The sequence below is a fragment of the Oncorhynchus masou genome, chromosome 26 (assembly GCF_036934945.1).
Source record: "Oncorhynchus masou masou isolate Uvic2021 chromosome 26, UVic_Omas_1.1, whole genome shotgun sequence".
In the NCBI taxonomy this organism is placed as follows: domain Eukaryota; kingdom Metazoa; phylum Chordata; class Actinopteri; order Salmoniformes; family Salmonidae; genus Oncorhynchus; species Oncorhynchus masou.
This window is the reverse complement of record NC_088237.1, coordinates 5,685,339-5,757,233: the sequence shown is the minus strand read 5'-3', so window position 1 is coordinate 5,757,233 and position 71,895 is coordinate 5,685,339. Positions and strand designations below refer to the sequence as shown.

Here is a 71,895-nt window from a genome sequence, read left to right as displayed (position 1 = left end):
CCCCCCAAAAGTAATTTTAATTCCAGGTTGTAAGGCAATGTAACGGCGTTCTTCGTTTGTCAAAAGAGAGTCGGACCGAAATGCAGCGTGTTGGTTACTCATGTTTTTAATGAAGAAAAACGGAACTATACATGAAATAACTAATAAATACAAAACAACAAAACGGAACGTGAAACCTAATTACAGCCTATCTGGTGAAACTACACAGAGACAGGAACAATCACCCACGAAATACAAAGTGAAACCCAGGCTACCTAAATACGGTTCCCAATCAGAGACAACGAGAATCACCAGACTGATTGAGAACCGCCTCAGGCAGCCAAACCTATGCAACACCCCTACTCAGCCGCAATCCCAATAACTAAAAAACCCCACTACGAAATACAACAACATAAACCCATGTCACACCCTGACCTGACCAACTAATTAACGAAAACACAAAATACTAAGACCAAGGCGTGACAGGCAACAAAATAGGAAAAATTCCAGGGGGGTGAATACTTTCGCCAGCCACTATACACTACACAAGGTGGACTTCCTCTCTGGGTTTAACTCAACGAAAACAGTCCACTGCCCCAAACAAACAACTCCACCCACGAACATACACGTGCATAGATCTACACTCATTACCGGTGTAGACCCCTTAAGGTGAGTGCAATGAGGATACTTGCAACAGCTACAAGTCAAATGTTCATCCAAGCACAGCTCCCCCTCCAGGACCTGACTGCACTCTCCGCTCCATCTTATTTCAGTTTCTCAAAGCCCCGGGCAGAGTCTTGCAAGCAGGCACAGTTGCGATCAATTACTTCATAATTTAGTGACATCCTCCCTTAGCTGTCCCACAGCTTCAACACAGTATTTAGAAAATAAGATATATTTTATCACAAGGACTGAAAATAATACATGTCAATGCTACACAGTGGAAACAAATCACCCTTTTCCCTTTGTACCCTGGTCAAAAGTAATGCACTAGACAGGAAATAGGGTGCCATTTGGGACACAACCAATAACAAGGGAAATAGTTAAACTGTAAAACAGTCTCATATCCCCTCTTCTTATCTCAAGAATGCATGATATACAGTGCCTTGCGAAAGTATTCGGCCCCCTTGAACTTTTCGACCTTTTGCCACATTTCAGGCTTCAAACATAAAGATATAAAACTGTATTTTTTTGTGAAGAATCAACAACAAGTGGGACACAATCATGAAGTGGAACGACATTTATTGGATATTTCAAACTTTTTTAACAAATCAAAAACTGAAAAATTGGGCGTGCAAAATTATTCAGTTTTATATCTTTATGTTTGAAGCCTGAAATGTGGCAAAAGGTCGTAAAGTTCAAGGGGGCCGAATACTTTCGCAAGGCACTGTATGACATATGATATAACTATAAAAGCTATCTCGATGTCAATACATCTTTGTCTCAGGAGGGAAGGAGAGAGGGAGATGTTATTGACTCCAGAGCTGGTCGTATATATGTGTTTACAATTATTCAACTATTTTTTTCTACTGTTTTGTAAACGTACTGTATGACCTTGTGGATGTGGAGATAGCACAGGGCCACCACACACTCACATGCGCTCGCACACACACACACACACACAGTGAGTTATCTACAATAGCTCTGTAGGGGTCAGGGGGTTCAATGAGGTCAAAGCCACTTCTCAACGTGGCGCTGTTATAGACCAGTCACAGACAAGTGCAGCAGTTGCTTTCTTTTTCTACAATGGCAAACTCAATGGCATGTGTACAGTACTAGTAAAAAGTTTGGACACACCTACTCATTCCAGGGTTTTTCTTTATTTGTACCATTTTCTACTTTGTAGAATAATAGTGAAGACATCAAAACTATGAAATAACAGATATGGAAGAATCCTGTAGTAACCAAAAAAGTGTTAAACAAATCAAAATATAAATTATGTTTGAGATTCCTCAACGTAGCCACTCTTTGCCTTGATGACAGCTTTGCACACTCTTGGCATTCTCTCAACCATGAGGTAGTCACCTGGAATACATTTCAATTAACAGGTGTGCCTTGTTAAAAGTTAATTTGTGGATCGTCTGTTACATCTGCTCCTGACACGCCCTCTACTTCTGCTCCTGACACTTTCTCCCTCTTCCTCTCTGTGTGTGATTGTGTGGGCGGAGACAGGTGTGCTGGAGGCAGCCCCCTACTTCTCATCCTGTGTCTCCCTAACCTGCCGCCACTCCCCCAGTGCTTTCTCCCTCTTCCTCTCTGTGTGTGTGATTGTGTGGGCGGAGACAGGTGTGCTGGAGGCAGAGCTGATCCCCACCAGCTGCAACCTGTTCCATAATCAAGACCTCTACAAATACTCAGCCCTGCCACTTCCATGCTGCCAGATCGTAACCTCTACTCTGTGGTTTTTAGCCGGTTGTGCCTGCTAAGATCCTGGCTTCCCTTGCCTGACGCTGTTTTCCTGTCCGTTGTGACAATGTAGTTCTGCCCGACCTGTCCATATTATGGCAAGAACAGCTCAAATAAGCAAAGAGAAATGGCCATCAATACATTAAGATATGAAGGTCAGTCCAGTCCCAAAAACCATCATCTCATCAGTCCTGCTTACCCAGAGTTACCTCTCTCTGTCCTGGAAATTGCAGCTGAAGTAACAGACACATCTCAACATCAACTGTTCAGAGGGGACTGTGTGAATCATGCCTTCATGGTTGAATTGAGTAGTTGTGTCCAAACTTTTGACTGTTAGTGTTCTACCTGGTCTAGACAGCTGGTTGTCAGATGGGGAGAGCTTTCAGACAGATCCATAAAACCTACATGAAGAACTTCAACATGAACAAGGCTAAAGCACAAATCATACTGACCGGCAAGATCTGCACACCGGTGAGTGGGAGAATTTCATTACTTTGCTTTAATGTAAAAAAAAAATCCAGTTGTTTTTACAGTAACTTACTTTCAGTGAAGATCATAAAACAGGAAAAGCATGTTACCGTAGAATGTCAAATTATTCATTTTACGGTAACATATACTTACTGAACTGCCTTTTGACAAAACATGAATATTTATAATGTCCGCCACAGGAAAGGAAGACCCAGAGTTATCCCCACACTCATACTTTTCACCTAGTGCACATGTCCAACTCATTCCACAGAGGGCCACGTGTCTGCAGGTTTTCACTTCACCATTGTACTTGAGTGATGACTTAAGGTCACTAATTGGTAAGGAATTCTCCTCACCTGGTTGCCTAGGACTTTAATGAAAGAAAATAACAAAAATCTGCAGACACTCAGACCTCCATCAAATGAGTTTGACACCCTTGAATTAAACCATTTAAACTGGAACAACCATTTCAGTAACGGGTGCAAAAAAGCTAACTCATTGGATTAGTTAAGAAACATGTATATTATTAAGATATTATTTATCTTTGTGTAGCATAAGAATAATCAATCAATGTGCATACATAAACACAGATATTAAAAACTAAAAATTCAACCTGCAGCAGAGCATGCTGGGAAATGTGATAACGATTACAGTTATTTTACATGTAACTGGCTGCCAGTGAGTTAACGTAAACAAGACTGTTTTATGGTATCAATGCCTCTACTGTAATCCATTGACGGTACCATTACAGGTACTGTAATCTAGTGTAAGGGAAGGGGAGAGTGAGAGTTGTTTGAAATCAGGCTAAGTGCAATTTGTCTAATTTCCACAAGGGCCTGAGTTTTACATATAGCTTCTATTTTGTGTGTGCTTGGTTTACAAAGTTATTTATTTGTATGATGTGCCTTTCTAATTGTATATTTTTTCTTTATTATAAAACCGCATGGCCACAAAAAAGCAATGTATATAAAATAACAAAACAGATACCAATTAACTAAGACTAAAATTTGAAATGTATATAATAATAATTAGAAAAATGTTTTTCTCTCTTGCTCCAGAGGATGAGCTTTGATTTTGTTGCCTGTGTGCTTTTTGTGTGGCATTCTTTTTGATTGGTAAGTGAACTGCTACTGTGTTTTACAAAATATTTCCTGTCAGTGAATTATTTCCACAATGGAATTTACAATAATCTACTGTATTCAGTTTATACAATATGTTACTGTTGATTATATAGTAATTTACTGGGACAATAAAAACATTTTTACAGTGTACTCCTAGTCAGTGACTGCTCACTGGCGCCCCTTTCTGGCAGCCTATATCATGCACGACATTTAGGACACGTTTACCAGACCCAGCCATGTTGGGCTAAAACACACTTTCAATGAAGATTTTGTATTGAGAATGATTTTAAATCATGGACTAGGTTTAATCTGGACCCAGGAAACTGGTCTAGAATGTGTAATATACTATACATTACGTAACTATGCTTATAAAACTGTATTATTTACAAACTGAGTTGGTCTTTCTCCCTTCTTTCCGGCAGCCTTTTGTCATCCACGACATGGAGACAGTCCTGCTGGCTGAGCAGATGGTGATGGCCAAGCTGGTAGGTGGAGGAGGAGGAGGTGGTGTCGGCCCAGATGGAGCAGGATCTGGGCCCGAGTAGCTCCAGGAGAGGGAGGCAGAGGCCAGGCTGTTCCACTGCTCCCAATGCTTCTCTGTGGAGACTGTGACAGAGCTCACAGAATTCGGCAAGTCCGTACCAGGCTTCATGTGCCTGGACCTGAATGACCAAATGGATGACCAGTTTAAGGATTTTGTAGTACTTTATGTATTTGCAATGTGTGGTTCATATTGTGTATATTGTATCATATTCCTTGTGAAATGTCAAATCAAATCAAATCAAATTTTATTTGTCACATACACATGGTTAGCAGATGTTAATGCAAGTGTAGCGAAATGCTTGTGCTTCTAGTTCCGACAATGCAGTAATAACCAACAAGTAATCTAACTAACAATTCCAAAACTACTGTCTTATACACACAAGTGTAAGGGGATAAAGAATATGTACATAAAGATATATGAATGAGTGATGGTACAGAGCAGCATAGGCAAGATACAGTAGATGGTATCGAGTACTGTCAGGACCCGGTTACGAACCTGGGTCTCCGGAGTGAGAAACAGTCACTTAACCAACTGAGCCACGAATAGTCAGCAGAACCCAGAAGATGAGGCAGACACAGCAGTACTTAAGACGGTGTATTTAATAAAGTAAAAAGGAGAAGTCCTTAAATACAAAAATGGCAAATCCAAAAGGTGGTAGGAATAGCACAAAAAAGCCTCAAGAGACACTCAAAAACAAAAACAGAATTCCACAAGAGCATCCACCGGAATCGACAGGAAACCACAGAACACTAGGGCTGGGTGCTAACATACAAACACAGAGCACAGAACTGAGGGAAACTAAGGGTTTAAATACAATCAGGGGAAACGAGGTACAGGTGCAAATAATAATGGGGAACAAGGGAAAAAACATAAGGTCAAAAAGCACAATGGGGGCATCTAGTGACCAAAACCCGGAACAACCCTGGCCAAATCCTGACAGAGCACAGTATATACATGAGATGATTATGTAAAGAAAGTGGCATAGTTAAAGTGGCTAGTGATACATGTATTACATAAAGATGCAGTAGATGATATAGAGTACAGTATATACGTATACATATGAGATGAATAATGTAGGGTATGTAAACATTGTATTAGGTAGCATTGTTGAAAGTGGCTATTGATATATTTTACATCATTTCCCATCAATTCCCATTATTAAAGTGGCTGGAGTTGAGTCAGTGTGTTGGCAGCAGCCACTCAATGTTAGTGGTGGCTGTTTAACAGCCTGATGGCCTTGAGATAGAAGCTGTTTTTCAGTCTCTCGGTCCCAGCTTTGATGCACCTGTACTGACCTCGCCTTCTGGATGATTGTGGGGTGAACAGGCAGTGGCTCGGGTGGTTGTTGTCCTTGATGATCTTTATGGCCTTCCTGTAACATCGGCTGGTGTAGGTGTCCTGGAGGGCAGGTAGTTTGCCCCCGGTGATGCGTTGTGCAGACCTCACTACCCTCTGGAGAGCCTTACGGTTGTGGGCGGAGCAGTTGCCGTACCAGGCGGTGATACAGCCCGCCAGGATGCTCTCGATTGTGCATCTGTAGAAGTTTGTGAGTGCTTTATTCAGCCTCCTGAGGTTGAAGAGGCGCTGCTGCGCCTTCTTCACGATGCTGTCTGTGCTGTCTGTGTGGGTGGACCAATTCAGTTTGTCTGTGATGTGTATGCCGAGGAACTTAAAACTTACTACCCTCTCCACTACTGTTCCATCGATGTGGATAGGGGGGTGTTCCCTCTGCTGTTTCCTGAAGTCCACAATCATCTCCTTAGTTTTGTTGACGTTGAGTGTGAGGTTATTTTCCTGACACCACACTCCGAGGGCCCTCACCTCCTCCCTGTAGGCCGTCTCGTTGTTTTTGGTAATCAAGCCTACCACTGTTGTGTCGTCCGCAAACTTGATGATTGAGTTGGAGGCGTGAGTGGCCACGCAGTTGTGGGTGAACAAGGAGTACAGGAAAGGGCTCAGAACACACCCTTGTGGGGCCCCAGTGTTGAGGATGTTTGTTGTGTCTGTTGTTGTTTTATGGATGAGTCTTGAGAATCCACTTGAGAATAGTTTTCTACCTCTTATACTAATATAATATACATTTTCTTCCTGAATTAATTGAAGTTAACTGGCTTGACTGACCCCCATACTTTGCAGGTGACTGTTGAAGTACGGGCTGTATGAGGCCCTCTTCACCCTCCTGGCCTCCTGTATGAACAAAGATGGCCTCCTGGTGGTGAGCGGAGGAGGGTTCATTACCCGGGAGGTCCTCAAGAGTCTACAGTGGCCCTTCAGTGACATGATGGAGCCCAAGTTCCAGTTCGCCATGAGGTTTAACTCCATAGAGTTGGATGACAGTGACCTGGTGCTGTTCTAGGCCACTATCCTCTGCTGTGGAGGTTAAATACAAAACACAGACCCTTTTGACTATGGTGCAGCTTTGACGGATGAATAGCCAGCCCAGAGCAGGACACTGTAAAAAATTGTCTTTGCATCAAACAAAAAAATGCTTCAACTGGTTACAATTAAATGAGTTTGGTTATTGAAAATATATTTCACAGTGGATTAGATGGTACAATGATTCTCTGCACTATACATTGCTTGTTTAGAATTTCAGCAACCAGGAAATGACGGAGCCATTTCTGCATATTTCACCTTTAAACCTAATAAATAACAAATACAAACTAATATTTATTGTAAATAAAACCCTTAAAAAAATAAAATCTTATTCCAATTCTATGTTTCCCTCTTCCCCCACAATATTGTAGCCAAATGGTACATTTTAAACAATGGAAGTCTTAAACAGGCTTCTACATACCACATACAATTATGCAAGTATTATAAATTCAATGCAGGCAGTGTAAATCTGATATTGTGAAAACAACAGCACAGATAAACCTTGAATGACATCCATTCTTAAGGGTGGCTATAAATATTTGTTTTTAAAGTCACGCCTCAAATAAGCCATGCCTTCCTCTTCTCATAGGTTGACACCACTACTCCTCCCCATTGCTATGCAATGTGGATCTGCTTGTGTTGAAAGCGATTTACGAACTTTCATTAAATTCAAAACACCACATTGATCTATCAAATTCACTGTTTGACTTCCAAAATACTGAATAGGTTTATCAAACCAAAGATTATACCAATCACTCCAGATGAATACCAGCATTCCAATTTTAGGGTGTATCACGTGTACTTATACAAGTACAGATGCTAGAGATCACACTTAAGGGAGAAATACAGCACACCATATTCCCTAGAATGACATTCACAATTACAATTTAAGGGCTTTATTGGCATGGGAAACATCACACAATAGAAATGGGAGTTTATCAATATATGATTTGTTTTCAAATTCTTTATGGGTCTGTGTAATCTGAGGGAAATATGTGTCTCTAATATGGTCATACATTTAGCAGGAGGTTAGGAAGTGCAGTGCAGTTTCAACCTCATTTTGTGGGCAGTGTGCACATAACCTGTCTTGAGAGCCAGGTCTTGCCTTCGGCGGCCTTTCTCAATAGCAAGGCTATGCTCACTGAGTCTATACATAGTCAAAAATGTACTTACTTTTGGTTCAGTCACAGTGGTCTGGTATTCTGCCACTGTGTACTCTCTGTTCAGGGTCACATAGCATTCTAGTTTGCTTCGTTTTTTGGTCAACTCTTTCCAATGTGTCAAATAATTATCTTGTTGTTTTTTCATGATTTGGTTGGGTCTAATTGTGTTGCTGTCCTGGGGCTCTATTTGTGTTTGTGAACAGAGCCCCAGGACCAGCTTGCTTAGGGGGCTCTTCTCCAGGTTTATTTCTCTGTAGGTGATGGCTTTGTTATGGAAGGTTTTGGAATGTATTCCTTTTAAGTGGTTGTATAATTTAATTAACATCTCTTTTCTGGATTTTGATAATTAGTGGGTATCAGCCTAATTCTGCTCTTATTTGGTGTTTTACGTTGTACACAGAGGATATTTTTGCAGAATTCTGTATGCAAAGTCTCAATTTGGTGTTTGTTCCATTTTGTGAATTCTTGTTTGGTAAGCCGACCCCAGACCTCACAAACATAAAGGGCAATGGGTTCTATAACTGATTCAAGTATTTTTTGCCAGATCATAATTGGTATGTCAAATATGTTCATGATATCAGAGTATTTGTGGAAGGTACCATGTTTAGGCCATATGCATGGAATTTGTATTTGTGGTCCTGGGAACTGGACCTTTTATGGAACATCATTATTTTTGTCTTACTGAGATTTACTGTCAGGGCCCAGATCTGACAGAATCGGTGCAGAAAATCTAGGTGCTGCTGTAGGCTCTCCTTGGTTGGGGACAGAAGCATCAGATCATCAGCAAACAGTAGACATTTAACTTCAGATTCTAGTAGGGTGAGGCCAGGTGCTGCAGACTGTTCTAGTGCCGTCACCAATTCGTTGATTTTTATAGATATATATATATATATATATATATATATATATATGTATATTCCACCAACCTATATATGTTGAAACTTTATATATATATATATATATATATATGTTGAAGAGGGTGAGCCTTAATTGGATGACGGATCAAGGTGCCAACCCCCGGCCCTGTGGAAAGAAATGTGTGTTTTTTGCCCATTTTAACCGCACACTTGTTGTTTGTGTATATGGATTTTATAACGCTGTATTTTTTACCCCCAAAACCACTTTCCATCAATTTGTATAGCAGGCCCTCATACCAAATTGAGTCAAAAGCTTTTTTGACATCAACAAAGCATGAGAAGACTTTGATTTTGGTTTGTTTGTTTGTCGATTAGAGTGTGCAGGGTTAATATTTGGTCTGACGTTTGGTAATTTAGTAAAAAGACAAAAAAAAAATTGAATTTTATTTTTAACCAGGCAGGTTAAGAACAAAGTCTTATTTCTAATGACGGCCTACCCCAGCCAAACGCTGGGCCAATTGTGCGCCGCTCTATGGGGCATCCTCGATCGCTGCGCCACTCGGGATTATATATAGAAAGTAACCTACCCAACCCTGAGTTTAATGATAATGCAGAGGATTTTCCCAAGGTTGCTGTTGGCGCATATCCCACGGTAGTTTTTGGGGTCAATTTTGTCTCCACTTTTGTGGATTGGGGTGATCACCTCCACGTACCAGGAGAAACCGTGCCCGACATCCGAGGGGGAAGAACACTGTCTCCCAATGTCCAAGCCTTCTACTAGCACAGCCAAGGTTGGGTAGGTTAATTTCTAAATGTAATCTGTTACAGTTACTAGTTACCGGTCCAAAATTGTAATTAATAATGTAACTAATAATATATTACATTCTGTTACTTTTTTTAGATTACTTTCCTCTTAAGAGGCATTGGAAGAAGACAAAAATGTATGCTACCAATTGAACGACATCTATTGCAGGATAAATCAATGTTAAAGTTTATATAGCTGGCTATATATGGATGTTAAATTTTACTTTATGGGTTGTTATCTAGGCTTCTTCTAACTCATCGCTTTCTACTACATATAATAATATGATTAAATTATATCTTTATATTAAAAACCAAAGTCTATCAAAATTCCAGTCATTCTAATAAATGTTATACACCTTTATTTTCAAGAATAGGACTTGGAAATATGGAAGTATAGATTAGCCAAATTGTTTTACCTGAGCATGACCACATAACTAAGGAGTTATTAGCCAGCCCTACTTTGATGTTTATGATTTTGTTGTCATGGAGGACTGATTGGGCTCATTGATTCGAGTTGAAAACTAAATGCTGCGCTCATGGAATGTCATGCTTTGAGCACTACTAAAAAGTGCTATTTACATGTGAAAAATGAATGCCATATGCTGCATTGTTTACATTTTGTTGGTGACACTTTGATATCTTGATAATATGCAGCTGTTTAAAGGGCAAATCCACAGATGAAATATTAACAAAATGGACTCCCCGCCTCTGTTTTGGTAAAAAGCTGAGGGATGGGCCTGGAATAATGTAGCCACTCACAGATTAATAGACAGAGCTATGGTTTCAAAGACTGACCGTCCATGATATCATAATTATTGTTTTAACCATGTTATGAGGCTATAGAGTGCTTGTTTACATTTACAATGTTTACAAACATTGGAGTAAAACAAGCTTATATTTTGGGTTCTCATGGTGTGTAACAGTTGAACTAAGCTCATGAGGCATTTATTTATAAGTTATATTCTTCAAGAATCAATGGATTCCCGGAGAAGCTGGTTGAGAGAATGCCAAGGGTAACTACTTTGAAGATTCTCAAATATACAATATCTTTTGATTTGTTTAACACTTTTTTGGTTATCATATGATTCCATATGTGTTATTCCATTGTTTTGATGTCTTCACTATTTTTCTACAATGTAGAAAATAGTAAAAATAAAGAAACCCTGGAATGAGTAGGTGTGTCCAAACCTTTGACTGGTACTGAATATATATTTAATTCCAAAATTGGATGTAGCAACTACAGATTGCCCCTTTTAAGTCTATCAAAAATGTGCAAGTTTGAGCATGTGTCAATTAGGTGTATGGATTTTTTAAAATATCAGAATGAATTAGATTGAGCAATAAAATCCATGGGCTTGGATTAAGCAGCTGTTGCAAGAGCACATTTTTCATTGGCTGCCCATTGGATTCAAAAACAATAATTGATAGGCAGCTTAAACTTCTTGAATTTAACCATTATTGGGTTCAAATACACATTTAGATTTGTGAACAGCCATTCACAACAACCTCAATCCGTAAGGCACAAATAGCTAAATGAGAGAGCAGCAGTGTGATTCATATCAGTGCGCTATGTAGATATCAATAATAAGTGATATCCGTATCACAGTAGACTACACCACTGCTGTCATTCTTACCTCCAAGCATTTATTTAAATTGGATAATCTTTGGATGTCGACAGCAGTCGCACCATTGAAAGACTTGGACTGTAGCCTACAAAAAACCTATTCCTGCTCTTTTCCCACGATCCATCAAACACATTCGGTGTGTCAACATAGTGGTCAACTTGAGCCTTTTTTAAATGATGATTTGAATGTCATTGAGAAAACAGAGAATTGTCAAAGATTTTTTACGCAAACATCCTTTCTGAATTTAAAAGTAATCCTCTAAGTAATCATCTAGTTTTTTGTAATCTGATTACAATACCTCTGCTGGTAATGTAATGGATTACAGGTACATTTTTTTTGTAATCCCTTACATGTAGCTACTCCCCAACCCTGAGCACAGCAGATGGGAGGCTAGGGCGACACCGTGTACTAGCTAGCTTGATAGTTAGTGACAATGTGTGCTAGCTAGATTGCTAGTTAGATAGCACACAGCGTTGCATCCCGCTTGCTGTGTACCTCAAAGACTTGCTAGCTAAGCTAGCAAACAGTGTCCTTTGCTCCCGCCTGCCAAACACCTGCTCTCACCATTAATAACAGAACTACGGAAAACAGTTCCTGAGAGGCGGGGGTGAAGGACACCGTCTACCGGTGTATATTAGCTAGCCGTTGTCGCCCCCCACCCCTTCTTCTGTGGGGTTTATCGGTGGCTGGCATCCAACATTATTAATACCACCTACTGTACTGGAGCGCTCCCCGCCTCCCTCCTGCCCCAACTTAAAAATTAACCAATAGAAGTATAAAGAGAGGTTCCTGCAGATGCAGGAATGCCCACATACATGAATGGCAGGCAGAGGTCAGTAATCCAGGGCAGTGTCACAAGGTATAGAACGGCAGGCTCAGGGTCAGGGCAGGCAGGAGTGTCAAAACAAGAAAACAGGGACTAAAGAGAAAACAGGAGCATAGGAAAAACGCTGGTAAGCTTGACGAGACAAGACGAACTGGCAATAGAAAATCTGACCACGACTCCATTTTGTTGCGCCCAGCCTATAGACAGAAACTAAAACAGGAAACGCCCATGCTCAGGTCTGTTCAACGTTGGTCCGACCAATCGGATTCCACGCTTCAAGATTGCTTCGATCACGTGGACTGGGATGTGTTCCACATAGCGTTGGACAATAACATTGATGAATATGCTGATTCGGTGTGCGAGTTTATTACCTTCCCCAACCAGAAACTGTGGATTGATGGCAGCATTCGTGCAAAACCGATAGCGCGTACCACTGCTTTTAATCAGGGCAAGGCGACCAGAAACATGACCGAATACAAACAGTGTAGCTAATTCCTCCACAAGTCAATCAAACAAGCTAAGCGTCAGTATAGAGTCGCAATTCAATGGCTCAGACACGAGGGGTATATGGCAGGGTCTACAGTCAATCACAGACTACAAAAAGAAAACCAGCCCTGTTGCGAACCACGATGTCTTGCTCCCAGACAAACTAAACAACTTCCTTGCTCGCTTTGAGGACAATACAGTGCCACCGACACAGCCTGCTACCAAAACCTGCGGGCTCTCCTTCACTGCAGCCAATGTGAGTAAAACATGTAAACATGTTAACCCTCGCAAGGCTGCCGGCCCAGACGGCATACCTAGCCGCGTCCCCAGAACATGCGCAGACCAGCTGGCTGGTGTGTTTACGGACATATTCTGCTGATGTCACACCTCTGCGTCTTTGGTGAAATGTGGCAGAGCGAGAGCAATATTTGTCAAAACATGACACATGGGTCGATGTTGCCAGGCCACAGTGAATCACGTGAGTGTTGGTGGTATACTGTTTCGTGGAAACCTGGCTCACTCGGCATATGTTGTCAGTCGGTACAGCCACCCGGTTTCTTCACGCATTGCGCCGACAAACAAACATCTCTCTGGTAAGAAGAAGGGCGGGGGTGTATGCCTTATGATTAATGACTCATGGTATAATCATAACAACATACAGGAACTCAAGTCCTTTTGATCACCTGACCTATAATTCCTTACAATCAAATTCCGACCGCATTATCTACCAAGAGAATTCTCTTCGATTATAGTCACATATCACATATCCCCCCCCAAGCAGATACCTCGACGGCCCTGAAAGGACTTCACTGGACTCTATGTAAACTGGAAACCATAGATCCTGAGGTTGCATTTATTGTAGCTGAGGATTTTAACAAAGCTAATCTGAGAACAAGGCTTTCTAAATTCTGTCAGCATATGGAATGCGCGACACGAGTTGGTAACATTCTGGATCATTGCTACTCTAACTTCCGCGATGCATACAAAGCCCTTCCCCGGCCCTCCCTTCGGCAAACCAAACAATGACTCCATTTTGTTGCTCCCAGCCTATAGACAGAAACTAAAACAGGAAATGCCCATGCTCAGGTCTGTTCAACGTTGGTCCGACCAATCGGATTCCACGCTTCAAGATTGCTTCGATCACGTGGACTGGGATGTGTTCCGCATAGCGTTGGACAATAACATTGATGAATATGCTGATTCGGTGTGCGAGTTTATTAGCAAGTGCATCGGTGATGTTGTACCCACAGCGACTATTAAAACCTTCCCCAACCAGAAACTGTGGATTGATGGCAGCATTCGTGCAAAACCGATAGCGCGTACCACTGCTTTTAATCAGGGCAAGGCGACCAGAAACATGACTGAATACAAACAGTGTAGCTAATTCCTCCACAAGTCAATCAAACAAGCTAAGCGTCAGTATAGAGACAAAGTAGTCGCAATTCAATGGCTCAAACATGAGACGTATGTGGCAGGGTCTACAGTCAATCACAGACTACAAAAAGAAAACCAGCCCTGTTGCGAACCACGATGTCTTGCTCCCAGACAAACTAAACAACTTCCTTGCTCGCTTTGAGGACAATACAGTGCCACCGACACAGCCTGCTACCAAAACCTGCGGGCTCTCCTTCACTGCAGCCAATGTGAGTAAAACATGTAAACATGTTAACCCTCGCAAGGCTGCCGGCCCAGACGGCATACCTAGCCGCGTCCCCAGAACATGCGCAGACCAGCTGGCTGGTGTGTTTACGGACATATTCAATCATTCCTTATCCCAGTCTTCTATTCCCACATGCTTCAAGAGGGCCATCATTGTTCCTGTTCCCAAGAAAGCTAAGGTAACTGAGCTAAATGACTATCGCTCTGTAGCACTCACTACCGTCATCATGAAGTGCTTTGAGAGACTAGTCAAGGACCATATCACCTCCACCCTATCTGACACCCTAGACCCACTCGAATTTGTTTACTTCCCCAATAGGTCAACAGATGATGCAATCGCAATCACACTGCACAAACCCATCTGGACAAGAGGAATACCTCTGAAATAATGCTGTTCATCGACTACAGCTCAGCATTTAACACCATAGTACCCTCCAAACTCGTCATTAAGCTCGAGACCCTGGGTCTCGACCCCGCCCTGTGCAACTGGGTCCTGGACTTCCTTCCTTGGTAGCCCCCAGGTGGTGACGGTAGGAACCAACACCTCTACCCCGCTGATCCTCAACACTGGGGCCTCACAAGGGTGCATTCTCAGCCCTCTCCTGTACTCCCTGTTCACCCATGACTGCGTGGCCATGCACGCCTCCAACTCAATCATCAAGTTTGCAGACGACACTACAAAGGTAAGCTTGATTACCAACAACGAGGAGCCGTCCTACAGGGAGGAGGTGAGGGCCCTCGGAGTGTGGTGTCAGGAAAATAACCTCACTCTCAATGTCAACAAAACAAAGGAGATGATCGTGAACTTCAGGAAACAGCAGAGGGAGGAGCCCCCTATCCACATCGACGGGACAGTAGTGGAGAAGGTGGAAAGTTTTAAATTCCTCGGCGTACACATCACGGACAAACAGATATGGTCTACCCACACAGACAGTGTGGTGAAGAAGACGCAGCAGCGCCTCTTCAACCTCAGGAGGCTGAAGAAATTCATCTTGTCACCAAAAACACTCACAAACGTTTACAGATGCACAATCGAGAGCATCCTGTCGTGCTACATCACTGCCTGGTATGGCAACTGCTCCTCCCACAATCGTAAGGCTCTCCAGAGGGTAGTGGAGGTCTGCACAACGCATCCCCGGGGGCAAACTACCTGCCCTCCAGGACACCTACACCACCTGATGTCACAGGAAGGCCAAAAAGATCATCAAGGACAACAACCACCCAAGCCACTGCCTGTTCACCCCGCTATCATCCAGAAGGCGAGGTCAGTACAGGTGCATCAAAGCTGGGACCGAGAGACTGAAAAACACTAACTCAAATCTCTAGCCACTTTAATAATGAAAAATTGTAATAAATCACTAGCCACTAAATAATGTCACTTTATATAATGTTTACATACCCTACATTACTCATCTCATATGTATATACTGTACTCTATACCATCTACTGCATCTTGCCTATGCCGTTTGGCCATTGCCATCCATATATTTTCATGTACATATTATTATTCATTCCTTTACACTTGTGTGTATAAGGTAGTTGTTGTGAAATTGTTAGATTACTTGTTAGATATTACCTCATGGTCGGAACTAGAAGCACAAGCATTTCGCTACACTTGCATTAACATCTGCTAACCATGTGTATGGACAAATAAAATTTGATTTGAAAAAACAGAGAACACATATAAATACACAGGGGATAATGGGGAAAATGGGCGACAACTGGAGGGGGTGGAGACAAGCACAAAGACAGGTGAAACAGATCAGGGTGTGACAGTACCCTACCTCTACGGAAGTCACATGGAGTCCTACCTTGGCGCATACCTGGTTGATCGGGGTGCCGGTGATGGAACTCAGCAATGAGGGCTGGGTCCAGGATGTTCCTAGCGAGGACCCAGCACCTCTCCTTTTGGGCCATAACCCTCCCAGTCAACCAGGTCCTGGAATCCCCTGCCCCTCGGCTGAACCTTCAGAAGAAGCCTCACCGTGTATACAGGTTGGCCGTTGATGAGACGGAGTAGAGGGGTTGACCTGGAAAAAAGAGACAAAAGGCTGTGAGACAAGTTTAATTCTAGAAACATGAGTGGGATGTAAAAGGAGGGTATGGGGCAACAGAAGATGAACAGCAGAGCGGCTAGTAATCTTGGAAATGGGGAAAGGGCCAATAAAATTGCGGGAAAGTTTGCGGGATCCCGAGTGGACAGCCATATCCTCTGCCCAAAATGATAGCGGGGAGCCGGGGTCCTGGGTCTGGAGCTCTCTTTCAGGTACGCCAACAGTGGCAGATGAACATCTGGGCAGAGGGTATGTTGACTTCTTCCTCTTGCTCTGGGAAGAGCGGGGGCTGATAACCCACAGAGCACTCGAAGGGCGAGAGCCCAGTGGCCGAGCAGGGAAGGTTGTTCCGGGTTTACTCCACCCACACGAGTTGCTGGCTCCAGGTGGTGGAGTTGGCCGAGACAAGGCACCGACGAAGGCATTCGTTCAGATATATCCCTGGACGAGAACTGAGGGCCACGGTTCAAAACCATGTCCACTGGAAGTCAAAGGATCCGGAAGATGTGCTGCACCATGAGCTGGGCTGTCTCCTTGGTAGAAGGTAGCATGGGGAGGGGAATGAAATGGGTGGCTTTGGAAAACCTGTACACCACCGTGAGGATAGTGGTGTTGCCATCATCTGGTGGTAGACCAGTGACGAAGTCCAGGGATATATCTGACCAGGGACGGTGAGGGACAGGAAGAAGTTGAAGGAGGCCAGCCGGAGCTTGCCGAGGAGTCTTGTTCTGAGCACAGACGTTGCAGGCTGCGACAAACGTGGAGATATCCGTAGCCATGGTGGGCCACCATGGAGCAAGCAGCGTATGGGACAAACATCCGGTTAGCCGGGCCCCCCGAATTGAAAGGCGATGCGGAGATATTCCCGGGTCTTGTGGTTTATCCACTAGAGGTCGACCGAGTATGATTTATTGGAGGACCAAAATAAGTCGATACCGATTGATCGGACGATTGTATTTATTTATATAATTGTAATAATTACAATTACAACAATACTGAATGAACACTTTTATTTTAACTTAATATAATACATTAATAAAATCAATTTAGCCTCAAATAAATAATGAAACATGTTCAATTTGGTTTAAATAATGCAAAACAAAGTGTTGGAGAAGAAAGTAAAAGTGCAATGTGTATTAACATGAGACTTCAATATTCCCAGGTAAGAAGTTTTAGGTAGTAGTTATTATAGGAATTATAGGACTATTTCTCTCTATACCATTTGTATTTCATATACCTTTGACTATTGGATGTTCTTATAGGCACTTTAGTATTGCCAGTGTAACAGTATAGCTTCCGTCCCTCTCCTCGCCCCTGCCTGGGCTTTAACCAGTAACAGATCGACAACAGGCACCTTCGAAGCATCGTTACCCATCGCTCCACAAAAGCCGCGGCCCTTGCAGAGCAAGGGGAACAACTACTCCAAGTCTCAGAGAGAGTGACGTCACCAATTGAAACGCTATTAGTGCGCACCCCGCTAACTAGCTTGCAATTTCACATCGGTTACACTAGCCTAATCTCGGGAGTTGATATCCTTGAAGTCATAAACATATTTTATCTAACAGGTGGCATCCCTAAGTCTAAATATTGCTGTTACATTGTACAACCTTCAATGTTATGTCATAATTATGTACAATCCTGGCAAATTAATTACGGTCTTTGTTAGGAATAAATGGACTTCACACAGTTCGCAACAAGCTAGGCGGTCCAAACTGCTGCATATACTCTGATTACTTGCATGGAACACAAGGGAAGTGACACAATTTCCCTAGTTATAAGAAATTCATGTTAGCAGGCAATATTAACTAAATATGCAGGTTTAAAAATATATACTTGTGTATTGATTTTAAAGAAAGGCATTGATGTTTAGGTACACATTGGTGCAACGACAGTGCTTTTTTCACAAATGTGCTTATTATCACCCGTTTGGCGAAGTAGGCAGTGATTCGATGAGAAATGAACAGGAACCGCATCGATTATATGCAACACAGGACACGCTAGATAAACTAGTAATATCATCAACCAGGTGTAGTTAACTAGTGATTATGTTAAGATTGATTGTTTTTTACAAGATATGTTTAATGCTAGCTCGCAACTTACCTTGGCTTCTTGATGCCCTCGTGTAACAGGTAGTCAGCCTGCCATGCAGCCTCTTCATGGAGTGCAATGTGAGGCAGGTGGTTAGAGTGTTGGACTAGTAACCAGACGGTTGCAAAAACTAATCCCGAGCTGACAAGGTAAAAATCTGTCGTTCTGCCCCTGAACAAGGCAGTTAACCCAACGGTCCTAGACCGTCATTGAAAATAAGAATGTGTTCTTAACTGACTTGCCTAGTTAAATAAAGGTGTAAAAAATATATATATATATAAATAAATAAAATCGACCACAATCGGTGTCCAAAAATACCGATTACCGAGTGTTATGAAAACTTGAAATCAGCTCTAATTAATCGGCCATTCCGATTAATCGGTCGACCTCTACTGTCCACACTATGAATGGAAGTTTCGCCCCCTCTAACCAGTGTCTCCACTCTTCCAAGGCCATCTTCACCGCAGTTTTTGCACATTCCCAGCAGCGATGATGTATCCAAGGAAGGAGATGATGGAGTGATGGAACTCACATTTTTTGGCTTTGACAAACAGCTGGTTCTCCAGGAGACGCTGGAGGATTTGTCGGACGTGGAGAACGTGTTCTTGAGTCGAGCGGGAAAGATGAGGGTTTTGTCGAGGCAGAAGAACACGAACCGGTTTAACATATCCCGGAGAACGTCGTTAACCAGGGCCTGGAACACAGCAGGAGCATTGGTCAAACCGAATGGCATCACCAGGTAATCATAGTGTCCGCTAGCAGTGTTGAAGGCTTTCTTCCACTCGTCACCTTCCTGTATCCGTACCAGGTGGTAGGTGTTCCACGGGTCTAACTTAGAGAAGAGAGGTTCTTCTTCTTTTTAACCACAAAGAAATCCATGCCTCTGCTAAGATCCTCGATACTTTATTTTGTAAATATTCCAACAATTTGAGAGTAAGGTGAAAGGGACATCTATATAATTTTTAAAAAATCCTTATCTCATGCATTTGCGTGACCCTACATTTTTTCCAATGTGTCTTTTTGCATACCACTATCAAAATAAATATGTTGCTCATATCATATTCACATAATCCATCATAAACTATATGGCAGTTTAGGGTTCTGTTTTTCAGTCATGTAAATTAATGAAATTTGATATTGATGTATTTTAAATAAATTATGTTGAATGTTTCCATTTTAAAAAGTAAATTGCATTGTCTTAGTTTGGTTGTAAAGTATTACTTTGAATGTCATGAATATAATTGTCTACTGCAGGAATCAGCTAACTGAAAAATATGTACTCCTTTTGGACATAGACAGTTGACCATAGTGAAAGTTGAACGCAAAGTACAAGAGGCCTACATTATTTGACCTCTTGGATGCAGCAGTATCACTCCAGTCCACTGCGTGGTGGTAGAACCGTGCTGTTGCACACGTCCCACAAATGAAGAAAAGACCAGGAAGTAGAACCACGCTCACATTCATAACAATGGAGTCAAGCACAGATGCGGTTCCTCAGAATATGTTTACTTGCCATTTGTGCAGTTTATCTACACCATTCACATACTACGGACAGAAGCCACCCAATACCAGGGCTATTGTGTAAGTGAAGTTTTGATAACACTAGCGAAGTGTGAACTCAAGATTTGCTCATGCTTACTGGCTAACATGGAATGCAATGCAGTTGGTCCCTGGCTAGTAGCTTCTAGAGTATATAGTATAGTGGAGTCTCTAGTGGCCCAAGCTAGCGAACGTTTAGTGTGTGTCTATGACTGTCAACTCATGAGGTGTAAAGAAGGTTGTAGCTCTTAAATTTACTCGTCATGTTTTTGTTTCTTTCCCATCAGCTTGTTGGAAGAGTGTTTTGTGACCAAGGATCCTTTCAGTCCAGACGGCGAGAGGTTCCTTATCCTGGGATCCAACTGCAGTTTGTGCCACATCACAGTTTGTGTTGGAACGGTACGTTGTTTGCTCTTATTGCCAAAAATAATGAGCATGAAATGGCTGAAATCTGTTGTCTCATTGTACAATATATGATGTCAATGTCATAAGCTAGAAAGGAATATCCAGTCATTTTATTTTGGCTTAGTCACCCTCACCCTAAAATGCACATAATGCCTTAAAATGTATTCCAGAGTTGCATGTACATACACTATATGCAAATGTATGTGGACACCCCTTCAAATTAGTGGATTTGTCTATTTCAGCCACACCCGTTGCTGACAGGTATATAAAATCAAGCACACAGCCATGCAATTGCCATAGACAAACACTGGCAATAGAATTGGTCTTACTGAAGAGCTCAGTGACTTTCAACGTGGCAACGTCATGGGATGTCAAATTTCTGCCATGCTGGAGCTGCCCCGGTCAACTGTAAGTGCTGTTATTGTGAAGTGGAAACTTCAAGGTGCAACAAGGGCTCAGCCGCAAAGTAGTAAGCCACACAGAACGTGAGCGCCGAGTGCTGAAGCGCTTAGCACATAACATTTGTCTGTCCTCGATTGCAACACTCACTACTAAGTTACAAACTGCTTCTGGAAGCAACGTCAGCACAAGAACTGTTCGTCGGGAGCTTCATGAAATGGGTTCCCATGGCCGAGCAGCCGCACACAAGCCTAAGATCACCATGCCCAATGCCAAGTGTCGGCTGCAGTGGTGTAAAGCCTGCTGCCATTGGACTCTGGAGCAGTGGAAACACCTTCTCTGGAGTGATGAATCACTCTTTGGAAGTCCAACGGACGAATCTGGGTTTGGTGGATGCCAGGAGAAAGCTACCTATCCCAGTGCATAGTGCCAACTGTAAAGTTTGGTGGAGGAGGAATAATAGCCTGGGGCTGTTTTTCATGGTTTGGGCTAGGCTCCTTAGTTCCAGTGAAGGTAAAATCATACAATTACATTCTATACAATTCTGTGCTTTCAACTTTGTGGCAACAGTTTGGGGAAGGCCCTTGACTGTTTCAGCAAGACAATGCCCCCGTGCACAAAGCAAGGTCCATACAGAAATGGTTTGTCCAGATCCATGTGCAAGAACTTGACTGGCCTGCACAGAGCCCTGACATACACACCACCAAACACATTTGGGATGAATTGGTACGCTGACTGCGAGCCAGGGCCCAATCACCCAACATCAGTGCCCAACCTCACTAATGCTCTTGTGGCTGAATGGAAGCAAGCCTTCGCGCAATGTTCCAACATCTAGTGGAAAGCCTTCCCAGAAGAGTGGAGGCTGTTATAGCAGCAAAGGGGAGACCAACTCCAGATTAATGCCCATGATTTTGGAATTGAGTTGTTCGACGAGCAGATGTCCACATACTTTGTCTTGTAGTGTACATTTGCATCTTTGCTCAAATTCCTATAATGCCCCGACAATATTCCAGAAATGTATGGCTATGACATCTCGTCTGCACCCAAGCCAAAACTTTGGCAGTGATATAATTTAAATTGTGATGTTGAGTAAAAAAATGTACTTTTGATTTCACCTAATTTTAACATTATCATAAACTATTTTTCCTGTCGAGAGGGAAAAATAGTTTAAGTGTTCCACTTAAGCTTAACCAAATAAAGGAAAAAATGTGGACCTTACCATGAAATACTTACTTACAAGCCCTTAACCAACAATACAGTTCAAGAAATAGAGTTAAGAAGATATTTACTAAATAAACTAAAGTAAAAAATAACACAATAAAATTACATTATAATATCGAGGCTATATACAGGGGGTATTGGTACCGAGTCAATATGCGAGGGTACAGGTTAGTCAAGGTAGTTTGTACATGTAGGTTGGCGTAAAACGACTGCATGGGTAATAAACAGTGAGTAGCAGCAGTGTAACACAAAGGGAGTGGGGGGGGTGTCAATGTAAATAGTCCGAGTGGCTTTTGATTAATTGTTCAGCAGTCTTATAGCTTGGGGGTAGAAGCTGTTAAGGAGCCTTTTGGTCCTAAAAAACTCTGGTACCGCTTGCTGTGCGGTAGCAGAGAGAACAGTCTGACTTGGGTGACTGGATACTTTGACCATTTTTTGGGCCTTCCTCTGACACTGCCTAATTACCTAGTATATAGGTCCTGGGTGGAAGGAAGTTTGGCCCCGGTGATGTATTGGGCCCGTACGCACTATGCTGTTTTATTATTTTCATTTGAGGTTATCAATTTTAAAGAAACTATACATTGTACGCTCCACAATATGTCAATGTCTAGGTCTTGTGCTTCCAATAAGATGTACAGTATTATACTGGTGTATGGTTTTTCACCACAAAACACGAGAAAATGGCTAAAAAGAGTAGAACCAGCTCACCTGCTTTTACACTATGATTTGACATGTTCTATGTTTCTTTCAAAATAAATATTTTTAAAAGGGAAAAGTTTCACCATATTAAAATGAGAGTTCAGTTCACGTAACAGGTTTTACCTTAAAATGAAGGACAGATGTAAATGAATCACAAACACATAAGTACAATACTAAGTACTTTGTAGAAGCAACTTTGGCAGTGATTACAGCCTCGAGTCTTCTTGGGTATGACGCTACAAGCTTGGCACACCTGTATTTGGGGAGTTTCTCCCATTCTTCTCTGCAAATCCTCTCAAGCTCTGTCAGGATGGACGGGGAACGTTGCTGCACAGCTATTTTCAGTTCTGTCCAGAGATGTTAGATCGGGTTCAAGTCCGGGCTCTGGCTGGGCCACTCCAGGACTTTCAGAAACTTGTCACGAAGCCACTCCTGCGTTGTCTTGGCTGTGTGCTTAGTGTTGTTGTCCTGTTGGAAAATGAACCTTCGCCCCAGTCTTGAGGTCCTGAGTGTTCTAGAGCATGTTTTCATCAAGGATCTCTGTACTTTACTCAGTTCATCTTCCCTCAATCCTGACCAGTCCCTGCCTCTGAAAAATATCCCAACAGCATGATGCTGCTGCCAACATGCTTCACCGTAGGGATGGTGCCAGGTTTCCTCCAGAGATGACGCTTGGCATTCAGGTACAAGAGTTCAATCTTGTTTTCATCAGACCAGAGAATCTTGTTTCTCATGGTCAGAGTCCTTTAGGTGCCTTTTGGCAAACTCCAAGCGGGCTGTCATGTGCCTTTTTACTGAAGAGTGGCTTCCGTCGGGCCACTCTACCTTAAAGACCTGATTGGTGGAGTTCTGCAGAAATGGTTGTCCTTCTGGAAGGTTCTCCCATCTCCACAGAGGAACTCTGGCGCTATGTCAGTGACCATTGGGTTCTTGGTTACTTCCCTGACCAAGGCCCTTCTCCCACGATTGCTCAGTTTTGCCTGGTGTCCCTCTCTAGGAAGTCTTGATAGTTCAAAACTTCTTCCGTTTAAGAATGATGGAGACCACTCTGTTTTTGGGGGCCTTCAATGCTGCAGAAATGTTTTAGTACCCTTCCCCAGATTTGTGCCTCTACACACTGCTGTCTCGGAGCTCTACGGACAATTCTTTCGACTTCATGGCTTGGTTTTTACTCTGACATGCACTGTCAAATATGGGACCTTCATATAGACCGGTGTGGGCCTTTCCAAATCATGTCCAATCAATTGAATTTACCACAGGTGGATTCCAATCAAGTTGTAGAAACATCAAGGATGAACAATGGATCCAGGATGTACCTGAGCTCAATTTCGAGTCTCATAGCAAATGGTGTGAATACTTTAAGTACAAAGGTATTTCAGTTCTTTTTTATTTGTATAAATTTGCAAACATTTCTAAACCTGTTTTCACTTAGTCATTATGGGGTATTGTGTGTAGATGAAAAATGTATCCGTTTTCTTTTTAATCAATTTTAGAAATAAGGCTAACGTAAAAAAAAAAAATTGAAAAGGGAATGGGTCTGACTACTTTCTGAATGCATTGTATAAGCTGGAAGTAGAAGCTTAAGTGTTGTCCATTAGTTTACTCCAATTAGGGGAGGGGTGGTATGGTTAGGGAAAAATGTACAAAATACACTGCTCAAAAAAATAAAGGGAACACTTAAACAACACAATGTAACTCCAAGTCAATCACACTTCTGTGAAATCAAACTGTCCACTTAGGAAGCAACACTGACAATAAATGTCACATGCTGTTGTGCAAATGGAATAGACAACAGGTGGAAATTATAGGCAATTAGCAAGACACCCCCAATAAAGGAGTGGTTCTGCAGGTGGGGACCACAGACCACTTCTCAGTTCCTATGCTTCCTGGCTGATGTTTTGGTCACTTTTGAATGCTGGCGGTGCTTTCACTCTAGTGGTAGCATGAGACGGAGTCTACAACCCACACAAGTGGCTCAGGTAGTGCAGCTCATCCAGGATGGCACATCAATGCGAGCTGTGGCAAGAAGGTTTGCTGTGTCTGTCAGCGTAGTGTCCAGAGCATGTAGGCGCTACCAGGAGACAGGCCAGTACATCAGGAGACGTGGAGGAGGCCGTAGGAAGGCAACAACCCAGCAGCAGGACCGCTACCTCCGCCTTTGTGCAAGGGGGAGCACTGCCAGAGCCCTGCAAAATGACCTCCAGCAGGCCACAAATGTGCATGTGTCTGCTCAAACGGTCAGAAACAGACTCCATGAGGGTGGTAGGAGGGCCCGACGTCCACAGGTGGGGGTTGTGCTTACAGCCCAACACCATGCAGGACGTTTGGCATTTGCCAGAGAACACCAGGATTGGCAAATTCGCCACTGGTGCCCTGTGCTCTTCACAGATGAAAGCAGGTTCACACTGAGCACAGACGTGACCGAGTCTGGAGACATCGTGGAGAACGTTCTGCTGCCTGCAACATCCTCTAGAATGACCGGTTTGGCGGTGGGTCAGTCATGGTGTGGGGTGGCATTTCTTTGGGGGGCCGCACAGCCCTCCATGTGCTCGCCAGAGGTAGCCTGACAGCCATTAGGCACCGAGATGATATCCTCAGACCCCTGGGTTCCTCCTAATGCAAGACAATGCTTGACCTCATGTGGCTGGAGTGTGTCAGCAGTTCCTGCAAGAGGAAGGCATTGATGCTATGGACTGGCCCGCCCGTTCCCCAGACCTGAATCCAATTGAGCACATCTGGGACATCATGTCTCACTACATCCACCAACGCCACGTTGCACCACAGACTGTCCAGGAGTTGGCGGATGCTTTAGTCCAGGTCTGGGAGGAGATCCCTCAGGAGACCATCCACCACCTCATCAGGAGCATGCCCAGGCATTGTAGGGAGGTCATACAGGCACGTGGAGGCCACAAACACTACTGAGCCTAATTTTGACTTGTTTTAAGGACATTACATCAAAGTTGGATCAGCCTGTAGTGTTTATCAACCTCCATGGGTTGATAAATATGATTTCCATTGATAATTTTTGTGTGATTTTGTTGCCAGCACATTCAACTATGTAAAGAAAAAAGTATAATAAGAATATTTCATTCATTCAGATCTAGGATGTTATTTTAGTGTTCCCTTTATTTTTTTGAGCAGTGTATATATGGGGGATTGGAATTTATGCAGACAATTACATTGATGGAAGCCACAATCTATCAGCAATATTATAGCTGATCAACGCCCCCCTTCCCCGGTACAAAGTAAAGTGTGAATGAGGGGCAGCCCAGTGCCTGGGTTTTTAATGGAAATTATTTATATAGTCTCTCTTGTAGTGTTTTCTGTCATTTTAAATTTTCTTCTGATTAATAAGAGCAGTTCTAGCAATTGGAATTCATAGAGACGTTTGTTTCTGCTTCTGTGGCTAAAAGATAGTGTCAAAAGAAAACACTAGTGTGACATGTAGCTACAGTCAGAGTGCCTCGGACCCTCTTGCTTGGTAAGCTATTCTGGCTGCCTAAGACCCCTAGAGTTCCTCTCCGGGTGGAACGCAACGATGTAGACTAAAGTGCACGCTGCCCCCCCATTCCCCCAAAAAAGACTACCCTTGCATATGCATGCACACTAATTGACAGAGTAAACAGTTTCCATTGCAAGATGTCCAATAGAAACTAAATTCATTACAAGTTCAGGTAGGTCCCTCCCCGTTTTGTTCCATTTGCTTGGTTCCTAGTGAATACACCTAGGTTCTAAGCTCAGCAAAAAAAGAAACGTCCCTTTTTCAGGAGCCTGTCTTTCAAAAATAATTTGTAAAAATCCAAGCAACTTCACAGATATTCATTGTAGAGAGTTTAAACACTGTTTCCCATGCTTGTTCAATGAACGTAAACAATGAACATGCACCTGTGGAACGGTCGTTAAGACATGAACAGCTTACAGACGGTAGGCAATTAAGATCAGTTATGAAAACTTAGGACACTAAAGAGGCCTTTCTACTAAAAGGCCAAAAGAAAGATGCCCAGGGTCCCTGCTCATCTGCGTGAACATGCCTTAGGCATGTTGCAAGGAGGCATGAGGACTGCAGATGTGGCCACTGCAATAAATTGCAATGTCTGTACTGTGAGACGCCAAAGACAGGACGGACAGCTGATCGTCCTCCCAGTGGCAGACCACGTGTCTGCACAGGATCGGTACATCCGAGCATCACACCTGCGGGACAGGTACAGGATGGCAACAACAACTGCCCGAGTTACACCAGGAACGCACAATCCCTCCATCAGTGCTCAGACTGTGCAATAGGCTGAGAGCGGCTGGACTGAGGGCTTGTAGGCCTGTTGTCTTGTGTGGACCTGCCTTACATCACCGGCAACAACGTTTCCTATGGGCACAAACCTATCGTCGTTGGACCAGACAGGACTGGCAAAAAGTGCTCTTCACTGACGAGTCGCGGGTTTGTCTCACCAGGGGTGGTCGGATTTGTGTTTATCGTCGAAGGAATGAACATTACACTGAGGCCTGTACTCTGGAGCGGGATCAATTTTTGGAGGTGGAGGGTCGTCATGGTCTTGGGCGGTGTGTCACAGCATCATCGGACTGAGCTTGTTGTTATTGCAGGCAATCTCAACACTGTGCGTTACAGGGAAGACATCCTCCATCATGTGGTACCCTTCCTGCAGGCTTATCCTAACATGACCCCCCAGCATGACAATGCCACCAGCCATACTGCTCGTTCTGTGCGTGATTTCCTGCAAGACAGGAATGTCAGTGTTCTGCCATGGCCAGCGACGAGCCCGGCTCTCAATCCCATTGAGCACGCCTGGGACCTGTTGGATCAAAGGGTGAGGGTTAGGGCCATTCCCCCCAGAAATGTCTGGGAACTTGCAGGTACCTTGGTGGAAGAGTGGGGTAACATCCCACAGCAAGAACTGGCAAATCTGGTACAGTCCCATGAGGAGGAGATGCACTGCAGTACTTAATGCAGCTGGTGGCCACACCAGATACTTACTGACTTTTGATTTTGACACTCCCCCCTTTGTTCAGGGACATGTTATTTCATTTCTGTTAGTCACATGTCTGTGGAACTTGTTCAGTTTGTCTCAGTTGTTGAATCGTATTAAATGTTCATACAAATATTTACACAAGTTTGCTGAAAATAAACGCACTTGACAGTGAGAGGACGTTTCTCTTTTTTTTGTTGCTGCGTTTACATGTCAACTTCATTGCAGGGATAGTGTGCTTGCTTAATGTGTTTGCTACTATTTTTGTTTCTCTTCTTCCAGGGCTGCAGCCTTTTCTACTCCAAGCGATTCTGCATGCAGTGTGTGAACAAACACTTGGACCAGTTCCCCCCTCACATTCAAGCTGAGCTTGCCAAGAAAAAGCAGCCATCAAAGACAGATGTTTCATGATTTCTGTAAGACACATATTAAAGACTCTGGAGGTACTTCAGGAAGGAAAATCTCTAGCCTTTCAATTAGAAGATATCTCTCAGGGTTGTGGCTAGTGTGCTTGCCTTGGTCAGGTGACCCGGGTAGTATTCCCACTTAGGACGATACTCTCGTGATATACCCCACTGGAATAGACATGTTTCTGTTTTGGGAGAAATGGTTGGAACTGAACATAACTTCTGGGCCACATAAGGGATTCTACTTGGTGTCATACAGTTTTACCACTAGATGTCAGTAAAGACTTATTACAAGACTGAAAATGACAGTTCATTACATCCCTCATTCACAGCAGCTGAATTCAAGGAGTCCCAACATCAAAATATATAATGTACCTTGTTTAATATTTCAGTATAACATGGAACAATTTGACAACATGTTAAAAATATATATACTACCAGAAATACATGTAGTTTGCACTTTATGAAATATGCTTTGCCCAAGCAGTGATATAAATGCTATTTTTCTATAGATGACCTCAATGTTTATAAAAGAAGATGCACTGACTTGTTGACCTTGAAGAGTAAATGAGAACTCTCTGCTCCCAAGGAACATTCTGTGGATGCCTCCCAAATGGCACCTTGGCTGAAAGTAGTGCGCTAAATAGGGAGCCATTTTGGACAAAACTTAAATTGTATGGGTCCCAGTGAGGGAACTCCAAGTACATAGGCAATTGTAACCATTAAACTGCAGTGATAGTCAGATTGTGTCAAAGGCAGTTGACGATAGGCGAGCTGCCAACTATGATGGAAGGCATTTAACATTGAGGAGATGTCACTCTGGACTGGAAGCAGATTTAAAAAGCACAAACAAAATGGAGATGTTGGATATGTTGAACCCTGAACCCAACATTGCCAAATGCAGGACCGGTATAATTCCACAGAACCTTTCCCTCTCCCAGCTCTTTAGGAGACCATTCCAAACAAGAATCTCCTTCCCTTGTTCCAAAAACTGACAAAGTGTCATTCTATGACCGATCACAAGAGACTAATCCCTTCTTTTGTCATAAACCAATAAAAAATTAATACCATTTTTATCTTAATGGGTTGATCTGTTTAACTTCTAAAAATACAATATTCCTACAACCATATTCACCTTTAAGAAAGAAATATGAGTGGTTACTTGTTCTTAAACCAAGAAGCTCATTTTCTGTTTGAATAGCCTTCCCTGTCAATCTGATTCCCCAACTAGTAGTTCCTCTCTAATGTCCCGTGTACACTAGAAAGCGGTAAATGGGTGGCCTTGGCGGCATGCAGCAAGAGTGCCTCACTTGTGGGCATGCTGGCAGCATATAGTAGCACGTCCGATTAGGCGTCAAGAATTTAGCATAGCAAATGTGTGAAGGTGTGGTTATTAAATTGAATAAATAGTTTAATCCATTCTCCATTTCATGGATTTATTCACAGGTAAATGTTAATATGCTCTGGTGACAAACTTTGCTACCCTGTTTCCAATCGTCCACATGGTTGGGAGAACCTATTCAAGTAAGTGAATACATTTCGAAAATGTAAAAAAACACAATGTATTATTAGCTAACTACTTAATGCAGGCTAACTCAAATGAGCTGCTAACATAGCTAGCTATCTAGCCAACTTTACATACGGTATAGATAGCGAGATAATTAAATATCACCAGCTACCTAAACATTTTTATGTAACTAGCTAACAGCCATGGAGGAGGGTGAAAGGATAGCAGCCCCAACTGTCAGTGAGAGAGTAGGCTATTCTGGATAGGGCAGGTAATTTTGTGTAGTTCCAGTCCCTAGAAGTGAGGACGGAGATAATAGTAACATAATATTCAGTGTGGTATAATGAAGTCTGTTTCTTGTGAAGTTTTCTGTCCTCGGATACAGAGAGCTGTGAAAGCCTGTCTGCAGATGAAGTCCCAATGAAGAGCAGTGGCTCTCAGTCATGGTCCTGGGGACTCAAAGGGGTGCACATTTTTGTTTTTGCCTTAGCTCTACACAGCTGATTCGAATGATCAACTCATCAAGTGGTATTTATGTATTCATTTGTGATGCTACCCTTGATTATTATCCTGCTATTGTCACATGAAACATGTGCACATGCATCCATCTATCCAATGTTATCATGATTTGTTATGTGATATTATACTTTAGTCGTCAAATTGTATTAGTCACATGCGCCGAATACAACAGGTGTAGGTAGATCTTACAAAGGAAATGCTTACTTACTACGAGCCCCTAACCAACAATGCAGTTTTTTTTATACAGAAATAAAAGTAACAAGTAATTAAATATACAATGGGGTACTGGTTAGTTGAGGTAATATGTACATGTAGGTAGAGTTATTAACGTGACTATGTATAGGTAACAACAGAGTGGCAGCAGTGTAAAAGGGGGGGGGGGGTAGGCAATGCAAATAGTCTGGGTAGAGAGAGATGAGAGAATCCACAATGACCTGGTGATTATAAAAAGTCTAAATTGCATAGTTACTGTAAGATTGGGTGACCAGGGCCATATCTGGGACTGCCTCCTGGGGGAATTCAGGTGTGTGAAAGGCTACCTGTGTCCTGCATAACTTCGTGAGTTTTTATTTTACCTTTATTTAACTAGGCAAGTCAGTTAAGAACAAAATCTTATTTTCAATGACTGCCTAGGAACAGTGGGTTAGCTGCCTGTTCAGGGGCAGAACGACAGATTTGTACCTTGTCAGCTCGGGGATTTGAACTTGCAACCTTCCAGTCACTAGTCCAACGCTCTAACCACTAGGCTACCCTGCCTATGGACATGAGGGCATCTGCAGCTCGCCGCCTTGTGTCAGAGGAGAGGTCTGCTGCTCTGCAGGATGTTTCAAGGATGGGGGACAACAACGCAGCACGAGAGGCAATCCGTGTGGGGGAGATCTTCACCTTCTACTTCTTTGAAAAGGGTGCTGTTCCCTGGCAACACCATAGACTACACTATGCACAACCAAATGCTCTTAAGAGCCATCCACATTACAATAAGAGTATTCTTCCATTTACTTAGCTATGTCAACTGCAGTTATTACATTTCCCAGTTTCTCTCCTTTTGATTTCTACTTCAGGTGAAGGTGCTGTCTGTACAAAAACAAAACAGGCACTTTTAAGAGACACCAATATTGAAAACATTTAGAACAAGTAGACACCCTATAACCCACACCCTCGTATCAATCTGATTGATGGATTGTGTTGTGCAGTAAGCTGGCTCAGGTGTATAACCATGGCTCCTTCCACCTTCAAAGAATAGAAGAGTGGACCAACCATGGAGAATAGTAAGAAACATAATTATTTATATAACTACGCTATATTGTTTGTCGTCTCTGTACATGTTTTCAGTATAAAGTACTCTGCATCCACTTAGTGTGGACACCAGGTGAGACCACACAAACATTCCTGTTGAACATTGTCTCTAACTACCTTATTTTCTCAATAAGTCTATCTCCTTCACTTCATCCCTCTTCTCCTTAACTCCTCTAGGTTATATCAGCTGTGTCAGTGAACCCCTCCCACATCTGAACTGGCTGACAGAGGGCACAGTATGATCAGAGGTGAGATCACTTGGTCAGGTCAACAGGAACTATTATTAAAAAGCTACTTTACACTGAAATACAGAGATGCAGTAGTCCCAGAGTTCCACTGATCCAAGGTCAGTTTTGCATTTCACCTCCTGCTTATGTCTAACAATGTTAGAATAAAACGTCAGGCTTAAATGCTCTCTCTCTCCATCTGTCTTTCGTCTGCAGATATGTTTTGATGTGAGAGAGGATGCCAACCCCCAGTCCCATCATCTGCACCTCACCTGCTTTTAAGATAACCTTCGGGCCAACTTGAGACACTATGTAATTGTGATGAACTGAGAGAATATTTGGGTAGCACCGTGATTCATTAATCATATGCTGTCTTCCCTGCTCCTATGTTCTTACCTTTCCTTTTTACACCTCTTGCCACCTTTCTTCCTCTGCTTTTATTGTGCATTGAAGTACAGATTGAACTTGTGTTTATAATGCATCTATTTATAACACTTGGATAATGAACTTCTTTCAATAAAGCGTTTCACATTCTTTACTGGTTCAAATTAAGTCTCATTTGATGAAATACTACACCTATCCTGTGTTTATCAGATCAATGCAGATGAAGGGCATTCAATATTGAGATGAACCGGTTTTAGAGTATTTACATGATGCATAGAAAGTGTAGTGTTCTGTCTTAAATTATATTTCTGTTTATATGAAATACAAATCAGCCTTTTAACTATTTAAATCCTGTTTCTAGTCTATTAGTTACAATGTGTAACCATTGATGTCCCAGAACCAGGATTGATAAACACTGTTGAAGTGTATAATTGTAATACATACATGCAGACACCCCATCATTCAAAGACTGGAATTTGATACTCCTGGTATTGGATATGACTGAAAAATAATCTCAGAGATTCATACCTGAACTGCACCTCTGCACCAATCTGTGTGGACTCACCTGGTGGCTGCAAAGTACTTAATACTGAAAAACTTGCAGACCAGAGGACAAACAATATAGCGTAGTTATATGAATAGAAATAATGAAGTGTCTTACTGTTCTCCATGGTTGGTCCCCTTGCCCATTCTTTGAATGAGCCACAGTTATACACCTGAGCCTGCTTACTGCAAAACACAATCTGATTGATACAGGAGGGTGTGGGTTATAGGATGTCTACTTGTTCTAAATGTTTTCAATATGGGTGACTCTTAAAAGTGCCTGTTTTGTTTTTGTACAGACATCACCCTTACTTGAACAGCACCCTCACCTGAGAAGTAGAAATCAAAAGGAGAGAAACTGGGAAATGTAATAACTGCAGTTGACATAGTTAAGTAAATGTAATGTGGATGTGCAATGTGGATGGCTCTTAAAAGAGCCATATACAGTGTAGTATATGCTGTTGCCAGGGACCAGCACCCTCTTCGAAGAAGTAGGAGGTAAAGATCTCCCACAAACGGATTGCCTCCCGTGCTGCGTTGTTGGTCCCCATCCAGCAGACCTCTCTTCTAGCACACAGCAGTAGAACCCCTCCAGGTCCTTGTGTCCATACCCATGAAGTTATGCAGGACACAGGTAGCCTTCACACGCATGAATTCCCCCAGGAGGCAGTCCCAGATGGCCCTGGTCACCCAACCTTGCAGTGCCCTACACGGTAACTGTAGGAAATCAGTTTGAAGGAATCTCCAGTAACAAGGTATCTGTAGGAATATGGAATATGTCATTATTAGACTTTTACATCACCAGGTCATTGTATATTACTTAAGCAATAAGGCACGAGGGGATGTTGTATATGGCCAATATACCACTGCTTATGCGGTACACATTGCGGAGTGCCTGGACACAGCCCTTTGCTGTGGTATATTGCCCATATACCACAAACCCCAGAGGTGCCTTATTGCTATTATAAACTGGTTACCAACATGATTAGAGCAGTGAAAATAAATGTTTTGTCATACCTGTGGTATACGGTCTGATATATCACGGCTGTCAGACAATCCGAATTCAGGGCTGGCACCACACAGTTTATAATAAAGTATAATAACCCTTATAACAAATCATGATAACATTGGATAGCTAGATGCATGTGCACACATGTGTAGCATTTGACAATAGCAGGATCATATCAAGGATAGCATCACTAATTAATACATAAATACCACTTCAACCTTGATGATGAGTTGATCATTTGAATCAGCTGTGTAGTGCTAAATCAAAAACAAAACCCCTTTGAGTCCCCAGGACTGAGAACCACTGCACTTCATTGGTACCTCTTCATCCACAGACAGGCTTTCACAGCTCTGAGCACAGAAAACCTCACAAGAAACAGAATTCATTATACTCAAATTGGACCGCACTGAATATTACGTTACTATTATCTTCGTCCTCACTTATAGGGACTGGAACTACACAAAAGTACCTGCCCCATCCAGAATAGCCTTTTCTCTCACTTTGACACCTGGGGCTGCTATCCTTTCACCCTCCTCCATGGCTGTTAGCTAGCTACCTACAAATGCGTTTCGATTTATTTTTTTACAGTGATAAATACATCAAGATAGCTAGCTAATATGAAGTTTAGGTAGCAGGTGATATTTAATTAACTATATATATACAGTATGTAAAGTTGGCTAGATAGCTAGCAGCTCATTTGAGTTAGCCTGCACTGTAGCTAGTTAACTCATAATAAAAAAATGTTTAAACATTTTCGAAATGTATTCACTTAACGTTACTTGAATAGGTTCTCCCAGCCATTGTGGACGATTGGAAACAGGGCAGCAAAGTTTGTCACGAGAGCGGTTTAGAGCATATTACCATTTACCTTTGAATAAATTCATGAAATGGAGAATGGATTAAACTCTTAACCCATTTAATAACCAGACCTTCCTACAAACTTGTTATGCTGAATTCTTGACGCACAATTGAGTAGTGTCCATATGTTACCAGCACGCCCACAAGCAAGCCACTCTATACGGCCGAAGCAGCACTCTGCATTTTACTGCGTGCTAGTATACACGAGCCGTATCGCCATATTGGGTACAGCCAGGGAGAGGAAGAGAGAGGCCCAACTCTACAAAAAAGCAGCTGTCTCCCTCCAGTAGGAGGTGTTATTCGTTGTTTCGCCCACCAAGCAAGGCGTTTTTTAAGAATGTCGAATTTGGTCAACAAAAAGTATTATTTTCTAAGTGAGGTTTATTTGATCGAAAATAAGTTTCGTAATGCTTAAGTTGTTACGAGTATACTGATATAAGAAAGACGTGACATCCCGGCAACGTTTAAGGAAAAACACTTTATATTGGAGTTGTCTCGAGGTGGTTATGCATATTAATGAAATGAGGCTAGTAGCATAGCATCTCTCCCCTTTCAGTACAGACGGTTGACGTCAACAACCGTCATCGAATATTGAAAAACTGATTACAATATTGAGATGTATCCACCAATCCAAAGAAAGGATAGGCGGGAGCTAGACAGCTCAGGGTGCCGCGTGTGGACAACGACTCCCATTGTTAGGTCGGAGAGACATATATCTTGTCAGTATATCCATCATCTTTGGTACAGCACAGATGACTTAGTTCCGTAGTCAAACCGCAGAAAACAACCAACAGAACTAAACCTTCACTAGTCGGGTAGATTGAGGGCTAATCACGTTGGCTGTTTTACGGATGCTATGCATGCGTCTCTATCTTGTGATCCAGGTCGCTTATTTGAAAGGAATACTTGTTTTTTTGGATAAACCGTCGCGATTTAGGGTCGTTTTCATATGTGCAACAACATGTCAAATGTTAGTCTTTCGAATGGGAGTCCGACGTTGGAAAGGGTGGATCCGCGCCCGACGGATCACACGAAGCCCCAGATTTGCAGAAATCTTTTCGGATCGGTGGATCATGACGAATTTGGGAGGGAGTGTTTGGTTCAAATGAAAGAGATGGAGAAGATTTTTATTGACAAATGGAATTTTGATTTTCTAAACGACGAGCCCCTTCCCCAGGGAGATTATAAATGGGAACCGATGAAAAGCAGTGACATGCCAGACTTTTACAGCAGACCGTCTCATAAGCGAGTCTGGTCCTCTGGAAATGTGGACCATAACGGGAATCATGGAGTCCGACCGAGCTGTCCTGCGAACGGGGCTGAGCTATCCGAGAAGAGCGAGAGGCAGACGGATTGTCACCACTCTCACAACGGGGCAAGGAAAAGACATGCAAATCCAGGTAAATTATGCAGTTTTGAAAATGTACTTGAGTATTTTAGTTAACCAGTCATAAACAAATCAGACAGTCTCCATCGCACAATATGGCACAGTCAAATTAAATTGTGGCAATATGCGAGATTATATAACAATTCTGCGTCACTGCACTGATACACTCGCAGAAAGCCAATACTTTGTACCGCACACCGCTTGATTCCGTTGATACTTATTTTCTTCCCAGAAAGACACGCTTTGTGTGTCAAGCTATTTAACACGTTGATTTCTTGACATCTTGAGTTTTGAATGTTTGTTCTGCTGTGGCCTAATGAATAGCATGATTAAATGACCACTTTTGTTTTATTATTTTTATTTTTTACTTTAGTTTATTTGGTAAATATTTTCTTAACTCTTCTTGAACTGAGCTGTTGGTTAAAGGCTTGTAAGTAAGCATTTCACTGTAAGGTCTACATTTGTATTCGGCGCATGTAACAAATACAATTGGATTTGACTTGACTGTTTAGCTTGATGATAAACTTAATTTCGGAACTATGAGCTTTTTTGTAGAAAAACTGTTTACTGACATATCTTTAAATTGTGTTTTATCAGAGCCCCAAAGTACAAGTAAAAAGTTGCATTCCAGTGAAGAGGATGAAGTTGTGTCAAAGTCAGTAGAGCAGACACCCAGCAAAAACGATTCCAGGACACATGAACACTAATACCAAGGTAAGAACTTCATCATCATGCATTTCCAATTTCATACTGTAAAATGAGCATAACCCGGTTGTTCTAATAACCTTATTATAAACATAAGCATTTCAGTTTTTATGGCTATGTTGGATTTTAAATGTGAAGCCTTAGTGATGACACACTTTTGTAAACGCCCCAGCTATCTGGTCTAATATTAACTTAAGCAAACCTAGTTCAAGTGCAGAACAGTAGTAACACGTCATCAGCAGGCTTTGTATGAGAAGGGTTGTTTTCAAGAGAATGAGCTCTGCAAGCTGCTGCTCTCTCACTCTGCAACAGTGTCTTGAGTGACATGTTGACATTTAATGTACACTTTTGCACTGTTTTCTTGCTTCAACATAATACACAATGCATGATTCTGGACAACTAAACTGTCTTTACTATGCATGTGTTATAACCTTCAGGCTATGTACCCATAACCCCTTCTGTGAACAGAGCTAATATGAATTGGTTTTCCCCACAGTGCTGAGAAGTCCTCCTTTTTCGTTGAATACTCTACTTCAGGACCTGAAGAAGAGACGAGGGATAGAAGAGAAGACAGGATACAAAATGGCCTGCCTTTAGGAGGGAGGGAGGCTGTGCAAGCACTGAATATTTACACTAAAGTTTTGGCACTCAATTTAATCCAATCGCTTCAAAAGCAGAAAATGTAGCAGTGTGCCAAAACGTTTTTCCCTTTTTGCTCAGTTTAATTTTTACTACCTATGTTTCATATGTAGCACATAAAACATAATATTATTATGTTGTTAAAATGTGTGTCTTGAAGAATTGCTGTGCAGTTTTCAAAAATATATTTTTTGTTTGTAAAAGTGGTCATATGATATCCTTGTTCAGGTATAATTGATAGTTATAAATGTAGATTATTTCTAAATCAGGGTTTTTGAGAGTATCTCATCAAAGAATCAGTTGTTTCTATTGTGGGGCTTTTTGCAGTGTTCATTGGTAGTACATAGTTTGAAGGCATATTATTCAAAAACTGGTCTTTAGGGTGGGGTCAATTCTATTTCATTGATGAAGTAAACGAAGTTTCAAATTCCAATTTTCCCCAATGCTTTTCAATGAGAGAAAATATTTATAATATATAAATATATATGCATTTTTGTTTATTTCCTGAATTGACTGAATTTGAATGTAATTGACCCAACGCTACACTAAGGTCATACTGTCAATCAGAATGACTTATATGTTACATGACCTAACTAGATAAAAGTTTACATGCAAATCATATATTATTATTAATTTTTCCAACTGCGAAAGGGAAAGAACCTGCCAAAGTTTCAACATTTGTCTTATTTTTATGGAAAAAATATTAAATGACTAGGGATTATTCATGGAATAATTAGAAATTTTTGGAAAAAGTTAGAATATATGAGTCCCAATTTCTCAGTATTAATTATTATTATGCCGCCCTAAAATCAGTTGGTTTCCTTTCACTTATTTATAATGTGGTCCAGTTTGACCAGAGTAGCCTATGCTCTCAGATGTGTTGTAACCACTGGGCACTTTGCAAACATAAATATGTGAATCAACAATTTGCCTCTTATTGTGTGTTGAATTCATGTTGAGCATGACATGGCACTATATAGATTAAAGACAAAGTTACACTGCATGTAACTGTATAAAAGTTTCAAGTGTATCTTTGTATATTTCCTTGTAAAAATTATAGTAACTTATTTTTGTTCAGGTTTTTGTGGTTGTATGGATATCCAAAGTGGCATTTTCTGTGCATTGTTATGTAAATACTTTTAAAATGTTGTTTTTGGATACAAAAGGTTGCAAAACTGAGCCTAATTAAAAATATACCTGTATATTTTGTATTGTGTCTCTGAAAAAGGCAATCATTTGCTAAACAATTATATTGGGTTAAATAAAAAATGACGTATTATTTTCATAATTGCATATTATGTGCCCATTCATTTTCCTCCATATGTCCACATTGTCACAGTATGCTATACATTGTTTAATTTAGGCTATAGTGCGCAAGGGCCAACCTCGGCAGTAGGCTAGTAAAGGTATTAGTTATGACATGGTTGATAATGTGTAAAAACTCACGTATAGACTAGTCACCCAGGAATTATAGTTGCGCAGCAGGACGCGAGTTTAAGGGATCCTTGTGTGAAAGGACAACGACTAGTTGCAACTTTTGATCATTCATCCCCCCTTCTCTCTCCTCTAACTATTCCCTAGGTCGTTGCTGTAAATGAGAATGTGTTCTCAAGTCAATTTACTTGGTAAAATAAGGGTTAAATGAAAACATTAAATAATAATGCTACAGTTGAAAAAATGCATGACGCTACTGTTTATTGAGTGAAGAGATTCTTTAGAATGGAAAACGCAATAGATTCCACGAGACATGCTCAAGAGAATGTGCATAATAATAAATAATTGGACTTCGATTACACGTGGCTCGCGCTGCAGAGAAGGTAAACAACCTCATTTGTAATGTGCAAACTACGCTAGTGTGTCTAGGATACTTTACAACTATCGCAATACACACTCTTTTCATGTGGTATCAAAACAATGACGCACAACTCTATATTACAGATCTTGGGCTGATTTACGCGCCATTCTCTACAGGAGTTTGCACCGAAACTCGACTTAAAAAACAACACGCATAGTGAGGGCACATCCTGTACTATCGTGTGGGTGAAAAATAATGTTATTGACACTCGCTTTATCCAATCAGGAACGCATTAAGAAAAGCACACCACTTATGACAGCCACTTATGTTGGCTTTCACTGCAGCCAGGTTTGAACGGAGTTAATTTAGGTCAGGACAGCGTGTTCTTTTCGAGGAGCACGCCCCCAAGTACTTTCATTGGCTGGCCAGACTGGGGTGCGTCTTCTTGCTTATGCAAGCAGGAGTAGTACAGTGTAAAATGTGAATAGAACTGTGTCTGTGATTACCTCCTTTTTCAGTGAAAGAAAGCTAAAGATATGTGGAAGAAAATAAACAACAGTGATGTGTGCATAGAGATAAGTGGAAAAACAATTTCATGGTGGACAGTCACATGGAGGATAGAATATATTCGTTTACAGCACAGTTATAACACCTGTGTGTGTAGTGTACATACATGTGATGCCTGGATAATATTCTGCAATAGCTAGTTAATAGTTATTCTGCATTGGTACATTTATTCAATATTTAGTGGTACTGTCAACTGTTTATGGATTGAAAATGGTCTAAATAGTAATGGCAGACATTGCTTACAGTAGAGTACTGTGGTAATGAGTTTACACTGTCTGACCTTGGCTGTAGTAAAAAGATGACCACATCCCTCAGTTGTTATTGTTGTTGATGCCAAATTTCTAGGAAGCCACTGTGGTGGAGGCCGTTCACATACTTCTGGTTAATCTGAATTTGATTACTTCAATTCAAGCCAAAAACAAACACTTATTTAAAGAAGTAGTGTGTATTGCATATCTCTCTCAGAAGAGGAAAGAAACATAATGTATTGGTATTATTACTCTCTCTTCACTACAATGTTGATACACTATGCCAGATTGGACTACATAACTATTGCCACAAACAAGCCTGTAAAATACTTCACTATTCATATGGGAGCTGTCAAAGTTTTTTCTGTTGAATTTGAAAAAATATTTTGAAAAGTCATTGAATGAAAGCCTTAACAGTCCCATCCTAATATAAAAGACTGTATCCCTTGGAGCACACTGTACAATATACACTATACTATACAATATAGTCCAGCAACAATCTGTGACTGTTATTACTCATTTAGCTATATTGTGATTATACCGTTACCTCAAATGCACTGTTTCTCCCGTACAGTTGTTTTATTTTCTTGCCCAAATGACTCATGAAACCATAATGAACTGTGATTTTAGATAATAAAACATTTGGGAGCTACTAGTGTTTTCCTCTAAGTGACAGTACTCCAGTTAATCTTAAATACCCATTTCCTCAAAATTTTCTCAATTAACCACAACCTCTTGTCAGGGCAAAAAGCCCTGTGTAAGGTTTTTGGCCTACAGTAAGTGAGAAACAAATAATTTAATGGTAAAGGGAATTACTACACATTTATTTCTTTAAGTATCACACCCTTTCCTCAGCTACTGGTTAAGACATCTTATAGATGGACAAATGAATATGGAGCACATAGGCCTACTGTACAATGCAGCCACATTATTAAACCCCACTGTGTGTTACTCCTTTGTTGACTGTCAGTTGTCAGCAAACCAGCCCATTACTCTTATTGAAATGACATTTTGATGGTCTCTTTTGAGATTCTCTACTGACTACAGGTAGATGAGCTAGGTCAGGTCAATCTTTGAAGTGATTCAGCATTTCATAGAGTAGACAACCAGAGTCATGCACATACAGGTGGTCACAATTTTACTAATAATCCCAGCACCAGATGTTATTTAACTAGGCAAGTCAGTTAAAGAACAAATTTTTATTTACAATGACGGCCTACCCCGGCTAAACCCAGACGACGCTGGGCCAATTGTGCACCGCCCTATGGGACTCCCAATCACAGCCGGATGTGATGCAGCCTGTATTCGAACCAGGGACTGTAGTGACACCTCTTGCACTGAGATGCATTGCCTTAGACCGCTGCGCCACTCGGGAGCTTAAAGTGAGTTCATATCAGATCCAACTGAATGGCACTCAGAGCTCAATAACAACAGACAGAGCTCATTGGAAATGGAAGGTCAGCTATTGTTGGGGTTATCCTTGATGGAGAGGTAAACTACTGTGCAGCAGCCAAAATATTTAGGTATTGTGCAAGTGTGTGTGGATGCATGTGTGCATGTGTTTAACTCAATTCAACTGGCAAAAAGGCAAGGTAAACATTTTTAAAGGACCCAGCGTATTGCCAAGTAGTTAGGTGGTGTGTGTGTGTGTGTGAGTGAGTGAGGGTATGTGTGTTTTTTCCACACGTGTGTGTGTGTGTGTGGGTAAAGTTGACAATTCCCCTCATACCGACCCCTTCATTGATATGGCTTTGTTAGCACACACCACCCATAATCTCCCCTCGGTGACCCTCTGTCCATTACCTAGTAATAAGAGGTGTAGGTTTCAATCAAATCAGCTCAGAGGTGTGCATGTGCGCACGTTTGTATGAGTTGTCTGAGCCCATTCCCAACTCATTCAAAGATGAACACCAACCACATTTCTGTGGTACGTGAATTAACAGAGGCTTAACAGATAATGAGAAGAGAAAAGGACAGTAAAAATCTGAAATGTTGGCGCTGGCACTATTAATAGACGATTAGCAGAGGCCCAAAAAACTTGAGCTCTGGTGCAGGACGCGGACCCCACTTCACCATCGTCTTAGTCCGCCTCCGTGGCTTTCTAACCATGGCCACCCTTCTCAATGACCCCACTGGACAGAGGGGCAGCTCGGGACAGAGGGGCGGACGCTCTGGCGCCTCTGGGCTGAGGGGCTCTGGCGCCTCCGACTCCATCAGCTCCGGACAGGTGGGAGACTCCGGCAGCAGCGCCGGACAGGCGGGAGACTCCGGCAGCAGCGCCGGACAGACAGGACCACCTGTAGGGAGGAGACAGAGAGACAGCCTGGTGCGTGGGGCTGCCACCGGAACCACCAGGCTGGGGAGACCCTCAGGAGGCTTGGTGTTAGTAGGAGGCATCTGAAGGACCGGGCTGTGGGGCAGCACTGGAGCTCTGGTGCGCAGCCTTGGCACAGCTTTCCCAGGCTGGACAACTACTCTAGCCCGGACCCTCCAGAGTGCAGGCACAGGTTGAACCGGGCTGTGGGTAAGCTGTGGGTAAGCACCTCTCCCTTAGGCTCCACTCCCACATTTGCCCGGCACGAGCGGAGCGCAGGTAGAGGACGCACTGCACCCTCCCAGCGCCCCGGAGACACAGCACGCAGAGCCGGCGCAGGATATCCTGGCCCGAAACGGCGTCCCGGTGACCAGACACGCTGAGCAGGCACCATACGCCCTTGCTGGATGCCCACACTCACATGACACTCTCGGGGGGCTGCCCTATAGCGCACCGGGCTATGGGCACATACTGGCGACACCGTGCACTTAACCGCATAACACGGTGCCTGACCAGTAACATGCTGCTTATAATAAGCACGAGGAGTGAGCTCAGGTCTGCTACCTGGCTTAGCCCCACACCTCGTCTGCCCCCCCCAATTTTTTGGGGGGGGGGCTGCCTCTCGTACCTGTCGCACTGCCGTGCTGGCTTCGCCAACCTCATTCTCCTGTAACCTTCCTCACACTGCTCCATCGAATCCCAGGCGGGCTCCAGCACTCTCCCTGGGTCGACCGCCCACCTGTCTATCTCCTCCCAAGTTGTGTAGTCCTGTGATGCTGGCCGCTGTTGTTGCTGCTGCTGCTGCTGTCGTTGCTGTCTTTTACCACGCCGCTTGGTCCTTGGTTGGTGGGTGATTCTGTAAGGGATATCCTGCTCTTTTTCCGAAGAGGAGAGGCGAAAAGGATCAGAGGACCAATATGCGGCGTGGTAAGTGTCCATGGTTCTTTTTAATACGTAAATGTACACATGAACAACTGACTACAAAAACAAGAAATGTGAAAGAAAAAAAAACAGTCCTATCTGGTGCAGACACAGAGACAGGAACAATCACCCACAAACACACAGTGAAACCCAGGCTACCTAAGTATGATTCTCAATCAGAGACAACTAATGACACCTGCCTCTGATTGACAACCATACTAGGCCGAAACATAGAAATACCCAAATCATAGAAAAACAAACATAGACTGCCCACCCCAACTCACGCCCTGACCATACTAAATAAAGACAAAACAAAGGAAATAAAGGTCAGAACGTGACAAACAGGCAAGCTCAGTCAAGCACCAATAAAGTATTTGAAATTATTTAAATTAGCATTTGAACCCAGGTCTGTCAGTGAGTGAGTGAGTGAGTGGGAGGGAAATTGAGGCCCTGGCTAAGACTCCCTCAGCCCAGGTTAGGCCAAGACGTGTCCAGCTTCAGTGCAGGATATACAACTCTGGTTTCTCTTCATTACGCACAAGCCTTTCACCTTTTACTAAAGACTTCCGTGGAGAGGAATAGTTACACGAGTTCAACGTATTTTTGGAGGGGCTTTGCTTCTTGCAGAGCCCGGTATCTTGTTTCAAGAGAAATTGACAGAGGTGGTGGGCCAGGATAGTGACTTAAAGACGCATTAGCGACTTTTTCCAATCTGTCTGTCGCCGGGTGGGTGGCTGGGGAGGGAGGAAGGGTTGGAGACGGCTTTTGCAAACCCGCTGAGGTCTGTCGAGGCCCCCGGGGGCCCGGCGTTTGCAGGGTTCCATTTGTGGGTTATCGCTTCTCGGCCTTTTGGCTCAGATCAAGCTTGGTACTGAGGTGCCCCAGAGCCCGCTGAGTCAAAAGGTCGAAGTAGAAGGGCGGTAAAAGGTTAGTGATTATCAATATCAAATATCTCAAGTGTTTTTTGTGGTTTTTCCCTCCTTTTTCTGTTTTTGTTTTTTCAGGAGGAGAGCGTCAATCTCCTTGCGGAGATGGCGCGTTCTTTCTCAAGTGGGTCGGTCCCTGGAATTGGGTTAGCAAATACCCTGCGTTTCTCTTGGAATGAGAAAGATGTGGATCCATTTGGTCGGGAGGCATTTGGAAGAACCATATTAATGGGTTTTTTGAAATTATCAGTGAAGGAAGTGTTTTGCCTTCAGGGGAACTCTCTGGACGGTTCTTTTGATGTGGCTTTCTTTACTGAAGGCAAGCATGACGAAGTCCTAAAGAAAGTAAGAGCGGCGGGGGATACGAGGCCAATGGGTCAATATATGGTGAAGAGCCTGGCAAGGAATAATTTCCGGGTGGTGACTGTCAACATGTATAACCCTTATGTCAAGGATGAAGAGGTGAGGGCCTTTCTGGGGAGGTATATGGACAATGTCTCCTCAGGAAGGCCCCTCAAGGACTCGCTGGGTTTTTGGACGGGGAGGAGAGGGTATCAGGCCCTCCTCAGGGAAGATCCTCGGGGGATGGGAGGGTACCTTCATCCCCCGGCTATGTTCTCCCTGGGGGCTGACAGGGGGACATTATACTATGCGCGTCAGCCCCCGTTTTGCAGGCGCTGTATGGCCTATGGACACATCCTGGCCTCGTGCAGCACTAGAAAGTGCAAATTTTGTGGATCTGGGGAGCACGAGGCAAAGGACTGTTTGCCTCAGCCCCTCAACATTTAGCAGAGGGTGGCTCCAGTGAGGGGTCTGGGGGCTGTTTGTCGGAGGGATCGCAACTCCTGTTTGGGGAGATGGGATCCCCAACACTCAGCCCCGAGGCATTCAGAGAGGGGAGTCTGGAGGGTGGTGGTGAGGAACCCAGGATGCAGGGCACTCGGCCTAACACACTGCCTGCATTCTGGGTTGGAGAGATGGAGAAGGACGGGGGCGTCAGGAGAGGAGAAGACGTCCCCGCCGGTGGAGATGGACCAGGGGAGCATCAGGTGAGTCTCCTGGTTTTTCTTTGGGTTTTGGGTTTATTTGTAGGTAATCATTAAATATATATGTCTGTTTCTTTTCTTAGTTTAAATGTTAGAGGGTTAAGGGATTTTGTTAAAAGGAGGGCGGTATTTTGTTATTTAGAGGGGGTGGGTTTTGATTTCTGTTTTTTAAAGGAGGTTCACCTGAGGGATGGTGGGGATGTGCGTAGATTTAGGAGGGAGTGGGATAAGGGGGAATCTTTTTGGGGCATAGGAGGGGTGCACTCAACAGGAGTAGGGATTTTGTGTGGGAATAGAGAGGTTAAGGTAGAGAGCACGTTTGTTATAATGCAGGGTAGAGTTATGGGGATAGATGTGGAGTATAGAGAAGTTAGGTATAGGTTAATTGGGGTGTATGGACCACAGGTGGCGGCAGTCAGGAGGGAGATGGTGGACTGGCGCCCCTGTGTGTTACAAATAGGCACTTGGTGATAGGAGGGGATTTTAATATAGATTTAGGGTTAGGGGGTGATAGTAGTGCAGGTGCCATCACCGGGCTAATGGCTTGCCATGGTCTGGTTGATGGTGGCCTGCATACTACTCCGGTAATGGTCGGTCCTACATGGCGCAACTCCAGGGGGGTTGCGCGGAGGCTCGACTACATTTTTATATCCAGGTCTTTGGGTCAGTTGTCTGGGCGGCTGTTGCCTGTTTCCTTCTCGGATCACGACGGGGTGTTCCTGCAGGTGGGGTCGCCAGTCTGCCTCTTCGGTAGGGGGTACTGGAAATTAGATCGGGATATACTGGAGGAGCAGGCTTTCGTTGACACATTTTTTTGTTTCTTTCGAAGGCTTGATGGCCTTCGGTCTATGTGCGAGGGGGTGTTAGAGTGGTGGGATTTAGTTAAGGTGAGGATTAGGGCTTTTATAATAGGTTATTGTAAAAGGAAAAAGAGGGAGGAAAGGAGGGAGGTGGATCGTCTCCAAAGGTTAATTGAACTCGAGTACGAGGCAGGCAACCTCGGCGGGTCGATTGACTGGGAGAGATCATCTGCCCTAAAGGCGCAGCTCAGGGAGCTGCAGGAGCAGAAGGCTCGAGATTTCCTGGAGCGTGCGCATAGTGGCTTTCTAGAACATAATGAGACTTGTTCCGCTATGTTCTTTAAGTCGGTTAGGGCCAGGCAGAGTAGGAAAGTAATGCATGGCGTTAGAAAAGAAGATGGTAGTATAGTTAGAAAACCAGAGGAAATGGTCAGGGTGACAACTGATCATTTCCGAGGGTTTTTTAAAGAAAGGGAGATAGATGTAGAGCAGGGAAACGTGTTTTTAGAACACTTGTCCCGGCGGCTGCCGGAGGACATTAGAGACGGGATGGAGGCCCAGATCTAACTAGAAGAGGTTGAGAGCGCTCTTAGGAGGATGGGAAAAGGGAAGGTGCCTGGGATGGACGGGCTGCCGGCTGAGTTTTACCTCAAGTTTTGGGGTATACTTGGACCAGTGGTCCTCGAAGTCTTGAAGGCCATTTTTGAGACGGGGGTCCCGGGGGGATCAATGGCTGTTGGTGTGCTGTCACTTCTTTATAAGAAGGGGGAAGCAACCGACCTTGGCAACTGGCGGCCGTTGACCATGCTGTGCGTAGATTACAAGATTCTTGCAAAGGTTTTAGCAGACCGGTTGCGCACAGCCCTTCCCTACGTCGTCCACGAGGATCAGACGTGCGGGGTAGAGGGCCGTTCTATAAGATGGAACCTACAGTTGATCAGGGACTCCATCGCCTGGGTTGAAGATAGAGGGCTGCCTTTAATGGTAGCAGCGCTAGATCAGGCGAAAGCCTTTGATCGCGTGAATAGATCCTTTCTATTCAGGGTGTTAGGTAGATTAGGATTTGGGGAGAAATACATAGGATGGATCTGTACTTTATATGTCGGAGCGGGGTGCCGAGTTAGTGTAAACAGTCATTTAGGTGACGTTTTTGACCTCTCGTCTGGGGTCAGGCAGGGATGCCCACTCTCGGCTCTCCTCTTCGTTCTGTACATGGAGCCTCTGGGGGCTGCCATTAGGGCAGACACAGGGGTGGAGGGCTTGTTGATCCCTGGGAGCGGTGGGCTGCGTGTTAAGATGACGCAGTACGCCGAAGACACTTCCTTGCTGTTATGCAAGGACTCGTGCTTGACAAGGTCCCTTGCCATCATTGGGGACTTCACCCGAGCGTTGGGGGCGGTTCTTAACCATGCAAAGTCTTCCGTTAAGTTTTTCGGAAGATGGCGCGGTAGGACGGATGTGCCCGGAGGGTTATCTCTCTGTGAGGGGGCTCTGAGGATTCTCGGGGTCCATTTTGAGACCTCTGGCTCAGTGACGCTGAACTGGAACATGGGTATCGCAGTGGTACAGAGGAAGCTAGCAATGTGGAAGGCTAGGTCTTTGTCTTTTATAGGTAAGGTCCTGGTCTTAAAGGTGGATATATTGCCATCTCTTTTGTATTTGGCATACATCTACCCATTGCCGGCTTGTCTGAGAAGGCCTCTAGTGAGGCTCGTGTTTCAGTTTATGTGGGGTGGCAGGTACGAGTGGGTCGCCAGGGCGCGCATGCTCTGTCCCTTTGGGGAGGGAGGTAGGGGGATACCACATTTCCCCCTCAAGCTAGACGCAATTTTTGTTTCTTTTCTGTTGACGGAGCTTGCAAATCCGGTTATACACCAGTCCGGTTACCTCCTGCGGGTGTTTTTCTCATATCAGGCGAGAAGCGTAATGGTGTGGTCTAACGCGGGTCCTCGGGCGGAACAGCTGCCGTGGCACTTTGGCCATGCGGCCAAGTGGCTACGTGCGCACCCCGAGGTTGAAGTTGCCCGAGTAGGTTTAGACCACAGGCACCTGTACGAGGAGGTCAGGCAGGCAGGGAGTCCTGCGCCTGTAGCGGGCATCTCGTCAGTGGTCTGGGAGGGAGTGCAGGCGCGGGGCCTAGACAACAGGCTCAAGGACCTGAATTGGTTGAGCCTCCACAAGTGCTTGCCGGTACGTGCTATTATGTACCGGCATAGTTTGGCGCAATCCCCCACCTGTCCAAGATCTGCTTGTGGCAGGGAGGAGACTGTGCGCCATGCCTTTTGGGACTGTGCCTTTGCCGGAGTGGTATGGGCTAGGGCACGGGTGTTGATAGGTTTGGTTAGGAACGATTTTGTTGTGACGTGGGCTAGGTTAGAGAGAGGCGTAGGGAGAGCGAGAGGAACGCATAGGGACAGGTTTCTGCTCTGGCTTCTCATGAGTCTCTTTAAAAAGGGACTGTGGTAAGCCAGGCAGAATTTAGTCAAGACAGGGAAAGATTGGGGGGTGGAAGGGATAGTGAGGAGGGTGGAAAGTGATTTGAGGGGGAGGATGAAGAGGGAGGAGAGGAAGTGGGGGCAGCATGCGGCACGGGAGAGGTGGAAGGGGGGATTAGGGCTGGGAGTGTTAGATTTGTAAGGGGATAGATTAGGGACTGGGAGATAGGGAAGCGGTTAGGTATTGGTTAGGTATGACGGGGAGGGACGATGCTCGGCTGAGGTTTGTTTTTGTTTGGGTGTTTGGTGATGGTATTTTGTAAATAGTATGAATGAGAATTATGATTTGTAAGTATGAATGGTACTGATTGTAAATAAATTATTTTTTCAAAAAAAAAATCTGTTCTTATCAGTATAATATCTGATACGTCCCCCATCGGGGGACCTTATATTAAATGGATTTTTTTGAACAGGGAGTCGGAAATGGGGCTTGCTCCGTCCGCTCCACGCATCGACCCGGTAATGCAGTACCTCCGGGAACGGTGCAACACTTTTCTCCCGTTGTCAAGGAAAAATACAAACTCACAAAGCTATGTAAACAGCTAGCTGCAAATTAGCTAGCTAGCTGCTAGTTAGCTAGCTAGCAGAAGAAGAGAAGGGACAAAAACATTCAAACTGAAAGAAGGGCGAAGCGCTCTTCAATGGGGTCCCCCGTTTCCCGCCATTTTAGTTAAAAAAATAAATAAAATAAAAATAATTGGGCCAGGATAGTGTGTGTGTGTGTGTGTGTGTGTGTCTCTCTGTCTCTCTCTGTCTCTCTGTCTCTATCTGTCTCTCTCTGTCTCTGTGTGTCTCTGTCTCTGTGTGTCTCTCTGTCTCTGTGTGTTTCTCTGTCTCTCTGTCTCTGTGTGTCTCTCTGTCTCTGTGTGTCTCTCTCTCTGTCTCTGTGTCTCTCTCTCTCTGTCTCTGTGTCTCTCTCTCTGTCTCTCTCTCTCTCTCTCTGTCTCTGTGTCTCTCTCTCTGTCTCTGTGTCTCTCTCTCTGTCTCTGTGTCTCCAAGGCAACTTTTGTATTTTTTATTTAACCTTTATTTAACTAGGCACGTCGATTAAGAACAAGTTATTATTTACAATGTCGGCCTATCCCTCATTTTAAATAAGAGTTACAGTAGTGCGCACATACAGTGGGGCAAAAAAAGTATTTAGTCAGCCACCAATTGTGCAAGGTATCCCACTTAAAAGGATGAGAGAGGCCTGTAATTTTAATCATAGGTACACTTCAGTTATGACAGACAAAATGAAAAGAAAAAAATCAGAAAATCACATTGTAGGATTTTTAATGAATTTATTTGCAAAATATGGTGGAAAATAAGTATTTGGTCAATAACAAAAGTTTATCTCAATACTTTGTTATATACCCTTTGTTAGCAATGACAAGAGGTCAAACGTTTTCTGTAAGTTTTCACAAGGTTTTCACACACTGTTGCTGTTATTTTGGCCCATTCCTCCATGCAGATCTCCTCTAGAGCAGTGATGTTTTGGGGCTGTTGCTGGGCAACACAGACTTTCAACTCCCTTCAAAGATTTTCTATGGGGTTGAGATCTGGAGACTGGCTAGGCCACTCCAGGACCTTGAAATGCTTCTTACGAAGCCACTCCTTCGTTGCCCGGGCGGTGTGTTTGGGATCATTGTCATGCTGAAAGACCCAGCCACGTTTCATCTTCAATGCCCTTGCTGATGGAAGGAGGTTTTCACTCAAAATCTCACGATACATGGCCCCATTCATTCTTTCCTTTACACAGATCAGTCATCCTGGTCCCTTTGCAGAAAAACATCCCCAAAGCATGTTGTTTCCACCCCCATGCTTCACAGTAGGTATGGTGTTCTTTGGATGCAACTCAGCATTCTTTGTCCTCCAAACATGACGAGTTGAGTTTTTACCAAAAAGTTATATTTTGGTTTCATCTGACCATATGACATTCTCCCTATCTTCTTCTGGATCATCCAAATGCTCTCTTGCAAACTTCATACGGGCCTGGACATGTACTGGCTTAAGCAGGGGGACAAGTCTGGCACTGCATGATTTGAGTCCCTGGCAGCGTAGTGTGTTACTGATGGTAGGCTTTGTTAATTTGGTCCCAGCTCTCTGCAGGTCATTCACTAGGTCCCCCTGTGTGGTTCTGGGATTTTTGCTCACCTTTCTTGTGATCATTTTGACCCCACGGGGTGAGATCTGCGTGGAGCCCCAGATCGAGGGAGATAATCAGTGGTCTTGTATGTCTTCCATTTCCTAATAATTGCTCCCACAGTTGATTTTTTCAAACCAAGCTGCTTACCTATTGCAGATTCAGTCTTCCCAGCCTGGTGCAGGTCTACAATTTTGTTTCTGGTGTCCTTTGACAGCTCTTTGGTCTTGGCCATAGTGGAGTTTGGAGTGTGACTGTTTGAGGTTGGGGACAGGTGTCTTTTATACTGATAACAAGATGCCACAGGTGCCATTAATACAGGTAACGAGTGGAGGACAGAGGAGCCTCTTAAAGAAGAAGCTACAGGTCTGTGAGAGCCAGAAATCTTGCTTGTTTGTAGGTAACCAAATACTTATTTTCCACCATAATTTGCAAATAAATTCATAAAAAATGTGATTTTCTTTTTTTCTTTTCTCATTTTGTCTGTCATAGTTGAAGTGTACCTATGATAAAAATTACAGGCCTCTCTCATCTTTTTAAGTGGGAAAACTTGCACAATTGGTGGCTGACTAAATACTTTTTTGCCCCACTGTACATTTTATGTGTGGGTGACCCCGGGAATCAAACCCATAATCCTGGTGTTGCAAGTGCCATGCTCTTACCAACTGAGCTACACAGGACCACCCACCATTCCAAAGTATTCTAAAGAAGAATCGCTCACTATTCTCTTAGGTTCCTGAGTGGAATGTCCGACTACAGGACAGGTGTGTGGCTACAGGGAATATCCCAGTTCAGAGGTCAGAGGCATGTCAAACTAACCTTGTCTAATCTGTGTGATTGGTCTTCCTTGGGTTGTGATGGCAGTCCACGGCCCAATCAGGGGCCAAGTGCTAGAAGGTCAATGTGTATCCGATCTATGATACAAGGGCCTGCAGAGAGAATGTTTTAAGGCACAATCCTGAGTCTGTGTTTCAGCCCAACAGCAGTCACGCCATTTAGTTTTGTATGCATGTACCACTGAACAGCAGAAATTGATAATGCATTTTAGTCTGGAGAGGTGTGGTGATGAACTGAGGAGGGAGAAACGTGCCCTCTAGTATGGACATTCTGAGGCTGGATAAATTGGTGAAATCACATTGAGGGAAGATTGTGGTGCAGTAGGTGGAGTAAAAACCAGGGGATGATTTAAGTGTAATCAGGGTGATAACAGGCATGAGGTAACTATACACATGCACAAGAAACTATACACTGGCACAGAGGTGATGGAGGTTTTCCTGCCTACAGTATGTAAAACAGTGCAGCTGGATTAAAATAAATGGTATAGAATATTTAAATAGTTTAACTGATCATTGACCAGTTGTAAATCTTACAGACTTCACCTATACATTTCTTTCAACATCAACAGTCTGTTAACTCTTCCACACAAGGCAAGACTGTAACGGCTTTCCTCTTCCTCTTCTGAGGAGGAGTAGCAAGGAGCAAGGAGTAGCAAGGATCGGACCAAGGCGTGGTAAGTTTCCATATTTAATAGAACAAACTGAACACGACAAAATACAAAAATAACAAAGTGAAATAACAAACCGAAACACACAGACACAGGAAATAATCACCCACAACTCAAAAGTGAAACCAGGCTACCTAAGTATGGTTCTCAATCAGGGACAAAGACTGACAGCTGCCTTTGATTGAGAACCATACCAGGCCAAACACAGAAATCCTAAACATAGAAAAAGGAACATAGACATTCCCACCCAACTCACGCCCTGACCATACTAAAAAAAAGACATAACAAAAGAACTAAGGTCAGAACGTGACAGTACCCCCCCAAAGGTGCGGACTCCGGCCGCAAAACCTGAACCTATAGGGGAGGGTCTGTGTGGGTGTCTGTCCGCGTTGGCGGGTCAGGCGCGGGACGTGGACCCCACTCCACCATAGTCTTTCTCCGCCTCTTTAACCACCTCCGTGGACTGATTAGAGTGGCGACCCTCGCCACCGACCTCGGACTGGGGACCCAAGCCATTCCGGCAGCACCGGACGGACGGGAGATTTGGGCAGCACCGGACAGGCGGGAGACTCCGGCAGCTCCGGAGTGAAGGGCGATTCCGGCAGCGCCGGCGTGACAGGCGATTCCGGCAGCTCCTGGCTGATGGGCGGCTCTGGCAGCTCCTGACTGACGGACGGCTCTGGCAGCTCCTGGCTGACGGGCGGCTCTGGCAGCTCCTGGCTGACGGGAGGCTCTGGCAGCTCCTGACTGACGGGCGGCTCTGGCAGCTCCTGACTGACGGGCAGCTCTGGCAGCTCAGGACAGACAGGAGACTCTGGCAGCTCAGGACAGACGGGAGACTCTGGCAGCTCAGGACAGACGGGAGACTCTGGCAGCTCAGGACAGACGGGAGACTCTGGCAGCTCAGGACAGACGGGAGACTCTGGCAGCTCAGGACAGACGGGAGACTCTGGCAGCTCAAGACAGACGGGAGACTCTAGCAGCTCAAGACAGACGGGAGACACTGGCAGCTCAGGACAGACGGGAGACTCTGGCAGCTCAGGACAGACGGGAGACTCTGGCAGCTCAGGACAGACGGGAGACTCTGGCAGCTCAGGACAGACGGGAGACTCTGGCAGTTCAGGACAGACGGGAGACTCTGGCAGCTCAAGACAGACGGGAGACTCTAGCAGCTCAAGACAGACGGGAGACACTGGCAGCTCAGGACAGACGGGAGACTCTGGCAGCTCAGGACAGACGGGAGACTCTGGCAGCTCAGGACAGACGGGAGACTCTGGCAGCTCAGGACAGACGGGAGACTCTGGCAGTTCAGGACAGACGGGAGACTCTGGCAGCTCAGGACAGACGGGAGACTCTGACAGCTCAGGACAGACGGGAGACTCTGGCAGCACTGGGCAGGAGGAAGACTCTGGCAGCACTGGGCAGGCGGGAGCACCTGTAGGGAGGAGACAGAGAGACAGCCTGGTGCGGGGGGCTGCCACCGGAGGGCTGGTGCGTGGAGGTGGCACCGAATAGACCGGAACCGTGAAGGCGCACTCGAGGTCTCGAGCACCGAGCCTGCCCAACCCTACCTGGCTGAATGCTCCCCGTAGCCAGGCCTGTGTGGCGACGTGGAATAGCCCGCACTGGGCTGTGCTGGCGAACCGGGGACACCATGCATAGGGCTGGTGCCATGTACCAGGAGAAACACTGGAGACCAGATGCGCTGAGCCGGCTTCATGGCACCTGGCTCGATGCCCACTCTAGCCCGGCAGATACAAGGCACTGTTATGTACTGCACTGGGCTATGCCTGCGCACCGGGGAAACCGTGCGCTTCAGGTCCCTCTCTCTCCACGGTAAGCACGGGGAGTTGGCTCAGGTCTCCTTCCTGACTTTTCCACACCGTGTGTCACCCCCCAAGACATTTTTGGGGCTGCCTCTCGGGCTTTGAACCACGCTGCCATGCTGCCTCCTCATACCACTGCCTCTCAGCTTTCGCTGCCTCCAGCTCTGCCTTGGGGCGGCAATACTCTCCAGCCTGTGCCCAGTGTCCCTTGCCGTCCAGAATCTCCTCCCATGTCCAGGAGTCCTGAGATCGCTGCTGCTGCCCGTTACCATGCTGCTTGGTCCTTTGGTGGTGGGTGATCCTGTAACAGCTTTCCTCTTCCTCTTCTGAGGAGGAGTAGCAAGGATCAGACCAATGCGCAGCGTGGTAAGTGTCCATATTTAATAGAACAAACTGAACACGACAAATACAAAAATAACAAAGTGCGGCCCGCAATGTTGCATTTTCTGAATGCAGTTTTGTGAAAAGTCCTTGTTCCTTTTGCAACTGAGAAAGCAACTCTTTCGATGCACTTGCCCTCTGCTCAGAAGACATATTCCTATATTTCCCTGCATGCTTTGTCTGGAAGTGTCGGGACAAGTTGTAGTCTTTCAAGACAGTGATGCTCTCTGTATACTAAGCACACAGCTTTCCCTGATACCTCAAAAAATAAATATTTCGATGTCCACTCTTGCTGGAACTCTCTACATTCATTGTCTACAGTCGTAGACAAAAGTTTTGAGAATGACACAAATAGACATTTTCACAAAGTCCGATGCCTCAGTTTGTATGGTAGCAATTTGCATATACTCCAGAATGTTATGAAGAGTGATCAGATGAATTGCAATTAATTGCAAAGTCCTTCTTTGCCATGCAAATGAACTGAATCCCCCAAAACATGTCCACTGCATTTCAGCCCTGCCACAAAAGGACCAGCTGACATCATGTCAGTGATTCTCTCATTAACACAGGTGTGAGTGTTGACGAGGACAAGGCTGGAGATCACTCTGTCATGCTGATCGAGTTCTAATAACAGACTGGAAGCTTCAAAAGGAGGATGGTGCTTGGAATCTTTTTTCTTCCTCTGTCATCCATGGTTACCTGCAAGGAAACACATGCCGTCATCATTGCTTTGCACAAAAAGAGTCTTCACAGGCAAGGATATTGCTGCCAGTAAGATTGCACCTAAATCAACCATTTATCGGATCATCAAGAACTTCAAGGAGAGTGAGGCAAAGACCTTTGGAGGATGGCCTGGTGTCAAGAAGGGCAGAAAATAAGCCACTTCTCTCCAGGAAAAACATCAGGGACAGACTGATATTCTGCCAAAGGTACAGGGATTGGACTGCTGAGGACTGGGGTAAAGTCATTTTCTCTGATGAATCCCCTTTCCCCTTGTTTGGGGCATCAGGAAAAAAGCTTGTCCGGAGAAGACAAGTTGAGCGCTACCATCAGTCCTGTGTCATGCCAACAGTAAAGCACTTTGAGACCATTAATGTGTGGGGTTGCTTCTCAGCCAGGGGAGTAGGCTCACTCATAATTTTGCTTAAGAACACAGCCATGAATAAAGAATGGTACCAACACATCCTCCGAGAGCAACTTCTCCCAACTATCCAGGAACAGTTTGGTGACGAACAATGCCTTTTCCAGCATGATGGAGCACCTTGCCATAATGCAAAAGTGACTAAGTGGCTCGGGAACAAAACATCGATATTTTGGGTCCATGGCCAGGCAACTCCCCAGACCTTACTCCCATTGAGCACTTGTGGACAATCCTCAAGAGGCGGGTGGACAAACAAAACCCCACAAATTCTGACAAACTCCAAGCATTGATTATGCAAGAATGGGCTGCCGTCAGTGAGGATGTGGCCCAGAAGTTAATTGACAGCATGCCAGGGCGGATTGCAGAGGTCTTGAAAAAGAAGAGTCAACACTGCTAATATTGACTCTATGCATCAACTTCATGTAATTGTCAATAAAAGCCTTTGAAATTAAATGCTTGTAATTATACTTCAGTATTCCATAGTAACATCTGACAAAAATATCTGAAGCAGTAAACTTTGTGAAAATTAATATTAAATATGAAACTTTTGGCCATGACTGTACTTTCCTTCTTTTTTTAATCTTTGAAAAACACATTTTTGCGCAATTTATAGCTAGTTACTATTTGTAACTGTGACGTGTGTCAGCCATCACTGTCTGTCCTCGTGCAGTTGTTATTTATACGTGCCTTCAAAATAAATGTCTCACAAGCAGTGGCAGTTAAATCATTACATAAACGCGAGTATTCATTGGGCTTTTAATTTGGATAACAAATAAGTTTTTCAAAACTTTACTATCGCAAATTCTTTATGTGATCTGAGCATGATTCCGCGGGACATATTGAATCAGGTCACGGGCCGCATAAGGCCCCGGGCCGGTCTTTACCCTGGCCTGATCTAACAGATAATAACGCTGTCTGTCTCATTTCAACCACAAGACAAATGTCACATCCAGCAGCATGCTCTAAAAGTTTAAATTGAAAAATAAGTTCACACAAGGAGCAACGTTGCATAATGTTTTACATAAAAATCCCTCTCTAATGTATAAATAGGGATTATAGAATAAAATAACTTTCTGACAGCTTTGCAATGTTTTTTTGAGATGAGGTGCTTCTACACCTGCAATGCTTGCTGTTCGGGGTTTTAGGCTGGGTTTCTGTACAGCACTTTGAGATATTAGCTGATGTAAGAAGGGCTATATAAATACATTTGATTTGATTTGATAAAGAAATGTCAACCCCACCGCCAACCCAACCCATGTCCATAAACCATAACCATAGTAGTGCAATCAGTAGCTAGGGAAAACACTCATACTACAGCTTGGTCAACATGGCTATCTCCTGTGAGCATTAAACATCCATTCCCTGGTCAAGCACACATTCAGCTCAATACATCAATCAGCAGTCAGAGCCCCTCTTTCCTACATAGTGCACGTCTTTTGACCAGGACCCATAAGGCACTATATAAGGAATAGGGTGCCGTTTGGGACGCACCCTGTGGGTCTGTTTTATTACCCATCATAAGGCACGCCACATACGATAAGATGGAGGTAGTAGTTGATGATTAAACACAGTGGTAGGGTGTGATAACAGAAGGACAAAGAGTACCCTAACCCTACACACAAAACAAGCTGACTGTTGGAAAGTAGATATAGCTAGAGGTTGTTAAAACGGAACAGGGAAGAGATTCCAGAGGATTCAATTAGTTTGAGAATGTAGTCCGCATTTTTTTTTTGTAGATTGGCATACAGAGTCAGTCATAAGAAGCAAGACTTTTTAAATTAAGCTAGTAAGGTTTTAGGGAGAGTAAGATGATAGCACATCTGTGCGTACAGTATGTGAGCAACTTCAAACTCGAGGAAAATCAGAACTCTAGTTTGCAGGTCTTGTGCCTCTGCCTCTCCCTGCTGCTGATCCTAGCCTTTCATTCACATTGCCCTCTCTTGGATCTCAAAGGAGATTGTGGTTCAACATAATACCACAGTTCTCCAAATACGACACGACACATGAATGATATATCATAATTACATAGATGAGTTATGAGGGCATTCTTTGGTATAAATACCTTATCTGTGGGCTGGGCTCATAATGGGGCATAATTATGGTAGGTCTGAGATTTTATACTCACATCATTATCCCATTCATATGGCTTCGCTGCTGGATTCACTGTGCAAACGAGGGTGGTGGTTTCGGCTGTGTTCTGTACTGGGATAGGGAGATGACTTTCTAAATAGAGAGGAGAAGATAACTGCAACCCAAGTCTCTTTCTCTCTATACAGTGCATTCGGAAAGTATTCAGACCCCTTCCCCTTTTCCACATTTTGATACGTTAGTATGGGATCAATATCATGCCAAATCACTTTCCACAAATGTAAATCACCAATCCACAAATGTAAATCACCAGTCCACAAATGTAAATCGCTATCCACAAATGCAATTCACTATCCACAAACAAACACCTTTTGATTTGTGTTTGTAAATCGAGGGCCTTAAGTAGAATGACTGCCAGAAAGATTTGCACATGACAGATATGGCAAACCTGCAACTCCATATTTAGAAGTGCTTATGTCATCTGACTTTTGGCAGGGATTTGATGACAAGAAAAAGACCAGTGTTCAGGGAGGTGTATAGGTGTTTCCATGGGTGCAACTACGGTGGAGAGTCCAAACCAGGTCTCCACCATGCACATCCTGTTGAAGTATAGTTACCCGCTGCCTCTCATAGCCAGTGTGACCGAGTCATTGCATGGGGCTTGCTTCTTCACTAAATTGGATCTTAGGAGTGCTTACAACTTGGTGCGTATCCGGGAGGGGGATGAGTGGGATACGGCATTTAGTACCACCTCTGGGCACTATGAGTACCTCGTCATGCCGTAGGGGTTGATGAATGCCCCATCCATCCTCCAATCCTTTGTAGATGAGATTTTCAGGGACCTGCACGGGCAGGGTGTAGTGGTGTATATAGATGACATTCTAATATACTTCGCTACACGCGCCGAGCAAGTGTCTCTGGTGCGCAAGGTGCTTGGTCGACTGTTGGAGCATGAACTGTACCTTAAGGCTGAGAAATGTCTATTCTTCCAACAGTCCGTCTCCTTCCTAGGATACCGCCTGTCAGAGTCAGGGGTGGAGATGGAGACTGACCGCATTTCAGCGTGTGAGTAATTGGCCGTCTCCAACCACGGTAAAGGAAGTGCAGCGGTTCTTAGGGTTTGCCAACTACTACCGGAGGTTTATCTGGGGCTTTGGTCAGATAGTGGCTCTCATTACGTCTTTGCTGCGACTGCAGTGTTCAGCTGGGGCGGACAGGGCTTTTGGTCACCTGAGGGCTCTGTTTACCTCGGCTCCTGTGTTGGCTCATCCTGATCCCTCCTTAGTGTTCATAGAAGAGGTGGACATGTCCGAGGCTGGGATAGGAGCTGTGCTGTCTCAGCGCTCGGGTTCACCATCAAAGCTCCGTCCCTGTGTGTTCTTTTCGAAGAAGCTCAGCCCGGCGGAGTGAAACTATGATATGGGGGTCCGGGAGCTCTTGGCTGTTGTCAAGGCTCTGAAAACGTGGAGGCATTGGCTTGAGGGGGCTTAACACCCTTTTCTCATTTTGACTGACCACCGCAATTTGGAGTACATCCAGGTGAAGAGGAGAATGAATCCTCGCCAGGCAAGGTGGACCATGTTTTTCACCCGTTTTGTGTTCACTCTATCCTACAGACCAGGTTCCCAGAACGCTAAGGCAGACGCATTGTCCCGGATGTATGACACAGAGGAGCGGTCCACGGATCCCACTCCCATACTTCCGGCTTCTTGCCTGATGGCACCAGTGGTACGGGAGGTTGACGCGGACATCGAGAGGTGTGTTACGTACGGAGACCACTCCCACCCAGTGTCCAGTTGGACGTCTAATGTTCATGATCGATTGATCTGTTGGGCTCACACGTCACCCTCCTCTGGTCATCCTGGTCACACCTATTGGTGGATTTCGTGACGGATCTTCCTCCGTCACAAGGAAACACCGCGATTCTGGTTGTTGTGGATCAGAGTCCTGCCGTCTCATTCCTTTTTCCGGTCTCCCTACGGCCCTACAGACTGCGGAGGCCCTGTTTACACACGTCTTCTGGCACTAAAGGGGGCCTGAGGATATAATGTCTGATCGGGGTCCCCAGTTCACATCAAGGGTCTGGAGGGCGTTCATGGAACGTCTGGGGGTCTCGGTCAGCCTGACCTTAGGGTTTCACTCCGAAAGTAATGGGCAGGTGGAGAGAGTTAACCAGGATGTGGGTAGGTTTCTGTGGTCTTATTTCCAGGACCGGCCGGGGGAGTGGGTGGTTTTCATCCCCTGGGAAGAGATGGCCCAAAACTCCCTCCGCCACTCCTCCACTAACCTGTCTTTGTTTCAGTGTACTAGGTTATCAGCCGGTCCTGACACCGTGGCATCAGAGCCAGATCGAGGCACCTGCGGGGTGGATGAATGGTTTCGGCCATTCAGTGAGGTTCAGTGAAGTTCCGGTGTATGCACCGGGAGACCGGGTCTGGCTCTCGACCCGAAACCTGCCCCTTCGCCTGCCCTGCCAAAAGCTGGGTCCATGATTTGTGGGGCCATTTAAAGTCCTGAAGAGACTGAACGAGGTATGTTATAGGTTACAGCTTCCCCCTGATTATCGTATTAACCCTCGTTCCATGTGTCGCTCCTCAGGCCGGTGGTGGCTGGTCCGCTCCAGCAGTCTGAGGTTCCTCCGCCCCCTTTGGACATCGAGGGGGCCCCGGCGTATACTGTGGGAGCCATCATGGACTCAAGGCGTCGGGCCAGGGGCCTTCAGTACCTTGTTGAGTGGGAGGGGTACGGTCCGGAGGAGAGATGCTGGGGGCCGGTGGAGGACATCTTGGACCCCTCCTTACTGCAGGAATTTCACCGTCTCCACCCAGATCGCCCGCCTAGTCCTCCGGGTCGTCCCTGAGGCCGGTGTCGGTGCGCTGTTGGAGCCGTGCGTCAGGAGGGGGGTACTGTCTCGACTTCCGCCGAAGTTGGTGCCTCTTCTTATTCGGGCAGCGTTCGGCAGTCGTTGTCACCGGCTTTCTAGCTGCCACCGATCTATGTTTCTTTTTCTATGTTGTTTTGTCTTGATTGTACACACCTGGTTCCCATTACGTTAATATTTTTTCCCTATTTAACCCTCTGGTTCCCAGTATGTTTTGTGCGTGTTTGTTCCTTGTTGAGTGTTAGACTTCTGTTTTATGGTGTGTTTTTACTGCGTGGAATTTATGGCTGTTTCTTTTCAAGTAAAGTATGTTATTTTACTCAGTTCTGTATCCTGCCCCTGACTCCGTCCTCACCACTGCACACTGACACTTGACAAAGGCCCTCGATTTACAAATACAAATCAAAAGTTGTTGAATTGCATTTGTGGATAGCAATTTACATTTGTGGAAAACGATTTACATTTGTGCAAAGTGATTTACATTTGTGGATTGGTGATTTATATTTATGGACCCCATAATGACAAAGCAAATACATTGTTTTTGTAAATTTTGCAAATGTATAAAAAAACAAAAACAGAAATACATAAGTATTTCCTTTTGCTATGAGACTTGAAACTTAGCTCAGGTGCATCTGGTTTCCATTGATCATTCTTGAGATGTCTCTACAATTTGATTGAAGTCCACCTGTGGAGAATTCAATTGATTGGACATGATTTGGAAAGGCACACATCTGTCTATATAAGGTCCCACAGTTGACAGTGCATGTCAGAGCAAAAACCAAGCCCTGAGGTTTGAAAGATTTGTCCGTAGAGCCCCTAGACAGTGTCAAGTCACAGATCTGGGGAAGGGTACCCAAACATTTCTGCAGCATTGAAGGTCCCGAAGAACACAGTGCCCTCCATCATTCTTAAATGGAAGAAGTTTGGCACCACCAAGACTTTTCTTAGAGCTGGCCACCCAGCCAAACTGAGCAATCAGGGGAGAAGGGCCTTAGTCAGGCAGGTGACCAAGAACCTGATGGTCAGAGTTCCTCTGTGGCGATGGGAGAACCTTCCAGAAGGACAACCATCTCTGCAGCACTTCAACAATCAGGCCTTTATGGTAGAGTGGCCAGACGGAAGCTACTCCTCAGTAAAAGGCACATAACAGCCCGCTTTGAGTTTGCCAAAAGGCACCTAAAGGACTCTCAGAACTTGAGAAACAAGAGTATCTGGTCCGATGAAACCAAGATTAAACTCTTTGGCCTGAATGCCAAGCGTCACGTCTGGAGGAAACCTGGCACCATGCCTACGGTCATGCTGTGGGGATGTTTTTCAGTGGCAGGGACTGGGAGACTAGTCAGGATTGAGGGAAAGATGAATGGAGCAAAGTACAGAGAGAACCTTGATGAATACCTGCTCCAGAGCACTCAGTACCTCAGACTGGGATGATGGTTCACCTTCCAACAGGACAACGACCCTAAGAACACAGCCCAGACCTGACAATAGCGGTGCAGTGAAGCTCCCCATCCAACCTATAACAGAGCTTGAGAGGATCTGCAGAAAAGAAACTCCCCAAATATAGGTGTGCCAAGCTTGTAGCGTCATACCCAAGAAGACTCGAGGCTGTAATCGCTGCTAAAGGTGCTTCAATAAAGTACTGAGTACTGGGTACTTTAATACTTATGTAAATGTCATATTTCAGTTTATTTATTATTAAATTTGCAAAAAAAATGTCTTAACCTGTTTTTTTGCTTTGTCATTATGGGGTGTAGATTGATGAGGGGGGAAAAACAATTGAATACATTCTAGAATAAGGCTGTAATGTAACAAAGTGGAAAAAGTAAAGTGGTCTGAATACACTTTATATGTCTATGTGTCGCTCTCTCTTTTTCTTTCTCTTTCCATATGGTAGTAGGGCAGAGCAGGGATTTGGCTTGGCTGCCAGACAGAAAAAAATACTACCAACTTGTAGTCTTGGCATCCTCAGATAGAGAGTTGAGTTTTTTTTATTTTACCTTTATTTAACTAGGCAAGTCAGTTAACCTACTGTTCCTAGGCTGTCATTGAAAATAGGAATTTGTTCTTAATAGCAGCACTGTAGAAACTATTACACTCGACGGAACGACTTGATTAGTGTAGTGTCAACAACGCAGCCACTGCCAGCTAGCCTACAAAGTCAACAACGCAGCCACTGCCAGCTAGCCTACTCCAGCAGTACTGTATCATTTCAATCATTTTAGTCAATAAGATTCTTGCTACGTAAGCTTAACTTTCTGAACATTCGAGACGTGTAGTCCACTTGTCATTCCAATCTCCTTTGCATTAGCGTAGCCTCTTCTGTAGCCTGTCAACTATGTGTCTATCTATCCCTGTTCTCTCCTCTCTGCACAGACCATACAAACGCTTCATACCGCGTGGCCGCGGCCACCCTAATCTGGTGGTCCCAGCGCGCAGGACCCACGTGGAGTTCCAGGTCTCCGGTAGCCTCTGGAACTGCCGATCTGCGGCCAACAAGGCAGAGTTCATCTCAGCCTATGCCTCCCTCCAGTCCCTCGACTTCTTGGCACTGACGGAAACATGGATCACCACAGACAACACTGCTACTCCTACTGCTCTCTCTTCGTCCGCCCACGTGTTCTCGCACACCCCGAGAGCTTCTGGTCAGCGGGGTGGTGGCACCGGGATCCTCATCTCTCCCAAGTGGTCATTCTCTCTTTCTCCCCTTACCCATCTGTCTATCGCCTCCTTTGAATTCCATGCTGTCACAGTTACCAGCCCTTTCAAGCTTAACATCCTTATCATTTATCGCCCTCCAGGTTCCCTCGGAGAGTTCATCAATGAGCTTGATGCCTTGATAAGCTCCTTTCCTGAGGACGGCTCACCTCTCACAGTCCTGGGCGACTTTAACCTCCCCACGTCTACCTTTGACTCATTCCTCTCTGCCTCCTTCTTTCCACTCCTCTCCTCTTTTGACCTCACCCTCTCACCTTCCCCCCTACTCACAAGGCAGGCAATACGCTCGACCTCATCTTTACTAGATGCTGTTCTTCCACTAACCTCATTGCAACTCCCCTCCAAGTCTCCGACCACTACCTTGTATCCTTTTCCCTCTCGCTCTCATCCAACACTTCCCACACTGCCCCTACTCGGATGGTATCGCGCCGTCCCAACCTTCGCTCTCTCTCCCCCGCTACTCTCTCCTCTTCCATCCTATCATCTCTTCCCTCTGCTCAAACCTTCTCCAACCTATCTCCTGATTCTGCCTCCTCAACTCTCCTCTCTTCCCTTTCTGCATCCTTTGACTCTCTATGTCCCCTATCCTCCAGGCCGGCTCGGTCCTCCCCCCCGCTCCGTGGCTCGACGACTCATTGCGAGCTCACAGAACAGGGCTCCGGGCAGCCGAGCGGAAATGGAGGAAAACTCACCTCCCTGCGGACCTGGCATCCTTTCACTCCCTCCTCTCTACATTTTCCTCCTCTGTCTCTGCTGCTAAAGCCACTTTCTACCACTCTAAATTCCAAGCATCTGCCTCTAACCCTAGGAAGCTCTTTGCCACCTTCTCCTCCCTCCTGAATCCTCCTCCCCCTCCCCCTCCTCCCTCTCTGCAGATGACTTTGTCAACCATTTTGAAAAGAAGGTCGACGACATCCGATCCTCGTTTGCTAAGTCAAACGACACCGCTGGTTCTGCTCACACTGCCCTACCCTGTGCTCTGACCTCTTTCTCCCCTCTCTCTCCAGATGAAATCTCGCTTCTTGTGACGGCCGGCCGCCCAACAACCTGCCCGCTTGACCCTATCCCCTCCTCTCTTCTCCAGACCATTTCCGGAGACCTTCTCCCTTACCTCACCTCGCTCATCAACTCATCCCTGACCGCTGGCTACGTCCCTTCCGTCTTCAAGAGAGCGAGAGTTGCACCCCTTCTGAAAAAACCTACACTCGATCCCTCCGATGTCAACAACTACAGACCAGTATCCCTTCTTTCTTTTCTCTCCAAAACTCTTGAACGTGCCGTCCTTGGCCAGCTCTCCCGCTATCTCTCTCAGAATGACCTTCTTGATCCAAATCAGTCAGGTTTCAAGACTAGTCATTCAACTGAGACTGCTCTTCTCTGTATCACGGAGGCGCTCCGCACTGCTAAAGCTAACTCTCTCTCCTCTGCTCTCATCCTTCTAGACCTATCGGCTACCTTCGATACTGTGAACCATCAGATCCTCCTCTCCACCCTCTCCGAGTTGGGCATCTCCGGCGCGGCCCACGCTTGGATTGCGTCTTACCTGACAGGTCGCTCCTACCAGGTGGCGTGGCGAGAATCTGTCTCCTCGCCACGCGCTCTCACCACTGGTGTCCCCCAGGGCTCTGTTCTAGGCCCTCTCCTATTCTCGCTATACACCAAGTCACTTGGCTCTGTCATAACCTCACATGGTCTCTCCTATCATTGCTGTGCAGACGACACACAATTAATCTTCTCCTTTCCCCCTTCTGATGACCAGGTGGCGAATCGCATCTCTGCATGTCTGGCAGACATATCAGTGTGGATGACGGATCACCACCTCAAGCTGAACCTTGGCAAGACGGAGCTGCTCTTCCTCCCGGGGAAGGACTGCCCGTTCCATGATCTCGCCATCACGGTTGACAACTCCATTGTGTCCTCCTCCCAGAGCGCTAAGAACCTTGGCGTGATCCTGGACAACACCCTGTCGTTCTCAACTAACATCAAGGCGGTGGCCCGTTCCTGTAGGTTCATGCTCTACAACATCCGCAGAGTATGACCCTGCCTCACACAGGAAGCGGCGCAGGTCCTAATCCAGGCACTTGTCATCTCCCGTCTGGATTACTGCAACTCGCTGTTGGCTGGGCTCCCTGCCTGTGCCATTAAACCCCTACAACTCATCCAGAACGCCGCAGCCCGTCTGGTGTTCAACCTTCCCAAGTTCTCTCACGTCACCCCGCTCCTCCGCTCTCTCCACTGGCTTCCAGTTGAAGCTCGCATCCGCTACAAGACCATGGTGCTTGCCTACGGAGCTGTGAGGGGAACGGCACCGCAGTACCTCCAGGCTCTGATCAGGCCCTACACCCAAACAAGGGCACTGCATTCATCCACCTCTGGCCTGCTCGCCTCCCTACCACTGAGGAAGTACAGTTCCCGCTCAGCCCAGTCAAAACTGTTTGCTGCTCTGGCCCCCCAATGGTGGAACAAACTCCCTCACGACGCCAGGACAGCGGAGTCAATCACCACCTTCCGGAGACACCTGAAACCCCACCTCTTTAAGGAATACCTAGGATAGGATAAAGTAATCCTTCTCACCCTCCCCCCCCTTAAATGATTTAGATGCACTATTGTAAAGTGGCTGTTCCACTGGATGTCATAAGGTGAATTCACCAATTTGTAAGTCGCTCTGGATAAGAGCGTCTGCCAAATGACTTAAATGTAAATGTAAAAATTGGGGCATTCTACAAAAGCAGGGAGGTGTGGTAACCTCAGCTTTGTAATGTCCAGTCCTGCACGCCAAGAATCCCCCGACAAGTAAAATGGACTTCAAACACCAGTGAGCAACAAGGTCACTTGTAATAATGTTTAATGTTCCCACACTTGACCCAGTCCCCCCTGTTGGGCACTGACAGATGAGTGTAGATTAAAAGATATATACAGTATCTCTTTCTAATGAAGGCATTATCTATGATGCTTACAGCCTGTTCCTTTTTAGTGTGATAACTTCTTTACCATTATTAGCACTTGTAAAAGTGCTGTATGGTAAAAATAAGAACTTTATTTAAAGTATTTTTTATATTGACACTGTCCACGATAATTCCACCTTTTGGTGGGACTTTGCCTTCAGCATCACATGGTTTGAGATCAAAAAGATAGTGTACTAGTTCTGTACTCTCTAAAAAAGAAAGGTCTACATTTGTTCTTAAAGGCAGGGTTCTAGCCTTTTGGTGGCCCTAAGCGAGAGTTGGTTGAGCGGGTCTCCCACTCTGGCAAAATGTTTTAGTGACCTCTGTTGACGGTGGAGAGAAAAAGTTTTGAAGTCAATCTGGTGCAATTCTACACATTTTGCCATGAAGAGAAAATGATGCAAATTTACAAAAAATGTTGATATTTTCTGTGGCAATGCCGTGTGTTTCCACTATGATAGGACATGCTAATATTTTTCAGTCTACGTTTCTTTTCTGAGCTGGTTTTTATTTGAATGTTCCCATCCACTAGCATGGGATTGTTTATTAATCAGAATCACATGCAACGTTCTTCCTCTTTGTGAGTCATGACTGAGCTGAGCCAAACACCTTTTTGGCCACGGAGCAAATTAAAACAAATAAAAACATTTGTTCTTAAAGGCAGGGTTCTAGCCTTTTGGTAGCCCTAAGCGAGAGTTGGTTGGGGGGGTCTCCCACTCTGGCAAAATGTTTTAGTGACCTCTGTTGACGGTGGAGAGAAAAACATTAGGCATCCGGGATGAAATCCTCAGACCCCATGTGAGAACATATGATGGTGTGGTTGGCCCTGGGTTCCTCCTAATGCAAGACAATGTTAGACCTCGTGGCCGGAGTGTGTCATCAGTTCCTGCAAGAGGAAGGCATTGATGCTATGGACTGGCCCGCCCGTTCCCTAGACCTGAATCCAATTGAGCACATCTGGGACATCATGTCTCACTCCATCCACCAATGCCACGTTGCACCACAGACTGTCCAGGAGTTGGCGGATGCTTTAGTCCAGGTCTGGGAGGAGATCCCTCAGGAGACCACCCGCCACCTCATCAGGAGCATGCCCAGGCGTTGTAGGGAGGTCAGACAGGCACGTGGAGGACACACACACTACTGAGCCTCATTTTGACTTGTTTTAAAGACATTACATCAAAGTTGGATCAGCCTGTAGTGTGGTTTTCCACTTTAATTTTGAGTGTGACTCCAAATCCACACCTCCATGGGTTGATAAATTTGATTTCCATTGATCATTTTTGTGTGATTTTGTTGTCAGCACATTCAACTATGTAAAGAAAAAGTATTTAGTAAGAATATTTCATTCATTCAGATCTAGGATGTGTTATTTTAGTGTTCCCTTTAGTTAAAGCTTGGTTGCAGATGGGTCTTCCAGATGGACAATGGCCCCAAGAATACTTCCAAAGTTGTGGCAAAATGGCTTAGGGACAACAAAGTCACAGTATTGGAGTGGCCATCACAAAGCCCTGATCTCAATGCTATAGAAAATGTGTGGGCAGAACTGAAAAAGCGTGTGCGAGCAAGGAGGCCTACAAACCTGACTCAGTTACACCAGCTCTGTCAGGAGGAATGGGCCAAAATTCACCCAACTTATAGTAGGAAGCTTGCGGAAGGCTACCCAAAACGTTTGACCCAAGATAAACAATTTAAAGGCCATGCTACCAAATACTAATTGAGTCTATGTAAACTTCTGACCCACTGGGAATGTGATGAATGAAATAAAAACTAAAATAAATCATTCTCTCTACTATTATTCTGACATTTCTCATTCTTAAAATAAAGTGATGATCCTAACTGCCCTTAAAACAGGAGATTTTACTTGGATTAAATGTCATCATTTGTGAAAAACTGATTTATATCTATTTGGCTAAGGTGTATATAAACTTCCAACTTCAACTCTAAGTTCCATTTTATCGTTCAGGGTACCACCACAGTGACAAAGCTATTTGTATCTTCCATGGTATAGAGTTACCTCTACCATAGATCACTTAAATTGGTACAACACTTCCACTCATGGGTGGCCAAAAATAATGAACTGAAAGCCATGCCTCCTCTAAACAACAGCTTTAATGCACATTGTGCATTGCCTTTTTGAATTGTAGAGTTACCACCCATGACTGTATTTGTTATGGACAGAGATATGGTTGTTGCATGTTTTGTCCTTCATTTAAGTGAGTGCCTTGGCAAATGTTAGCATTACATTTATCCCTTTATGACAATAAATCACATCTCATAAGGTGTCATTGTAAGGCCTACTTTTACCCAATACAGGGACCTTAAACTCATGGTTTTACATGCCACATCAGGCCTGAAAGTAGGGTTTACAAATTTAAGCAAACGTTCAGATTTCCTGCTAATTCCCTCCCATTTCCAGGAATTTTCCACCCAGGATTTCTGGAAAACCTTGGAATTTTGGGGAAGTTACCAGAATTTTGCAACCCTACCTAAAAGTGTCATTATGCTGGCTTCCAATGTAATGTTTAGTTCCTATTTGAATTCAGCCAGAGTTAGGATATCCAGCAGTTGGAATTTTCATTCACCCACAACCAATGTTCCCTCAAAAGGTCTGCTGAGCGCAAACTAGAAGGTTGTGAAAATTCTGTGCAACTTCCGCCGCTCTTTTACTGTGAACACTGAGGCTGTACCTGCTTTAAATTACAATTTTAACAGTGTCTACGTAGGCTACTGTGGCTATTTGATCATAATATAGGCCTACCAGAGTGGCCTAACATCAAAAACAATTATGAAAAATATATCCCCTAACATTTTAACATGGAAATTGCTTTTCTATCATAGCCTACAGTAGCGGCCAATGTGTGGTGTTCAATGAACGCCTACATTCCATGAGAAAAAAAACATGCAGGGCTTGACATTAACCTGTTTATTCACTTGTCCTTCAGACAAGGAGGTGACTGAAAATGTTGTGTTGTTTGATGCAAAAAAAACACTTTACAAAATAAATGTCATTATTATTCCCATACAATTATTACAGAGAATCAGACAAATTATGGTACGCTCTGCCTATTGGCTACTTAACTTAGTCAAGACCATCTCAAAATGTTTACCTGACTCACTTTTCAATGATGGCTTGAAGTGCACACATTTTGTGCTCTTGTAGGAAGCAACCACTCCCCCAATGTTGACGAGAAATTAGCTATAACTGGGATAGTAATTATAATGATATTTTTTTGAACCATTATTTAACTAGGCAAGTCAGTTAAGAACAAATTCTTATTTAGAATGACGGCCTACCCTGGCCAAACCCTAACGACGATGGGCCAATTGTGCACCACCCTATGTGACTCCAAATCATGGCCGGTTGTGATACAGCCTGGAATCAAACCAGGGTCTGTAGTGATGCCTCTAGCACTGAGATGCAGTGCCTTAGGAGCCATCACTAATTAGGAAAGAATATGAATAAATGTGCACAGGTGGCTTCATGTACATTTACATTTACATTTAAGTCATTTAGCAGACGCTCTTATCCATGTACACAATATATACAAAAGTATGTGGACACCCCTTCAAATTAGTGGATTCGGCTATTTCAGCCACACCCATTGCTGGCAGCTGTATACAATCAAGCACACAGCCATGCAATCTCCATAGAGAAAACAATGGCAGTAGAATGGCCTTACTGAAAAGCTCAGTGACTTTCAACGTGGCAACGTCATAGGATCCTTTCCAACAAGTAAGTTTGTCAAATTTCTGCCCTGCTAGAGCTGTCCCGGTCAACTGTAAATGCTATTATTGTGAAGTGGAAACGCCTAGGACTAACAACAGCTCAGCCTTGAAGTGGCAGGCCACACAAGCTCACTGAACGGGACCACCGAGTGCTGAAGCACGCAGCACGTAAAAATCGTCTGTCCTCTGTTGCAACGCTCACTACCGAGTTCCAAACTGGCTCTTGAAGCAACGTTAGCACAAGAACTGTTAGTTGGGAGCTTCATGAAATGGGTTTCCATGGCTGAGCAGCCGCACACAAGCCTAAGATCACCATGCTCAATGCCAAGCGTTGGCTGGAGTGGTGTAAAGCTCGCCGCCATTGGAATCTGGAGCACGTTCTCTGGAGTGATGAATCACGCTTCACCATCTGGCACTCCGACGGATGCCAGGAGAATGCTACCTGCCCCAATGCATACTGCCAACTGTAAAGTTTGGTGGAGGAGGGATAATGGTCTGGTGCTGTTTTTCATGGTTCGGGCTAGGCCCCTTAGTTCCAATAAAGCGAAATCTTAATGCTACAGCACACAATTACATTCTAGACGATTCTGTGCTTCCAACTTTGTGGCAACAGTTTGGGGAATGCCCTTTCCTGTTTCAGCATTACCCCCGTGCACAAAGTGAGGTACATTCAGAAATGGTTTGTCGAGATCGGTATGGAAGAACTTGACTGTCTTGCACAGAGCCCTAACCTCAACCTCATCGAACACCTTTGGGATGAATTGGAACACCGACTGTGAGCCAGACCTAATCGCCCAAAATCAGTGCCAGACTTAATCGCACAACATCAGTGCCCGACCTCACTAATGCTCTTTTGTCTGAATCGAAGTTCCCGCAGCAATGTTCCAACCTCTAGTGGAAAGCCTTCCCAGAAGAGTGGAGGCTGTAATAGCATAACTCATATTGATGCCCATGATTTTGGAATGAGATGTTTGACGAGCAGGTGTCCATACTTTTGGTCCACCCTTTTGGTAATGTAGTGTAGCTCTCGCTTTGATCTCAAAACAAGCGCATCTACTCACGACCGCTCATACTGTAGCCTAAACACAGACCAGTTCAAAGTGAATGGCACAGATCCATATATTCCAATGGCTATTTGCATACTGGCCTATTGCAGCTCTGATTGGTTATGGCGCACCGGTATAGTCGTTTGTTTTGTGTCATTGTGTTACATTGAAATCAGCTAACATTGCGTTGATTCGATCCCAAATCTCACAGTAGAGCTAAACGTTAAACTGGAACAAACATTTCAGTAACTGTTGCAAAACATCCAAATAACTTATTGGATTTGTTTATAGTAATGCATGGTATTTATCATTTTGTAACATAAGATTAATCAGTATGAAAAAAAACACATATTAAAAATAATCTACCTTCAGTAGAGCATGCTGGGAAATATGATCATGATCATGGTACAAATTTGCCTTTTAGGGTACCACCACACTGACAAAGCCATTAGTTCCTTTAAAGTGCCAAAAATGCACCATTGTACCTTATGGTGGCTATTGAGGGTACACAAATATGTTTGTACCCTCGGAAACAGAAATGTACGTTCACCGCAGAGTGTGATGATTGTATCTTTATATTCAAAATATTGGGTAAACATTACCCTAAAAGGTACTGAACAGGACCAGTGAGATCATTATACCACTAAAGGTACATTGTGTGTATTTAAATTTTATTTGGGTTGGATTTATAGGTCATTTGATTTGAGCTTCTAATCCAATACATTTGTAAGATTCAGGTGCTATTTTCAGCACTGTGGTACTGTATACTGGCCCTATATACTGTCTTGGCAACCACAATGGCAGTACCATGAAAGTATACACCACTCAGTGTAGCCGTGACTGTACTATGACTCATTACTTGTCTGTCCAAAACAATATTTATACACATAGAAAAAAATACGACATGTCCTCAACTGGCAGCTTCATTAAAAAGTACTGTCGTGTCTTTGCTATGCCGGATTAACTGATATGACAAAGTGATATTAATGTTACCAGACTTTCTCTATGCTAACAAAGGGCTTTCTTAGAGTCCAATCTGTAGAGTAGAGAGAGAAAAGGGGGAAAGGTATTTATGGGGGTCATAAACCTCACCAAAAGGGCAACGTCATGACAGTACCCACAATACACCAGTCTCAACGTCAACAGTAAAAAGACAACTACGGGACGGTGGCCTTCTAGGCAGAGTTGCAAAGAAAAATCCATATCTCAGACTGGCCATATCTCAG

General features: G+C 44.4%; 2 protein-coding genes, 1 long non-coding RNA gene, 1 other non-coding gene and 1 pseudogene across 6 annotated transcripts; all 5 read left to right on the top strand.

Annotated features, from left to right (window-relative positions):
- The first annotated feature begins 2,773 nt into the window (after window positions 1-2,773).
- On the top strand, window positions 2,774-6,741 carry LOC135514526 (uncharacterized). The gene is made up of 3 exons (XR_010451685.1): window positions 2,774-2,856; window positions 4,397-4,459; window positions 6,655-6,741. It is a non-coding gene; the product is annotated as an uncharacterized LOC135514526 (long non-coding RNA).
- Window positions 6,742-19,897: 13,156 nt separating this feature from the next.
- cdpf1 (cysteine rich DPF motif domain containing 1) lies at window positions 19,898-32,188 on the top strand. 3 transcript variants are annotated; one of them, XM_064938199.1, is made up of 7 exons: window positions 19,898-20,037; window positions 20,283-20,394; window positions 27,981-28,114; window positions 29,552-29,629; window positions 29,978-31,399; window positions 31,605-31,675; window positions 31,871-32,188. In XM_064938199.1, the coding sequence occupies exons 1-3, from the start codon at window positions 19,925-19,927 to the stop codon at window positions 28,107-28,109; spliced, it is 354 nt and encodes a 117-aa protein (XP_064794271.1). In that variant the 5' UTR covers window positions 19,898-19,924; the 3' UTR covers window positions 28,110-28,114; window positions 29,552-29,629; window positions 29,978-31,399; window positions 31,605-31,675; window positions 31,871-32,188. The 3 variants fall into 3 exon arrangements, with proteins under 3 accessions (XP_064794271.1, XP_064794272.1, XP_064794270.1); XM_064938200.1 differs by having other exon boundaries at window positions 29,552-31,036; window positions 31,325-31,399; XM_064938198.1 differs by having other exon boundaries at window positions 29,552-31,399.
- A 2,942-nt stretch (window positions 32,189-35,130) lies between these two features.
- Window positions 35,131-38,467, top strand: cdkn1ba (cyclin dependent kinase inhibitor 1Ba). Its single transcript, XM_064938197.1, has 3 exons — window positions 35,131-35,848; window positions 36,433-36,549; window positions 37,037-38,467. Exons 1-2 carry the CDS (start codon window positions 35,398-35,400, stop codon window positions 36,540-36,542), a joined length of 561 nt encoding a protein of 186 aa, XP_064794269.1. The 5' UTR covers window positions 35,131-35,397; the 3' UTR covers window positions 36,543-36,549; window positions 37,037-38,467.
- Window positions 38,468-43,536: 5,069 nt separating this feature from the next.
- LOC135515140 (U5 spliceosomal RNA) lies at window positions 43,537-43,655 on the top strand. Its single transcript, XR_010451766.1, has one exon. It is a non-coding gene; the product is annotated as a U5 spliceosomal RNA (small nuclear RNA).
- Window positions 43,656-48,605: 4,950 nt separating this feature from the next.
- LOC135515136 (U2 spliceosomal RNA) lies at window positions 48,606-48,784 on the top strand (annotated as a pseudogene).
- The last annotated feature ends 23,111 nt before the right edge of the window (window positions 48,785-71,895 follow it).

Bases quoted from the DNA above. Each gene is read 5' to 3' on its own strand.
- cdpf1 (XM_064938199.1), top strand. From the start codon at position 19,925: ATGGAGTCAAGCACAGATGCGGTTCCTCAGAATATGTTTACTTGCCAT. The intron at 20,038-20,282 runs GTAAGTGAAGTT...CTTTCCCATCAG, and splicing joins CCCAATACCAGGGCTATTGT to CTTGTTGGAAGAGTGTTTTG. The intron at 20,395-27,980 runs GTACGTTGTTTG...CTCTTCTTCCAG, and splicing joins TCACAGTTTGTGTTGGAACG to GGCTGCAGCCTTTTCTACTC.
- cdkn1ba (XM_064938197.1), top strand. From the start codon at position 35,398: ATGTGCAACAACATGTCAAATGTTAGTCTTTCGAATGGGAGTCCGACG. The intron at 35,849-36,432 runs GTAAATTATGCA...GTGTTTTATCAG, and splicing joins GAAAAGACATGCAAATCCAG to AGCCCCAAAGTACAAGTAAA.